Here is a 72,089-nt window from a genome sequence, read left to right as displayed (position 1 = left end):
CTAACGCGTCGGTTAGAACGTCGTGTATGGCTCAGCTGGTCACGAGTAGGTCGGTCGGGACTAGCGTGTCGGTCGAGACGGGACTGATAGTCAGCATGATTTACGCCAGTCCTATCTGGGGTAGCGTAGTCAGTAGGAGTCCAGTATGGATCTCTCCTAGGTCTATGTGGTGGCTCGTCAGGGTCGCTAGAGTCCCTGTCCCTGTCACCCAGGTCGAACTTCAGGCGTCTCAGCTCGGTTTGTAACTTGTTAGTTATTTGTTCCAGACCCACGCGTTCTCTACTTACCCGGGTCAGTTCGCCTTTGACGCTGGATAATTCCAGTTCGCGGTGCTCGGCCATCCTCTGGGCCTTAGTCAGTTCGACCTCCATGTTAATCAAACGTTCCTTTTGGTCAGACTGGTCAGCCTTAGTGGCTTCCAATTCCGATTTGAGCGCCGTGATTTCCTCAGCGTCAGACCCAGTCTCAGCGAGGCTGGACTGGCTCCTCTTTCTCTCCAACCGTGTTATGGTCACTCCGGCCTGCTCCAGTTCTGTCCTCAATCTGGCAATTTGGTCCTGTAGGGCACTTAACTCAGCTTTTCTGGCATCTGCGGAGCTTTTAAGGCGGAGGATTCATGTTTTGTTCCTTACACTAAGGAGGTGGTAGGTGACGGACATATGGCTCAGCCAAATGGTCCACTCGTCGTCCTCCGCATCTGCTTTTGGAACACTACTTGCCAGAGTTTTAAGCTCAATTTCATGTTCTTTGATGGTTGCAGGTTTCCTCTTTTCCCAATATCCTGGTACTACTGGTTGGGTTGCATGGAAAAGGGCAGTTTCGGCCTGGCTTAGCAGGTCGTCTGACGGCTGGGCGTCAGCTGCGGTTGGGTCGGCCATGTTTACGTTACTCTGTGTTCTATTTAGTTATCTAGAGTAACTAGTTGGGTTCTGTGGGCCCAGTTGTTGCTCACAGCGGGGTATAAAGTACGAGATGGCCGAAATTTTAACAAGTCGCGTTAGTAGTTACCATGAGATGGTAGAAGCATGCAACTTTGACGGAGACTGGGGATTGGGTAGGCGTGGGAAACTCCTTTGTTTTGTTCTCACGGCTCAAATTACCCCGGAGTAGGGTATAGTACCGTGAGACCAACGAGGTAATTCTACCTGGTGTCCTGGTGCTGATGTGGACTGACTGTAACTTTCAGATTTAAGTGGGAAGTGGGATTAAGACTTAAGCACTCGGCTCCCGGACCTCGCGTCACGGACCAGACTGGACCAGGATTTGGATCAGTTTCATCTTTTCATATTGGACAATAGACTTTTGGAAACAGAACCAGTGGGACAGTGGACAGAGGAAACATTCTGCTTCAGTCTCTGGAGAAGGTAAGAGGCTGGTTTTCATTAGTTTGCAGCAAATCTGAACTTGGAGCCTCACAGGTAAATAGTGTTATAGTGTTAATAGTTAAATAGTGTTATAGTGTTAATAGTTAAATAGTGTTATAGTGTTAATAGTTAAAATAGTGTTATAGTGTTAATAGTTAAATAGTGTTATAGTGTTAATAGTTAAATAGTGTTATAGTGTTAATAGTTAAATAGTGTGTCACTCCATCAGTCTTTCTTTAAGTTTTAAATACCCCGAGTGGCAGTCTACGCTATAATTTCTGCGTGTTTTAAAATATATCTGATATCGAAACAAAACCAAAAAAAATGCATAACTAAATAAATATGGCCCTATAGCCACTTGCGTGTTGGCAAACAGCTGAAATAAATGAGAAATAATAAAATAAACTGCATATAATATGTGCCTCGTAAACCTTAGGCATCAATAACCCGACACAACCTGAACCTTCAGAACATAAAAACGAGGTCAAATGGGCTAATTAAGGACATGACGTACACTTCATACTACAAGCATAGACAATGAGACTCGTCTTTTCAGATGTAGGTAACAATACTAACAATAACTTTTTTTTTTTTTTTTTTTTTTTTAGTAGTTAAACCACCACCCGCCCGAATTTAATTAAAATATAATTTTTCGTCACGTCATCCGCCCGACCCGCGGATTAACCGCGGATACCGCGGTTGTAACCACAATCCACGCATCTCTAGTGTACATGTGTGTACCTGTGTGTACCTGTGTGTACATGTGTGTGTACATGTGTGTACATGTGTGTGTGTGTACATGTGTGTACATGTGTGTACATGTGTGTACATGTGTGTGTACATGTGTGTGTACATGTGTGTACATGTGTGTACATGTGTGTGTGTGTGTACATGTGTGTGTACATGTGTGTACATGTGTGTACATGTGTGTACATGTGTGTACATGTGTGTACATGTGTGTGTACATGTGTGTACATGTGTGTGTACATGTGTGTACATGTGTGTACATGTGTGTGTACATGTGTGTGTACATGTGTGTACATGTGTGTGTACATGTGTGTGTACATGTGTGTGTACATGTGTGTGTACATGTGTGTGTACATGTGTGTGTACATGTGTGTGTACATGTGTGTACATGTGTGTACATGTGTGTACATGTGTGTGTACATGTGTGTACATGTGTGTGTACATGTGTGTGTACATGTGTGTACATGTGTGTACATGTGTGTGTACATGTGTGTACATGTACATGTGTGTGTACATGTGTGTGTACATGTGTGTGTACATGTGTGTACATGTGTGTACATGTGTGTGTACATGTGTGTGTACATGTGTGTACATGTGTGTACATGTGTGTACATGTGTGTACATGTGTGTACATGTGTGTGTACATGTGTGTGTACATGTGTGTACATGTGTGTGTACATGTGTGTACATGTGTGTGTACATGTGTGTGTACATGTGTGTGTACATGTGTGTGTACATGTGTGTACATGTGTGTACATGTGTGTACATGTGTGTACATGTGTGTGTACATGTGTGTGTACATGTGTGTGTACATGTGTGTGTACATGTGTGTACATGTGTGTGTACATGTGTGTGTACATGTGTGTGTACATGTGTGTACATGTGTGTACATGTGTGTACATGTGTGTACATGTGTGTGTGTGTACATGTGTGTACATGTGTGTACATGTGTGTGTACATGTGTGTGTACATGTGTGTGTACATGTGTGTACATGTGTGTACATGTGTGTGTACATGTGTGTGTACATGTGTGTGTACATGTGTGTACATGTGTGTACATGTGTGTACATGTGTGTACATGTGTGTACATGTGTGTACATGTGTGTACATGTGTGTACATGTGTGTACATGTGTGTACATGTGTGTACATGTGTGTGTGTGTACATGTGTGTACATGTGTGTACATGTGTGTGTACATGTGTGTACATGTGTGTACATGTGTGTACATGTGTGTACATGTGTGTACATGTGTGTGTACATGTGTGTACATGTGTGTACATGTGTGTGTACATGTGTGTACATGTGTGTACATATGTGTGTACATGTGTGTACATGTGTGTACATGTGTGTGTACATGTGTGTGTACATGTGTGTGTACGTGTACATGTGTACACACACATAAAAAAGTTTATTATTATTATTGTTATTATTATTAATAATAATAATAATAATAATAATACATCTTTAGTCAAAATTAAAGTTGATTGCAAAAACACATTGTTTCTAGTTGATTCTGGAGAGTGGATGTGTTGGTAAACAAAATCTGAGCCCCTCAAAATGTTGAAATTTTGTTTTTGAGACTTTTCAGGGGGTGTGACGTATTTCGCACACTGCTCCTGTCCCACCCACAGACTGTGTACAGAAGTGGACTAAGAGAGTGTGACATCATCCACAGCGTTCATCGACGAGACTCACAGCAGCAGCAGGTACAGAGAGACGCGCCGCAGCATTTCAATAGAAAGTGAACTGGAGCCAGAGTCGGTGGAGCCGGAAGTGCACTCATGCCCACGTGCTGTTTGGAACACTGTGGTTCGCAGCTTAACGATGTACATTTATATATACAGTCTATGGTTCCACCTCGTGATGTCACGTGGTAATACAAGAAGTGCTCCATTGTGTTTTTAAACTCCAAACTCTTGAGGAGGGAGCGACGTTATAACGCGACTAAAATCTCACAGGCGTCAATTTTGTGTCATAGAGGAGCTTTAAAAAGTCAGAAGAACGATAAATATACAAAATATAAACTAAATGTGAGATATAAACAAAATATGTGAAATATAAATAAAATATAAACAAAATATGTGAGATATAAACAGAATATAAATAAAATATGTGAAATATAAACAAAATATAAACTAAATGTGAGATATAAACAAAATATGGGAAATATAAATAAAATATGTGAAATATAAACAAAATATGTGAAATATAAACAAAATGTAAACAAAATATGTGAAATATAAACAAAATATGTGAAATATAAACAAAATATAAACGAAATGTGAAATATAAACAAAATATGTGAAATATAAATAAAATATGTGAAATTGTCAGGGAATTTACCCTAAGACATCAAATTACATTAAATAAAGACACACCAGAACACACTTCTCCATATGTAGGTGCATTGTGTGGCAGGGTGAATGTTCGTGTGAAGTTAGCAGGTACACATGGCTGTATTCATTTCTCATGACCCATTTCTTTATTGCACAATGACTCTATGGACATTATACTTCTTTTGGCTTTACTTATCTCCATGAAGGATATGATTTCCGACGGCCGCTGCTCAGCAGGCTGGAGTTCAAGGCTTTCCCTCGACCCCAGGCTGACGATGATGAAAGCCCACCATGCGACCAGGTGGCTTGCCATGTTGCAGTGCCCAGGGAGCAGAGGTCACGAGTACGCACTCCCTGTAAGAACACTGTTCTGCACACGAAGTCCTGCGTCTCTCTTTCTCGTCGAGCTCTCGGGACTTACAGTGACTCAGATGGATCCACCCGTTCCTCCCCTCGACCTTAACAGCGGTGGGAGTGGTCAGCAACACACGGTGTGGTCCCTCGTAACGGTCACTGGCCCAATGCTTCCGTTTGATCACCTTGATGAACACCCAGTCTCCCACGTGGACAGGGCGATGCTGCTGTGAAGAAAGCAGAAGATCTGGCAGATTATTGTTCTCTGAGCAGTCTCGAGCCATTAATGTCTCCTTCATATACTGGGCTAGATCAGGTACAGAGTCAGGTGCATCTCTTGTATTAATATCCAGGTCAGGTATTCGGTATGGTCGTCCATACAAAATCTCAAAAGGTGTCAATGTCCTTCCTTCAGCTGGTACAATGTGCATGTTCAACTTTACTAGGTCAATGCACTGAGTCCATGGCCTTCCTGTCTCTGCCATGGCCTTGCTCAATTTATTTTTGATTGTTCCGTTTGTTCTCTCAACTAGTCCGGCTGATTGGGGGTTATAGGTACAATGTCTCTTTAAATCTATTTTTTGATGCTCTCCCAGTCTATGACCTTATTCACAAAATGCGTCCCATTATCACTTCTAATGATTTCTGATATACCCAAGGTGGGAATAATGTCGTTACATGGGGTTTTTGCCACTGTGATTGTATCAGGCTTGGCTGATTCAATCCATTTTGAAAAACATCTATTACTCCTAAACAGTAATAAAATCCATATGTAGGGTCTGAAAGGGGGTAGGTTGGTTGAGGAAACTGGCCTCTCTTAGGTCTAACTTGCAGATTAAACACTGTCTGCAAATTTTTTTTTTGAGTAGGTATTAAATCCTATTGTATTAAAGTATTGATTTACTAGTGCCACCATCCCTCCTGTTGAGACATGATATACTTCATGGCTCATGCTCATTTAAACATGGATTGGTAAAAAAAAAATTATTTGATCCCACATATATCTTTGATCTCTGATTTCTGCACCGTTTCTCAACCAAGTCGCCCTTTCAGATGTATTCACTTGCTCTTGTATTATTTGCAAAATACCTTTAGTATCAATTACTGTTTCTTGTGTGTATATTCCACACGCTTTTTCTTTCGCTTTCATATCTGCAAATCTATTACCATTTGATATCAAATCTGTTCCTTTTGTTTGCACTTCACATTTTAATTATTGCTAGTTTCTTTGGTAGATGAATAGCATTTAATAGATTTTGAAGAAGTTGTTTGTGAACACTTCTTTGCCTGTGGTGGTTTTGAACCCCCCTCAGCTGCCACTGGCGACAAAAGACATATACTGCACTGAAGCATATTGTCTGTTTGTGTAGATTGTGGCAGGTCTGTCTCTGTACAGTTTACACACTTCAGTCAAGGCTATTAGTTTTGCTGCCTGTGCTGACAAATTTGAAGGTAATTTTTCTCCGTCTATGTAAATTTGGAGTAAGGTGGCTGGGTTCAGTGCAGTACATCTCTCTATGTTTAGATGCGGTTATGACAATAATATTGTCATACACGTTAGGTGTCTGGCTGGTGATACAAATGCCATTTTGGTCTGCAGGAGGAGTGCTGCCACTGCATGTGAAACTTTTAGCTGGTGAAACAGCACTGCCTCTGCAGAGGCTGTTATTGCAAAAGCTGCTGCTAATACTTCCTCCACACGATGGGTTATTACTAAATTCAAAGCAATAATATTCCTTAGATTCAAAGTAATTAAATAAAATAACTGTTGCTTTAAGACGACTCAAAGCTTCTCTTTTACCCATTAATTACATTGTTTGAAATTCTTCAACAATTTCATTTATTTAAACCATAAATAATATATAAAAGCTACAAGTACTTTTACTCAGTTCTAAATTAATAATACCAGGTTAGAAAACAAGCCAATACAACCTAGGTTAAAGTTACTCTATCACTTGAATAAAACAAGCCAACATGCTTGATTAAATTTTAAACAGAACATTTTCAAACGAATCAAAAATACGGTGCCTTAACATTTTAGCAATAGTTTAGTGTTTTATCTAAAATCAGAAGGGACCGAAATAACGGTGATTAAACGTGACCCGTATCTAATACAGACTTTTTATTTTAGTGGACTTTTATTTTGGAGACTTTATTTTGGCAGTCTACTTCCTGTTCTGCTGCCGCACTTTTCCCCTTCTTTTAGGTACACGCGCTTTACTTCCCCTCACTCTCAGCTGCGGCTGATGTGTTTTGTCTGTAAAAACTCTCAACAAAGCTCTGGAATTTCTAAATAACGGCGTATTTCAACTGTCCTGTTAAGGTGAGTCTTTTGTCATTATGTGAATAACTCTTATATTAAATTTCAACGGTGTAAAGTGTCGCTAGCATGTTTTATTTAACAAAATCTTTAATTACTCCTTTAACTACCTTTTAACTTCTCTATAGTATGTTTGTTACACAACATTTTAATTTATAAACTCGATCTAACTGTGATCTCTGCCTGGATATTTTTGACCAGTATTTGGAATTGGCATTTTGATGAATACAAACTAAATGCATTTATCTTTAATGCTATAGCAAATGATTTATTTACACATACTTTACTTAATTCAACTGAACTTTGGATCAGTACTAGGATGAATAATTAATTATCAACAATTAATTATGTACATTATACCTGGTTTATGTTTTAGTGCCATAACTCTGTATCGTTCCTACGTATGTTACACATACTCTTGTTTTAATTCGTTCATAATGTTCATGTTAAAATAACTAAGGTAATTATTTTGAACGATATACTTATTTGTGTTTCTGGCTTCCTAGGTCAGATTTCCCACGGACTGATTCTGTGATTTGAAAAACAACCTCAACTCAACGAACTTCCAGATAATGAGCTAAGAGTCTGTGCGGTGGGACAGACTATTTGTTTTGTATTATTGGACCTGGGATTTGTACAAACTGTCTTCAAACTGTAGTTTATAATAAAACAACTGAAAATTAACTACTTTTGTTCATAGACTCTACTTTATTTATTTGTTACTTTAACTTTTGTGCTTTATAATCTCATAATTTATCTTTGTCTCTCATTTTACTTTTAATACATTTTTATAATAATCAACCTTTTTGACTGCTGGTTGTTATTATAACCTGTGCTCCTTTAATGAACTTTTTATGTTTCCTATTTTAACACCCTTAGCCTGGCCTCGAAACTAACGTTACATAAAGCATAGTCAAAACTTCTCTTACAGATATGTTTAACATGCAATAATAATTTTTCAGCTGAAGCAATCGGGTGAATTTGTCCCTCTACCTTAGGCCTATGTTGGGTAGAGGTCCACTGCTGACCCCTTGGTGTGTTGACAAAACTTTTGGCAGGAGTAAACAGTGTATGTGGGGTAGCAGCATGTTAGGATTCTTCTGTGCCTTACACCACTGATGCCCCGTCTCCTAGCAGGAGACGTTTGGCACAGATTCCCCGTCTGCATGCACTCTTTTGCCAACTTTATTGTTTTTATTTTGTGATAACAGTACATTATCCGTTTGTATGTTAACATCTTTATTTTTGGGTAATATAACGATATTAGCATTGTCTTTTATCACTCGCTGCGCTGCCTTAGTATTTTGGTCTGTACCAAATTTTGAAAAAGACACAGTATCAGTCAAGTTTAGTGTAATCTTGTAATGCCAATACAGTTGACTTCATTAGTTCACTTTTTATATATATATTTTTTTGAATGCCAGATTTGCCTCATCTGTTCAAGTTACTTTGTGATTCATTTCCCTAGGTTCAGGAAAAATCAAGTCTCGAAGTGGCTTTGGTAGGAGGGCGTAATCCAGTAATCAAGCCCTGTAGCCATTACACAATCCTAGAAAAGCCATCATTTATTAGTGATAGGTTTGGATTTTTTTATTGTTAACTTCCTATCAGAGCAATTCTCCCTTGAGCGGTTAAGTTATGTCCTAAGTATTTTACTTCGGATCTGCTCTTAGATCTTTCACTAGCCTCCAGCCTATGGAGGGGTCAGTTTTTTTTACTAGAACTATTGCCTCTGTTTCTGTTCTCTTACTCTCTTCCCGTCCTTGGTCTGGGACTAATCGAGGCGCAGTAGAAGGAGGGTGCTGGGCTGCTGCGCCTTTCTCCCTGCTTCTAAATAGCTGATTTATCAGTTCATCAAGTTGCTCTTTCTCAAGTGTAGGTTTAAACCCATATCTTTTCTGCCATTTTCCTAGGTATTTCGTGCTACCTGGAAACTCTTTTTCCATGTGTTTAACCAACTCCTTCTGTTTTTTGAGTACTACTTTTTCGTCCATGTTAGTTTTGACTATGTGCCGTCGTGAGTACAAATGAAGGATGTACAACAGTTTTTTTGTATAACAACTGTTCAAGCAAGCTTCTACTCTTTTTACGGAGCGGCTTGAACCTGGGTGTATATCTCACCGTCGTTATACAATTTCAGTCCCCCACTTGTAGACACTAAGGCGGGTTTAGTAACAGAAAAAAAAAAAGTCCAAAACAAGGTCTGTCAGTCTTCCCTAGGTTTTTCCTATCTGCTTGGTCGACCCGTACTTCATCCAGTCAGAAAATCACCTTATTCCAACCACGTACTTTTGACCTGGCTTAAAAACATTTCACTACAGTCACCAGTTAAGAAGGCACCTTATCTTAACAATAGTCCTCGACTGCCACAGTCTCCTGCGGATACTGTACTACTCTGTTTCAGTTAGAGCTACTTTACTAACTGGGGTCTCCGCGACCTCCTGGCCTGGTCTCAACAGAATGAAGATTTTTCTACTCACTCGTGTCGTTCTGGTTTTCTTCGTTCGAATTCCGTCGGCAGCACCAGCGAAGGATGATCTCCGTGTACTGGCCACGGGAAAAGTGGTCTTAGTCGAGGCAGCTATTTCTCACCTCGGCTGTGCGCACAGACTTGCAGTCCACGGTGATCACCCCTCCCCCGAGCTGAACCTGGAAATCCGCTCCGAAGGACCAAGTAAATGTCAGGGAATTTACCCTAAGACATCAAATTACATTAAATAAAGACACACCAGAAAGAGACGGTTAAAATGTATACTTGCGCAAGGAGAGTCGTGCCCACTGTCTGTCAGCTCCCTGACCGACTCTGCTCAACAACTCTCCAAGTCACACTTTTATTGAAAATCATGTCACAGATAAGCATACTTGATGACATCACAATACATATGTTACGACCCTGCTCTGCTAGGGACAGGGGGAAGTAACAAAATAACCAAGATTGTAAAATGGTAAAACTAAAGTTGTGATTTATTTAACAGAATTGTAAGGTAAACCAAACAAAACAATGATTCTTACAAGAATTAACAAAAAGAGGCTCTAAACAGAGTGGCTAACAATATAAGGAAAGATAAGCAAACCAAAACGGGGTACACTAAATGAAACAGAAAAACAAAAAAACAGTCTAAGTCACCAGGACTCTAGTATCTCAACAAACACAGCACGAGAGACACAAAGATGGCAAGCAAGTCCACAACCAGAACAGCTGCCCAGAGTGGCAGGGGGCGGGTCCTTTTATAGGGCCGGAGCTCCAGGTGTAGGCCTGGGATTGGCCAGGTGTTCCAGGTTTCCACCATTCAGCGGGAGGGGCTCCAGATGCCATCTTAAATCGATTCCTCCAATCACAGCATCACAGCGGGGGTCTGTATATGGAGGCTTGCAAACACACACACACACACACACACACGGATCTAGGCAAATATGGCCAGGAGGATCTGGAGGCCTGTGGCCGTAACAACATACATTTCACATGTTCTCTTATAACTAACAATCGTCAACTGAACCACCCTCCCATTTCACATTTGATTACATATCCCAAAGACAGACAATTTAGTAGTTCCCCAAGGCCTTCAGTTTTAACATAAGATGGGACAAACCCAGAATTGTTGGCGCCCATAGTAGATTAGCTTAATCTGTCAGTTGACATGTCATTCATATCTGCTGCTGGTATCATGTCCTGTACTTCCTGAACCAAAACAGACCCAAAGCAATGTTGATTACACCATGATTAATATTTAAATGATTCACCCTTTAAATGATTAATACTTTAGTGAAAGAATTACATATATAAATGAGTAACACTTTAATGAGACTTTAATCAAAGAAATACATTTATATCATAGAATTCTCTAACAGAAATATAAACAAAATATGTGAAATATAAACAAAATATAAACAAAATATGTGAAATATAAACAAAATATGTGAAATATAAACAAAATATGTGAAATATAAACAAAATATAAACGAAATGTGAAATATAAACAAAATATGTGAAATATAAACAAAATATGTGAAATATAAATAAAATATGTGAAATATAAACAAAATATATGAAATATAAACAAAATATAAACAAAATATGTGAAATTTAAATAAAATATGTGAAATATAAACAAAATATGTGAAATATAAACAAAATATGTGAAATATAAACAAAATATGTGAGATATAAATAGAGCAAAAATGACTTAAATAAATGTTGAGTTTTCTTGTTCCGCATGTTTCTGTTAATCGAGCAAACAAACTGAAGAAGAGAGAGAGAAGAAGAGAGAGAAGGAGGCGGGGGGAGAAGAAGAAAAAGGGAGAGGAAGAGAAGAGGAGGAGAGAAAAGAGGGAGGGCGTGGAGAGAGGGGGACGAGAAAGAGAGATAAGAGAAGAGGAAGAGAGAGAGAGAGGAGAGGAAGAGAGAGAGAGAGGAGAGGGACAGAGAGAGGAAGAGAGAGAGAGAGAGAGAGAGAGAGAGAGAGAGAGAGAGAGAGAGAGAGGAGGAGAGGGACAGAGAGAGGAGAGAAGAGGAGAGAGAGAGAGGAAGAGGGGGGGAAGAAAGGGAGAGGGTGGGGGGAGAGGAGAGAGAGAGGGATGGGGGAGAGAGGAAAGAAAGAGGGTGGGGGAGAGGAGAGGAAGAGAAAGGGGGGAGAGAGAGAGGAAGAGGGAGCGAGAGAGGGGAGAGAGAAAGACGGAGAGAGTGGAGAGAGAGTGGAGGAGAGAGAGAAGAAGAGAATAGGATGAGAGAAAACTGAGGGGGGTACGAAAGAGTGAGGGATGGGGGGGAGAAGAGAGTGAAGAAGAGAGAGGGGAGAGGAAGGGAGACGAAGAGAGAAGAGGAGAGAGACAAAGTGGAGAAGGAAGAGGAGAGAGGGAAAAGAACAGAGAGAGAGAGAGAGAGGGAGGAGACAGAGAATAGGACAAGAGAAAAGAGAGGGAGTAAGAGAAAGAGAGGTGAGAGAGTGAAGAGGAGAGAGAGAGAGACGAGCACTAAATGGAGAGAGAGAGAGAGAGAAGGAAGGAGAGGAGAGGAAGTGGTAAAGGGGAGAGAGAGAGAAAGAGAGAGAGAGAGAGAGAGAGGAGGAGGAGGAGGAGGGGGAGGAGAGATAGTTAAAGGGGCGGAGTTACAGACTCAGTTTTGACTCTTTCAGTCGTTTCAGAGGCGACAGGTGCACAACAGCTCCAGGACACTTCGACTGCAAAAGGTCAGATTTTTTATTTGAATTTATTTTTTTGTATTATTTATTTATTGTTTCAGTATTATTTATTTATAATTTTTTTAAATTTTATTTATGTATTTATTTGTTTGTTTATTTTTATTAGATTTATTAGATTTTATTTTGAAATGTTTCGTATTATTTATTTATTATTTTAGTATTATTTATTTATTATTTCTTTATTTATTTATTATATTAATTCCATTTGAAAATGTTTAGTATTATTTATTTATTGTTTCAGTATTATTATTTTTTTTTTTAGTATTATTTTATTTTATTTTTTATTTTATTTATTTATTTTTTTTTAATTATATTTATTAAATTTTATTTTGAAATGTTTGGTATTTTATATATATATATATATATATATATATTTTAATATCTTTTATTATTTATTTTATTTTATTTTGAAATGATAAGTATTATTTCTTTATTGTTTCAGTATTATTTCTTCTTTCTTTTATTTTATGGATTTGTTGATTCATTATAAAACATTATAAGCGTCAGTCAGTCTTAACCTTCATCTCAGCTGCATTTCTCATATGACATGTGACCAAAAGACAGTGGGTTATATATGAGTTATAATGGGTTATAACGAGCAAATACATCCACACCACAGTGATGTGATACTTACCAGTAAATACTGTACATACCAAGGTGTTGCCTGCAAACATGAACATTAGTTGATGCTGGAAGCTGCATTAAACTGTAATGTGAAACATNAGCATCACAGCGGGGGTCTGTATATGGAGGCTTGCAAACACACACACACACACACACACACGGATCTAGGCAAATATGGCCAGGAGGATCTGGAGGCCTGTGGCCGTAACAACATACATTTCACATGTTCTCTTATAACTAACAATCGTCAACTGAACCACCCTCCCATTTCACATTTGATTACATATCCCAAAGACAGACAATTTAGTAGTTCCCCAAGGCCTTCAGTTTTAACATAAGATGGGACAAACCCAGAATTGTTGGCGCCCATAGTAGATTAGCTTAATCTGTCAGTTGACATGTCATTCATATCTGCTGCTGGTATCATGTCCTGTACTTCCTGAACCAAAACAGACCCAAAGCAATGTTGATTACACCATGATTAATATTTAAATGATTCACCCTTTAAATGATTAATACTTTAGTGAAAGAATTACATATATAAATGAGTAACACTTTAATGAGACTTTAATCAAAGAAATACATTTATATATCATAGAATTCTCTAACAGAAATATAAACAAAATATGTGAAATATAAACAAAATATGTGAAATATAAATAAAATATGTGAAATATAACAAAATATAAACAAAATATGTGAAATATAAACAAAATATGTGAAATATAAACAAAATATGTGAATAATATAACAAAATATAAACGAAATGTGAAATATAAACAAAATATGTGAAATATAAACAAATATGTGAAATATAAACAAAAATATGTGAAATATAAATAAAATATGTGAAATATAAACAAAATATGTGAAATATAAACAAATATAAACAAAATATGTGAAATTTAAACAAAATATGTGAAATATAAACAAAATATGTGAAATATAAACAAAATATGTGAAATATAAACAAAATATGTGAGATATAAATAGAGCAAAAATGACTTAAATAAATGTTGAGTTTTCTTGTTCCGCATGTTTCTGTTAATCGAGCAAACAAACTGAAGAAGAGAGAGAGAAGAAGAGAGAGAAGGAGGTGGGGGAGAAGAAGAAAAAGGGAGAGGAAGAGAATAGGGGGAGAGAAAAGAGGGAGGGCGTGGAGAGAGGGGGACGAGAAAGAGAGATAAGAGAAGAGGAAGAGAGCGGGAGAGAGGAGAGGAAGAGAGAGAGAGAGGAGAGGGACAGAGAGAGGAAGAGGGAGAGAGAGAGAGGGACAGAGAGAGGAAGAGAGGAGAGAGAGAGAGAGAGAGAGAGAGAGAGAGAGAGAGAGAGAGAGAGAGAGAGGAGAGAGGAGAGGGACAGAGAGGGAAGAGGGAGAGAGAGAGAGAAGAGAGAGAGAGGAGGAGAGAGGACAGAGAGAGGAAGAGGGAGAGAGAGAGAGGAAAGAGGGGGGGAAGAAAGGGAGAGGGTGGGGGGAGAGGAGAGAGAGAGGGATGGGGGAGAGAGGAAAGAAAGAGGGTGGGGGAGAGGAGAGGAAGAGAAAGGGGGAGAGAGAGAGGAAGAGGAGCGAGAGAGGGAGAGAGAAAAGACGGAGAGAGTGGAGAGAGAGAGGAGAGAAGAAGAAGAGAATAGGATGAGAGAAAACTGAGGGGGGTACGAAAGAGTGAGGGATGGGGGGGAGAAGAGAGTGAAGAAGAGAGAGGGGAGAGGAAGGGAGACGGAAGAGAGAAGAGGAGAGAGACAAAGTGGAGAAGGAAGAGGAGAGAGGGAAAAGAACAGAGAGAGAGAGAGGGAGGAGACAGAGAATAGGACAAGAGAAAAGAGAGAGGGAGTAAGAGAAAGAGAGGTGAGAGAGTGAAGAGCAGAGAGAGAGACGAGCACTAAATGGAGAGAGAGAGAGAGAAGGAAGGAGAGGAGAGGAAGTGGTAAAGGGGAGAGAGAGAGAGAGAGAGAGAGAGAGAGAGAGAGAGAGAGAGAGAGAGAGAGAGGAGGAGGAGGAGGAGGAGGAGGAGAGATAGTTAAAGGGGCGGAGTTACAGACTCAGTTTTGACTCTTTCAGTCGTTTCAGAGGCGACAGGTGCACAACAGCTCCAGGACACTTCGACTGCAAAAGGTCAGATTTTTATTTGAATTTATTTTTTTGTATTATTTATTTATTGTTTCAGTATTATTTATTTATAATTTTTTTAAAATTTTATTTATGTATTTATTTGTTTGTTTATTTTTATTAGATTTATTAGATTTTATTTTTGAAATGTTTCGTATTATTTATTTATTATTTTAGTATTATTTATTTATTATTTCTTTATTTATTTATTATATTAATTCCATTTGAAAATGTTTAGTATTATTTATTTATTGTTTCAGTATTATTATTTTTTTTTTAGTATTATTTTATTTTATTTTTTATTTTATTTATTTTTTTAATTATATTTATTAAATTTTATTTTGAAATGTTTGGTATTTATATATATATATATATATATATATATATATATATATATATTTTTTTTTATTTATATATTTTATTTTATTTTATTTTGAAATGATAAGTATTATTTCTTTATTGTTTCAGTATTATTTCTTCTTTCTTTTATTTTATGGATTTGTTGATTCATTATAAAACATTATAAGCGTCAGTCAGTCTTAACCTTCATCTCAGCTGCATTTCTCATATGACATGTGACCAAAAGTTCCTCGAGATATGCTGAAATGTTACAGACAGTGGGTTATATATGAGTGATGTGATACTTACCAGTAAATACTGTACATACCAAGGTGTTGCCTGCAAACATGAACATTAGTTGATGCTGGAAGCTGCATTAAACTGTAATGTGGAACATTTCATTGGCTGAAAAAAAAATGTCTTTCATTGACAAGACATTTTTACAATAAATTTGAATGAACCCACTTGTTGGTCGCTGTTGTAGCTCCTTGTGTCATTACTCTGTTTTTACTCTGATACAAACTTAAACCTGCACAGTCTTGATCTTGATCGATGTTTCTTCTGCTCGATGAATAACGTCTGTGAAGTGATGACGTATTTTTGACAGTAAAGTCCCGTCTGTGAATTCGTGTTCGTACTGATGAAAGCGTAATCGTAAATTTTCATTTGGTGATTGTAATTCTTGACGTCGTAACTTTTCAATTCGTGTTCTGATGGATAAAATACACACAGTATATTTTATGTACGACTGGACTCATTGGAAAATATTTATTTTATGCACAACTACAGCCAAATACGCACGGATTATTGCATTTAAAAATGACAAGAATATTCTGGAACTGTAGGAATTTATAATATAACCATTTTCAACCACTTTATGCTTATTTCTAACTAGTCAATGTGGTTGGAGCAGCGGTCAGAAACTTTGCGTGTGTGGTATTTGCATATTACAACTGTCAGGTTTAAACCCACCTAAACATTGTAAAAACAAGAAGAAAGACAAGAGATTAGAATCGTTTTCTCATGAGGAGGGCGGACAGAGTGCATTCACCATCACAGTCTCTACCCGCTAGCTAACGTGTCTTTTTTATTCTTCTCTATTACTACCTTTTCTGCGTGTATTGCGTAATGGACATAGTCCTCCAATGTTGAGTTTCTCATGCCATAGTAATGTTTATTCAGCCATTGTCTTATTCCTTCCTTTACCACTTGTCGTACAGGTTGCTGCTGTGGACGTCTCCTAACAGCTACTGTTTCGTCATCCTCTCTTTTTTGAAACAACATTTCATTTTTATTTTTAACTTCTCTAAGTTTAGCTGTTTCTAACCAGTTTTCCAATTCACTAATGCCGTTTTTGCGCATTTTTCTTTTATTATTTTTAGGTTTTTTCTTTTATTTGTTCGCGCAACTTCTCGAGTTCTTGCACATTTAATCTTCCCCTAAAATTGTATTTTGTTATCCATTTCTCTAGATACTTCACGTTGTTTTTGTCTTTAACTTCCATTATCTTGTAGTCTTTACATGTTAACCTACCTATAGATCTCCCTGTTGATTAGTTGTTTCCCATTTTGAAACTATTTGGACCAGTTCTGTCACTCCTAGGGAGGTCTCTAAAAACTGGTTTAACTTGTCTTGATTGAGATAGTGATTCAAATTATCTCTGTGGTATTTCTCACTTCAACCCGTCAAGGTGGAGAAATCTTGTCCTTACATCCACAAAGACTCACTATTTCCTTTCTCAATCGATTGGTATGAGGACAATAACCTAGTGGTTATTATCTTCCATTCACACGACCATTCACACTCAAAGACTTTTCTTTTTTGTTTTTACGTTACGGAATTTAACACAAAGAGGACTCCGCCGTCCTGTATTTACGGAATTTTACTCCCTAGCCTGTTAAATCACATCTAGTAGTTGGACTCCGCCGTCCTTTAGTTTTACCTATTAGAGCCTAGGATTGATAGGGTTTTTCTATGACCCTCAGTCACTCGCTTTTTAACAAAAGTCCTACTCACTGTCTGTTGACTTTCTTCCTCTGACTTCCGTCAACCCTCAGACTCCAACCGACGAGAAGACAACCAGCCCGGAAAGGGTCTCAAGGACTCGCTGTCGAATCCGCCGTGGCCACGGTCTTTCTAGATTCTCAACGTCCGTTGGAGTCCTCAAGTGTGTTGGGATCCGGCTCGAAAAGACCAAGTTAATGTCAGGTTTAAACCCACCTAAACACTGTAAAAACAAGAAGAAAGACAAGAGATTAGAATTGTTTTCTCATGAGGAGGGCGGACAGAGAGTGCATTCACCATCACAGTCTCTACCCGCTCTGGTGCACTCTCTGCGTCTCCCTCTTTATTGTATTAGGAGGGTCCCTAGTTACAATGAGTGTCTCAGGGAGAGGGGGTGAAAACAGCAGAAACACCAGACATACAAATATGACAAATATGTGTTATCAACAGCAGGAGCATATGTTTCCTTTAGCTTTCAGACACAACTTCCTCCGTGCAGCCTTGAGTCGTCTGCTCCCAGGCTCCAAATCACCGTTGCTCACACATGACTGCAGACAGTTTCCAAGCACAAAGATTATTCAAGTACACAAAGAATAGTACATAGCAAATATAGCAAATATGGGATAATATATACAATTATTCTAACAACAACAGATAATACTCCCTACAACTGTACAACTCACCCTTATGTAACAGATAATACTCCCTACAACTGTACAACAACTCACCCTTATGTAACAGATAATACTCCCTACAACTGTACAACAACTCACCCTTATGTAACAGATAATACTCCCTACAACTGTACAACAACTCACCCTTATGTAACAGATAATACTCCCTACAACTGTACAACAACTCACCCTTATGCAACAGATAATACTCCCTACAACTGTACAACAACTCACCCTTATGTAACAACTCCTAGATAATACTCCCTACAACTGTACAACAACTCACCCTTATGTAACAGATAATACTCCCTACAACAACTCACCCTTATGTAACAGATAATACTCCCTACAACTGTACAACAACTCACCCTTATGTAACAGATAATACTCCCTACAACTGTACAACACATCACCCTTATGTAACAGACAGATAATACTCCCTACAATTGTACAACTCACCTTTATGTAACAGATAATACTCCCTACAACTGTACAACAACTCACCCTTATGTAACAGATAATACTCCCTACAACTGTACAACAACTCACCCTTATGCAACAGATAATACTCCCTACAACTGTACAACTCACCCTTATGTAACAGATAATACTCCCTACAACTCACCCTTATCTAGCAGATAATACTCCCTACAACTGTACAACTCACCCTTATGTAACAGATAATACTCCCTACAACTCACCCTTATGTAACAGATAATACTGACTACAACTCACCCTTATCTAGCAGATAATACTCCCTACAAACTCACCCTTATGTAACAGATAATACTCCCTACAACTGTACAACTCACCCTTATCTAGCAGATAACTCTATGTTTCTTTACAACATCTTGTACATAACTGTGATTTTCTGTATTTATATTACAATATTTGTTTGTTTGTTTTTTTACTTTACTTGGACCAGAGCTGGGACCAAGTCTTTGTTTTGCGAGTCTCAAGTCTTTGACCTCAAGTCCGAGTCAAGTCCCAAGTAAAATACATTCAAGTCCAAGTCAAGTCTTGACTTCACTGGTCCATAAGTCCAAGTCCAAGTCGTCAGCTTTGAGCTTCAAGTCATTTCAGGTCTTTAGATTTTTGCTATTTATGTGACTTTTAAACTAAATTGTATTTAAAAAGTCGTGGTATATTTATATATAAATATTTATTTAAAATCTGAAGAAATTTAAAATGTCTTGACAAAATTGTAGTAAATTTGATGATACCACATCGCAGTACTTCAGTTACATCATAAAAAGTAATAAACAGAGAAGTGGGAATGACATGTTCCATTTTGTTCCTATAAAATTCAGCGCCGCATTTATCAACTCTAAAGAGAAAATTATTTTCTAAAAACATATTTTTTTAAGAGAAGCATCAAGTCTTCTCAAGTCACAGGCCTCAAGTCCAAGTCGAGTCCCAAGTCCATTTTATCCAGTCTTAAATATAGTGATTGAAGTGTGACTCGAGTCCAAGTCACAACTTCCAAGTCCCACCTCTGACGTGTACATTTACTTTTATATATTTATGTCTTATTTCACTTATTTACACTGTTGGGCAAGTGACTTTAAAACTGTAATGTGTTATTTATGACTTATTACTGTCATTTCAAAGTCATTTGTTACATTATAATATTACTGCATTTAAAATGTACGGCATTACATTACTATTGCATTACTTTAAGTTACTCTCACCAATATAACTGCGAAGATGCTGAACTTTTACGCCATATATGGACTGAACCAGGACCATAACAGGACTAACCTTGGACTGATTCACTGGACTCACTGTAGGGACGGGCTTGAAGGTGACGCAGGAGAAAGGAGCGGCTCTGCTCCGCACCTCACGGAGGTAAGAGCGGCTGTCACTCTGCTGCTCGGGCTCGAGGTCCTGATTTCAGCAACTATTTGCAGGGACCTGAGCCGCTGTAGCAGAGTCTTGCACCGGGTCGGGTTGAGGAGAAAACTTGCAAATATACAGCACTTCACAATCACACTGATACAGATCGAACATGTATTTAAATTTGTCAGCTGAACACATTCTGTACTGTACAGGAGACAGGAGTCCCTCAGCCAATCAGGACGCAGCGGGAGGAACACAATACATGTTCATACACTGTAAAAACAAAAACCATGCAAAATTACACTAAAAAAATCTGCGAAATCAGTGAGACTGCAAAAGGTGAAAGTGTGATAGAGCGAGGGACGACTGTAAACCAGGTCTAAACCAGAACTGACCCAGGTCTAAACCAGGTCTAAACCAGGACTAAACCAGGATTAAACCAGGTCTAAACCAGGACTAAACCAGGATTAAACCAGGATTAAACCAGGATTAAACCAGGTCTAAACCAGGACTAAACAGAGTAAACCAGGTCTAACCATTAAAACAGGATTAAACCAGGATTAAACCAGGTCTAAACCAGGACTAAACCAGCAGTAAACCAGGTCTAAACCAGGATAAACCAGGAAACCAGGACTAAACCAGCAGTAAACCAGGTCTAAACCAGGATTAAACCAGGTCTAAACCAGGACTAAACCAGCAGTAAACCAGGTCTAAACCAGGACTAAACCAGGATTAAACCAGGATTAAACCAGGTCTAAACAGCGCAGAGTTCTCGGTCACTTGACGGTCTACGTGGCCGTGTCTCCGGCTTTTCACTGCTGCTAATATCGCGGTGATTTTAGCAAATTTCTATGAAGAAAAACCCACCACTTCAGTCCAGGTTAAAAAAGCTACCCCTCCCAAGGACTCCAAGAAGGCCGGTACTCGAGTACTCAGCACTGCTGTTCGGCCCGTAGGCCGACACCACAGTGAGAGACCTGTCCCCGACCCGAAGGCGCAGGGACGCGACCTCTCGTTCACCGGGGTGAACTCCAACACACAGCGACTGAGCTGTGGGGCAATGAGCCCACACCAGCCCGCCGCCGCTCCCCGCGGCCAACGCCAGAGAAATGGAGAGTCCAGCCCTCTCAAGGAGTTGGGTTCCAGAGCCCAAACTGTGCGTGGAGGTGAGGCCGACTATATCTAGTCGGTAACGCTCAACCTCCCGCACAAGCTCAGGCTCCTTCCCCCCAGCGAGGTGACATTCCATGTCCCAGAGCTAGTCTCCATGTCCGGAGATCCGGTCGCCGAGGCCCCCGCCGTCGACTGCTGCCCAGATCTCTCTGCACCGGCCCCATATGGATCCTCCTGCGGGTGGTGGGCCCACGTGAGGACGGCCCCACGTCGCTCCTTCGGGCTGAGCCCGGCCGAGCCCCGTGGGGGGAGGCTCGGCCACCAGGCGCTCGCTGGCGAGCACCCACCCCAGGCCTGGCTCCAGGGTGAGGCCCCGGTGACGCCAATCCGGGCGACGTAACTGGCCTCTGTGTTGCACTCATCATAAGGGGCTTCTGAACCGTTCTTCGTCTGACCCGTCCCCCCGGACCTGTTTGCCTTGGGTGACCCGACCAGGGGCATGAAGCCCCCGACAACATAGCTCCCGGGATCATTCGGGCACTCAAACCCCTCCACCACGATAAGGTGACGGTTCAAGGAGGGGAACACCACTTCAATCCAGGTTAAAAAAGCTTTGTGACGCGCGTTACTCACATTTGTACACAGTAAAATATTACTATTTTTTTCCCTGAAATGCTGTAACATTACTGCATTACAGCAAAAAGCAACACATTACAGTAATTTGTTACTTTTATAACACGTTACTCCCAACACTGCTTATTTAGAATGTATTATTACTATTTACATGTTTTTTCTTTTTGTTATTATATTTTATTGTGATGCGTGAGCGACTACGTCGAAATAATTTCTCTTGTGGATAAATAAAGTTTGTCAAAGTCTAAGTCTAAGTCTCGGTTCAGACTGCAGGGTTTAACGCTCAATTCAGATTTTTTGTGAAATCTGATTTTTTTGCAAAGTCATTCACATTTCCAATGAAATGTGACTTATTTGTGGAGCTTTTATTGTCTTTCTTCTATCTTTTCATCTTTCTGTTTATTGATGCTTTTGATTGTCACATCCTAACGACTTAAATAAAGACTTACTTCCTTACATCTATCATAGATAATATTCTGTGAGAAGAGATAATATTTTATGATAGAGACGTGCTGATCTCTGTCATAAAGTATTATCTGTGATGGAGATAAGCACATCGACTTTTGCAATGATGTGTAGATAAATCATAAACCGTATATAAGTTAATAAAGTTAACGCTGTAGCCGCCATGTGCCAAATAAGAAGTTCTCCAGGAGGCTCTTCCGGCTCTTTCTGGCTCTGGCTCCAATTGACTTACCGTATTTTTCGGGCTATTTTCCGCACTTTTAAACCTCCAACTGCATCAACAAACGACTGCGCCCCACAATCCAGAGCACCCCATACACGAAACCACTCAGGTGCAGTGTGGGGAGTAACACATTACATGTACCAGAGTTACGTCATCAGAGTACAAATTATGAGTAACTGTATTCAGTTACAGTTACTGTTTCCATGAGTGGTAACTAGATTACAGTTACTTTGTTGAAATAAACGGATTACACAGAGGTATTTTCCTGTTTTCACATTTTGGGCTGTATCCCTTTTTTTTTTTCTGTAATTCCACACATTGCCGGACACTGAACCAGGTCTAAACCAGGACTAACCAGGACTAACCAGGTCTAAACCAGGACTAAACCAGGTCTAAACCAGGACTAAACCAGGACTAAACCAGGTCTAAACCAGGACTAAACCAGGACTAAACCAGGACTAAACCAGGTCTAAACCAGGACTAAACCAGGACTAAACCAGGTCTAAACCAGGACTAAACCAGGACTAAACCAGGTCTAAACCAGGACTAAACCAGGACTAAACCAGGTCTAAACCAGGACTAAACCAGGACTAAACCAGGTCTAAAACCAGGACTAAACCAGGTCTAAACCAGGACTAAACCAGGTCTAAACCAGGACTAAACCAGGTCTAACCCAGGACTAAACCAGCAGTAAACCAGGTCTAAACCAGGACTAAACCAGGTCTAAACCAGGACTAAACCAGGTCTAAACCAGCAGTAAACCAGGTCTAAAACAGGATTTAACAGGACTAAATCATGTTGCGTGGACGTGTCTCCTCCTCTTCTATCAATAATATTTTTAATACACAGCAAAAAGTGGAGTGTTAAAATTGACTCTCACAGAGTTAATTTAACACTTTTGGAAATGTTAATTAAGTAACACTGGACCAAAGTTCCTGTTTAACCCCAAAATCAAGAGTTACATTAACATATTAACGGTTAACACTTCGTTATCCTGTTTGTTTGTGGCGTTCACGGTGACTCGGATTGTCGGCGTGTTCGCAGTGACTCAGTTGTTCAGTCGTGTCTAGAAGTGGCACGTTGCACTCGCTTTTTCGGTTCGTTCCTCCGTTCCGTTCCACGTCGGCGTGGAGTGATGAGTGTGTCTGTGGGTGTTTTTCGCTGTGCGGTCGCTGTCTGCTCCGTGTGTGTTTGTGTGTCTGCGGGTGGTGCGGCTTTGTAGTTTACTAAAGTCGTACTGGGACATCCAGGCAGTGTTGTGAAGGTGACTTTTAAAATGTAATCCCCTACAGATTACATACACCAAAATGTACTTTGTAACGTAATCCATTAAATGACTTAAAGTGAGTAATGTAATCTGAATACTTTGGATTACTTGATTTGTTGTAGAGAAGCAAAGACGAGGAAATCTTCACATAAGAAGTTTTGTCTGATAAAAGAAAATAAAAAGCCCAGACTTTACTGAACCAAATTAAAATTATTATTGATAGAAGAAGTTTAGTTTTGTTAAATCCTGTTTGAGACCTAGTTTAGACCTGGTTTAGACCTGGTTTAGACCTGGTTTTAGACCTGGTTTTAGACCTGGTTTAGACCTGGTTTGGACCTGGTTTAGACCTGGTTTAGACCTGGTTTTAGACCTGGTTTTAGACCTGGTTTAGACCTGGTTTTAGACCTGGTTTAGACCTGGTTTGGACCTGGTTTAGACCTGGTTTTAGACCTGGTTTGGACCTGGTTTAGACCTGGTTTAGACCTGGTTTAGACCTGGTTTTAGACCTGGTTTAGACCTGGTTTTAGACCTGGTTTAGACCTGGTTTAGACCTGGTTTAGACCTGGTTTAGACCTGGTTTAGACCTGGTTTTAGACCTGACCTGGTTTTAGACCTGGTTTAGACCTGGTTTAGACCTGGTTTAGACCTGGTTTAGTGTCCGGCAATGCGTGGAATTACCGAAAAAAAAAAAAAAAAAAGCGATATAACCCAAAATGTGAAAATAGGAAAATACCGCTGTGTAATCCATTTATTTCAACAAAGTAACTGTAATCCAATTACCACTCAAACAGTAACTGTAACTGAATACAGCTACTTATAATTTGTACATGTAATCTGTTACTCCCAACACTGTGTACAAGTGAAAATAAACACCTGCTGCAGATCTGCAAATGAACTGCAGCCAGAAGCCGACACGTGTCCTCAAGGTAAAAGGTAAAACACACCTCCTCCTCCCACTGACATGAACCCAAGAGGCCAGTTGACTCTTTGTGTTAAAAACGGGTGATTAACTCGGCTATAAAACCCTTGACAGTAAGCTGCTGGTGTCAATGTAAACAGGAGAAAGGTGATAATGAAATCTGCCATAAAACCTTTGATAACAGTAGAAAGTTGGCAGTCAGCAGCTGGCATACTTGGCATCCTTTTTTTTTTTTTGGTTCAAACACACTGAGGGGATGTGAGGTGACACAGCTGCCCAATAAACTAACAAACTAATGTGTTATGGACCTGCTTCAGTCTGAGGTCAGGTGACGAGAACATGCACATACACACTTTGTGACACGACAAACAGTGTGAGCAGACGTCCTCATTGACCCGGGACAGTCCCAGTCCCCTGTCCCAGCGGATTTAAACAAAACCACTGATTTGTCCCAGTTTTATACAAGAAATGTCCCAGGTGTCCCTATTTTTAACCAATCTGAATAAATTTATCGCGCAATCCATCCTGGGAAGGATCCTCCAAAAAAGTGAGCATCAAACCTCCATGTTTGATTTCCCAGTAGGATGTGTCTTCGAACTTTTCAAGTCTTTTGAACCATTTCACTTTTGTTTCTGGTTCTGATATTGTCATATTTTAGTTTTGGGATTCGGACATCGTTAATTGTTTGGTTGTTGGATCCTAACAGCGGAAAACGACTCGAGAAACGGGCTTAGGAAGTTTGTGAACTCCATAACTGCAAAAGTGAATCAGATGTGTGTGACTCAAACCTCTGTTCAAACTGGTTCACTTCCCAACGGAATTGAAAAATAGTGAAAGATGAAGGCGATTGAGTTCATGATGACACTTGAGATGAGGACGGTCCGTGGTCTTAACAGGGAACATCGGTGTTGATAATTGGAGGTGTCGCTGTTCTACCGGGAAACAGAGGCACGTCAGTTGGACCAAGTTGGGTTGGTTTTTGCCGGTGTTCTGCAGGTCTGGGACGTCTTCTTCAGCAGAAATATTATTAAAAAGCACCCCGGGGGCATTATCTGGGTCGGTAATGTGTAATCCATCTTGTGAGCTGAGTGCTCCGATGGCTTGAAAGCTTCGGCGATGGCGCTATCCATTGTTACTGCCAAAATGGCGACCCGCCCACCGTGAGTCACGTGGGGTCTGGAGCTCTATTTATGTGACTTTTAAACTAAATTGTACTTAAAAAGTCATGGTATATTTATATAAGTATTTATATAAGAGCTGAAGAAATGCAAAATGTCTTGACAAAATCTTAGTGTGAATCATGACGGTCAGAACAGAAAGAATTTAAAGTTTTAAGATTTAAAAGTGCTTATTTTGTCGTGTCATCTGCACTGAAATGGAAGGATCATGTTCTTTGTACTTCCCTCTGTTTTACTGTGTTTTACTGTGTATTACTGTAGTAAATTTGATGATACCATGTCAAATTACTACTACTTTAGCTACATCAAAAAAAGTAACAAAGAGAAGAGGGAGGGACATGCCCATCGCCTTCATCTTTCACTATTTTTCAATTTCGTTGGGAAGAGAAACAGTTTGAACAGAGGTTTGAGTCACACACATCTGATTCACTTTTGCAGTTATGGAGTTCACAAACTTCCGAAGCCCGTTTCTCAAGTCGTTTTCCGTTGTTAGGATCCAACAACCAAACAATTAACGATGTCCGAATCCCAAAACTAAAATATGACAATATCAGAACCAGAAACAAAAGTGATATGGTTCAAAAGACTTGAAAAGATTGACTTTGACAATAGACACATCCCACTGGGAAAACAAAGATGGAGGTTTGATGCTCACTTTTTCGGAAAATCCTTCCCAGTATGGATCGCGCCATGACCGGAAGTCAAAAATTTGTGATGCATGTATTGCTTAAAAATGACTAAAACACAAAGAAAATGTAACTACACTGACTCACATGGGCCGAGCATTTTACAGTTTTCCTTCACTGTGCACTCGATTCACCACCACAAACCGGGAGTGTCCCAGTTTTTGATTTTGAAACTCAGGTCACCCCAGGTACAAATGATGCTGATAAGATAAAGGTAAATAAACTATGATAGCATTTTATAAGCTCTGTTTCATCTCTCTTTGTTTCATGTGGATCAGTAAATACAGTAAATACAGAAATGCTGAACCTGGTCAAAACATCCACTTTGTTAAACAAAATCCTACAGAACTGAGCCCTGCCCTGCGGCTCAGTGCAGTGTGAAGCCCGTCTGTTGACTTCAGGTGAGACATTTGTCACCTGAACGCCGCCCGTTGTTAACATTTTCCACATTATAAATTTATGAGGCCTAAAGACTTTTGTGTTACCATCTTTTTTGTCCACACGTGGGACTTCTCAGGTTACTCAGGTAAATTTACTGAACAGTGTTGGGAAGGTGACTTTTAAAATGTAATCCCCTACAGATTACAGATTACATACACCAAAATGTAGTTTGTAACGTAATTCATTAAATTACTTGTGAGTAGTGAGTAATGTAATCTGAATACTTTGGATTACTTGATTTTCTGTAGAGACTCGGATGTCTTCAAATAAGATGTTTTATCTGCTAAAAGACAACAACCTGGTCTCCATGAGGCGTCAGTGGTTCAGTTCATCACCACAGAAGCAGTTTATGAGGAGCCCAGCCCAGATCACATGATCCTTATATCCACAGTGCCAAGTGTGTATCTGTACAGGCCCATGAACATTTGTGTGATATTAGTCACACATGAGAATGTCTGTGTTTACTAGTGTGTCACGAAAAGTGAGTTGTGTATGTGTGAGTTGTGTGACTGTAGATCAGTGTGTTGTGTTTCACCAGAAAAACAAGAAATGGAAATTATTTTTGTTCCAATTAGAATTTTAACAGCAAACACTGAAAAAGAAAGGAACTGTTTTAATTACTGATGATCTGGAAAAGTATTAATATTTTACAATACAAACGCATAGAATTATAAATAGATGATAATTTTTCTGACATTATGAGACACTCCTGTTGCTTCGAGCTCCATCCTTCGCCGAGTTATGACCAAAAACACATATTTGACCTTGGTTACCTTGACCTTAAAGTGACCTTGACCGGTTTCAACCTGTAACATCCATTGTGCCCCGGTTATGTGTGTGTCAACTTGTGTGATGATTGGGTGAATATTTTAGCCGCAGATGGTTCAGAAATTGCTGAAACTGCCTTTGTCCTTTTATAATGGGGTGACTGTTCAATTGACCCGTGTGACCTCAAATGACCTTGGATCGTCTCCAGACTTTTTTTGCATCGGGCACAGGGGCTTGACCCACGTACCAAATTTGGTGACAATCGGTCCATAAATGGCGGAATTATCGCGGGTGAACTGACACACAGACACAGGGTGAATATGAAACCTGATCAAACCTTCGGGGACACAGGCTCTGTGTTTCTCAATGGGAAAGACTTGACTGACATGTTTGGACACTTGTCACAGGTCCACAGTGAAACTAACCAGCTTGAACAGGCGTGTATTTGATTACTCATGGCAAAAGTACAAATATTTCAAAAGTAGGTAAATTACAGTAATTAGTGAGGGTGGCACGGATTACAAAATTCACTGTTCAGTTTGTATCACAGTTTAATGTCCTGGTTTTCGTTTCTGTACAGTTGTTGTTTATTTTTTCCTTTTAATCTCTAATACTTCAGAAATACACTTCAGCATTTGTTACATAGCTTCATTATCTACAACTTAGGACACAGTATTAAAAAAGTTTCATCCTCCTTCCTTTTGTCACTCCGATCCCTGGGGTTAGTTTGGTTTTGATTTTGGAGTTGTGTAAATTTCCTGATGTGGTCTTTTGTTTTGTGGTGTTGTCTTAACTGTCCTGTGGCTATGAAGTCCTAAAGTATGAGGGACTAAACAGGTTATCCTGTTTTGTAAGTTTTCTATTTCAAAACTGAGATGTCTAATTCTAAGGCTCAGCATCCCCCTCAGGTAACGCTGGGTTAACCTGGCTGCCCTATGTCCTGGTTCTGGTGCTTTCTTCTGCAAAGCCTTGGGAATCAGTTGCTTCTGTCGACACCTAAGGTTAAAGCGTAAATGATTCCTCTTTTCTGCTAAATTTTTAGTGTCCTTTTCCAGCTTCCTTACCAGTCCAACGGTAGCTGGCTCGTAGTGGTTCTCTAGATGTGTGAAGAATCCCTCAGTCGTCCAGGTAGAATCGTCGAGGAGAAAATTATTTTTCTAGTTAGTATAATGTCATCATGCACAAACTGAACTTGACTTGACTTGAAGCACATTCCTGGAACCATGGAGAATGTGTATTGTTGTCATCTACAGCATCTGTTTAGCCATAACAATAGCAAAGGCCATAAACATAAAACAGAACAGGTTGTGCTGATGATAAACACACAAATATAATAATACATGCATGTACACTGTGTTTTGATGTGGACACACCTCAAAAAATAAGATTCACGTAGAGAGTCAAAAAATAGGATGGATCCTATTTTCTGAAATCTACACACGCAGGTCGAACTGCAAGTGTGGACGTCCTCATTCACTTTTAATACTTTTAAAAAATACACATCCAAAGCGCCGAAATACATGTGCAGTGTCGCACGGTCAGTGAGAATTCCCGTGGCTCTGTACCGTGTGACGAGGGCTACAGGGCGGTGCTAATGTAGGCATAAAAATAAAATAAAACTCCACAGCAAAAACAGATAAAGGCACACGTGTGCGACGGACGCTACGTCGTCCGTTTGTTGTTTTTGTTCCCACGTCAACGTCGCTGAGGTAACGGGGCCGCTATGAGTTTGCGGGCCCCACACAACGTCTGTAGTGTGTGTGTTGGCGAAGCGTCTCTCTGTACCTGCTGCTGTGAGCCTCGTCACTTTGGTCAGATTCACCTGTTCTGCTTGATCTTGGAGTTTGGAGAAAAAGTTGCTATATTCACTTCTATAACTGCTTCATTTGAGATGAGACATAAAAATCATCATTACTCTCACTGAGTAATAGGGCACGAACGACAGCCGATATAATCGCTGATATAGTGATGTAAAAATTCACTGTAAATCTTGAATTGTTGGTTTGGCTCTAGTGGATTTTAAATTGGGTTTATTTAAGCGACATTTATTGTTATTCTGCCTCTTTACATCATATTTACAGACAGTAGGTTGGACTAATGCCATTTTTGTATCACATTCTATTTGCAAGTAAAGAAAGTAAACTACTGCTATCAGGATTTAGCCATAAATGTGTGCGCGCCACCATAACCACATTGGGGGGGGGGGGGGGTTTCGCGGAATTTGTCCTTTCTCCTGTGGTCACCTCTGAGCCCGTCCTGACAGTGAGTCCTGTTTCAGTTCTGGTTTAGTCCTGTTTTAGTCCTAGTTCAGTTGTGGATTAGTCCTCCTCTTCAGTCCTGGAATCAGTCCTGGGTTAGTCCTGGTTTAGTCTTAGTTCAGTCCGTGGCGTAGGCAGCGCAAAAGTCTGATATAATCTCGGGTTAACGGGCAGGTGCGGTCCTGTACTGGCAGGTGCGGTGTTGGACTGGGGGTCTCCAAAAATGGACCAGTGCAGGACTCTGCGCTGTTGGGCTCCATTATGGAATAAATGAATCTTCAGTTTGTTACATAAAGAAGGAGGAAAATAACATGACAACAGCAGAAATAAGTTTTAAGAAGGAAGTAAAAAGGGTTGCACCTGTCGATCCTGTCTGAGAAAAGTATATAAAGTTTGTGCTGAGGGGTTTTACAGCCTTAAAACAGATAGAGTAATTGTAAAATATAAAGTTGACTACTTATCGCAGGTTATTTTTAGAACATAACTCCCGCGATAATCGAGGGACACTGTCCTCTCACTTCACAACCTGTGCACATGGACTCACATTTGTCCCGACCGGGATGGAAAATGGAGAATTTCTTGTACAAGTCATTGTTAAATGCGCTTTTGCGCTTCGGTATCTTGCAGACTGACCGAATGTTTGTGTCTCGCTCCTTCTGAGTCACAGACGCTACGAGAGACGCTCAGTTTAATGAACGGTAATGAAAACCCGGACATTTGCATCACTTCATAAAAAAAAAAAAATGGACGCCCAGGACAGGACACAAAATACAGACATGTCCGGGGAAAAACGGTCATGTGGTCACCCTATCTATGCATAAATGTGGATCATTCACACCACTATTCACAGCTCATTTACATATCAGCGCAGGTCCAGTAACAAATCAAAGTCACTTTACAGTAGGACAATAGAAAACAGTCTGTGTCTGTGCGGGAGTTACAGCAGCTAATCGCTAACCAATGATAAGAACCTAAAGTAGCTTCAAAACATTTCCAACACTCAGCGCTCACACAGGCTCCTCTCAGATCACAAGTCTGAACTAATAAATGTCCTTTGAATACAGACTCAACCTGATTGTCCATGTAAAGAATATAATCTCATGGATCTGTGTCTGTGGGTGTAAACAAACACACGTGAGTGTCGTGACTTCTGGTGGTGCGTTCAGGGACAGTACGGACACACACACAGACAAATGACTCCTCAGATAAATACTGTACACATATTGGGACATTTATCTGTCTTTAAATTTGATTAAATTAACCTAATGTGGAGAGTCTAAGCTTTTAAACTGTTTTATATATCGGTTTGGCCCTATTGAGTAATATTATTCTGAAGTAACTTTAACTTTACTCTTACATGTTTGTTTACTCTTTCCTTCAGAACATGGAACCTCAGAAGGCGAAGGTGGTCCTGATCTTGGACTCTGAGGCGGTGGATTCGCTCAAAGACGGAGTCAACTTCAAGAAAAACCCACAAGACGCCAAATGTTACATCATCTACAAGAGTGAGGAGGGGTACCGCGCCTGCAAGAACCAGTGCAAACACCAGGGGGGGGTCTTCATCAAGGACATAGAAGATCTAGGAGGAAGGTGAGATTTATTTTTTTTACGCTATTTGACTTTTTGGGAAAACAATATTATGATAAGAGTTGCCAATTCCCTCCATCCCGTCTGGAGCCAGAACCAAACAAGATCGTCCAATCAGATTTGTTAATTTCAGTGACACATGTGAAACCGAGGAGCTCATTGGTCACCATCATTTACCAACAAAATAAATTCTTCACCTCAGCTCAGAGTCCTGCATGGGTCCATTTTTGGAGAGCCGCACCCGCGTGGTTGTGGTGTATATATTTATACTCCGCTAATGTTTGTGGCTTTGGTTCTTGGGTCTTTCTCTTTCTTCCGGATAATAACGTCTCTGGATACTCGTCCCTGATTGGGTTAGTTTAGCATTTTCAACTTCTGACCCCGACGCCCAGGACGCGTGTCTAGAGCGTCAACGCCAGAACGCTCAATGCGCCAGATTTGCGCCACCCTGACGCCCGAAGACGCGCCTCAAAAACGCAGGACGCTCGAGACGCGCGTCCACATAGACTTTACATATAATAGGGCTGGGTATCTTTAAGAAGTTGCCGATACGATACATACCTCGATACATAGTCCACGATACGATACATACCTCGATACAGTGCACTTTCAGTTCGATATGATATATTTCAAATAGATTCAATACGGTTCAATAAAAAAAAGGCTAAATCATTGCTGTGACACTAAAAGTCTTTGTTAAACCACTTCATGTGCAAAGTTAAAATGAAACACAAACATTTTAATAATAAAAACAGTGAAAATGTCAAATCTGTCACATGAACAAGTTTCCTTCCACCAAACAAGCGACAAAACTGTAGCTCTGTAACAAAATAATAGAGTAAAATATACCAAAAAATACCCTTGGTGATATATCGATACAGCACCTCACGATATCGATTCTGTATCATCAAGTTAAGTGATACGATATATCGATAGTTTGATATTTTTGCACGCCCCTAACATATAAACTGGCCGCTTTGACGCTTTGGTCTGAACGAGCCTTTAGGCAAGACACTTCACCCACATTGCCTTGTATGAAAGTGGAGTGTGTGTGAGTGATGGTGGTGGTCGGAGGGACCGATGGTGCAGATTGGCAGCCTCGCTTCCATCAGCCTTTATGCACACACAGGGACAGACTTTCACTGTAGGAACCAGACCTTTGTTGACAGTAGGGATGGGCATGATTAGTCGATTAATCGATAATTGATCATTAAGAATTTCATCGATTATGTTCATTTTAATGGACAAACTGAATGTATGTTTGTGTGTGTCGTGACCAAACAGGTGTGTACATGTGTCTCTGCATCAGAAGGAGCGAGACACAAACAGTGGGTCAGTCTGTAACGAACCGAAGCACAAATGTGTGTTTAACAATGATTTGTACAAGAAATTCCACACTTTCCGTTGCGTTCGGGACAAGTGTGAGTCCATGTGCACAGTGGATAAAGCAGCACATATGTTTCTGTGTCCAGTGGGAAAAAGTTTTTCCAGGTGAGAGTCGCTCAATGTGGATGACGAGGCCCCGCCCCCTCCCCCCGTACGCTGTCCTGGTTTTGACAAACACAAATCTGGTCACACTGACCTGTATTCACCTGAGTCATGTCTTTTAATCCAACAGAAGTTGAACCACATCAGCGACACAAGAGCTGGAGTTTTATCTTCACTTAGTTTATGCAAAGTTAGCGATGCGGTTTTTAAGTTTTGTTTCTGTGAGATTTGCACAAAACTGAATTAAACACATTATAATGTCAAACGGGCTGATGTGGCTCTAGAGTCGTTACGGTTTATATGTCGTAAAGTTGAATTTATTTATGCAGATTAGTGCAGATAGTAATAATAATGATGATCATTTTAATATAAAAACGTTAATGATTAATCGATAATCGATCGTTAATTCTTCCGACGATCGATTAAGAAAATTTCATCGAATGCACATCCCTAGTTGACAGTCAACATGAGACACTGGTTAAACTTAATTTATCCAATGGTCACAGTGTTTATCAGCTCCACACCCAGACAGTCAGGAAGCCAAAACCAACACAAGCTGCAATTAAGACTAATCATGAGCTTTAAGAACACATGTTGGGCTTGCGTTTGTTATGGTGATAATCGCTGGATCATTATGTAATTATTTGTACATTTTAAATCGCAGTACTCTTCACAAACGACTTCAAGGTCAATTGTGTAACTTTTCTTTTTTCTGAAGGGTCCATCAAATGCTTTTCTCCATGTAGATTTCTTGCTTTGTCTGGAATGTTTCAAGTATGGCATTAAACCTTTCTATCTTCATGAGAAAACGGGCCAAGTTGCAGGTCAGATCTGTGAGAGGCGACTGAAGTCAGAATGTCTGTTTTTCCAGGTATTTTAAGCAGCAAATCCATCCGTAATTGAATAAATGTAAGGTAATGTGTTTAATGTCATACTGTGGAACATTCCAGGCAGAGCAGTGACATTTCCATAGAAAAAAGCTAACAGACCCCGACCAAAAAGTTACATAGTGCACCTTTAATAAAAGAAAGAAGTACTTATTGATTGCTGCCCAATTTTTAACATTTATACTAGCTTTTTTTACACAGATTTTTAATTGGAGGACTGAATACAGATCCTCATTAGCTTTATTTACTCTAATGTTTTTTATTTACTGCTTTTTAAGATTTACTCTGTTTTACTCTGTACTCTGTCTTAATTTGTGGCATGTTTCTAAAATCCATCCATCCATTTTCTTCCTCTTACCCGGGGCCGGGTCGTGGGGGCATCAGTCTAACCAGGGACTCCCAGACTTCCTCCACCCCAGACACTTCCTCCAGCTCCATCAGGGGGACCCCGAGGTGTTCCCAGGCCAGCTCAGAGACATAGTCCCTCCAGCATGTCCTGGGTCTTCCCCGGGGCCTCATGCCCAGAACACCTCCCAAGGGAGACGCCCAGGAGGCTTCCGAATCAGATGTCGTCCTCTCAGCTGGCTCCTCTCGACGTGGAGGAGCAGTGGCTCTACTCTGAGCTCCTCCTGTGTGACTGAGCTCCTCACTCTATCTCTAAGGGCGAGCCCCGCCACCCTGCGAAGGAAACTCATTTGTGCCGCTTGTTTCCGCGATCTCGTCCTTTCGGTCATTACCCAGAGCTCATGACCAGAGGTGAGACTGACTGGTAAATTGAGAGCTTTGCCTTTCGGCTCAGCTCCTCTTCACCACAACAGTCTGATACAGCGACCACATCACTGCCGACGCTGCACCGATCCGTCAGTCTCCTCTCCTTGAACTGCCACTTTGAAGTGGAGGAGTTTGAGTAAAACTTTCCACCACGATGAGTAATAGAACAAGGCCAGATACGTCGCCTGGATTGGTGTTGCTCCACTCTGGAGCCAGGCCTGAGGTGGGTGCTCCACATAAAGCGTCTGGTGGCCGGGCCTTCCCCACGGGGCCCGGCTGGGGACCAAGGAGCGACGTGGGGCCGTCCCCCCGTGGATCCATCACCCACGGGAGGATTTATAAAGGGGCGGCAGGTCTCTGCAGATCGTGATCATTTTAAAATGTTTCTAGTGATGGTTCTGTCGTAGGGAGGACCTGTTATTTTGTCTCTGAAGATTCAAGAACCTCTTCCTTTGTGTTCCAGCACGGTGAAATGCACCAAACACAACTGGAAACTCAACGTGTCCACCATGAAGTACGTGAACCCTCCAGACAGCTTCATGCAGGACGAGCTGGGTGAGTGCACACTGCTAATACTAATACTAATAATACTAATACTAATACTAATACTAATACTAATACTAATACTAATACTAATACTAATACTAATACTAATACTAATACTAATACTAATACTATACTAATACTAATACTATACTAATACTAATACTAATACTAATACTAATACTAATAATAATACTAATACTATCTCTAATACGAATACTAATTCTTAACGCTAAGTGTAAGGCTAAGACTTACTTAGACTTAGACAAACTTTATTGATTTACAAGGGAAATTATTTGGACAACACAAGTGACGTCTCTCTGTATTTTTCATACTGAGGGACATTGGTCTGGTCCCCACTCCCTGTGTCACTTCAGCCAAAAGTTACACAATGCACCTTTAACTAATGTTAAACTATGATACATATTGACCACAGGTACTGTCCCATTAAACCTCCTCTTCTTCTCCTCTGACCCTCTCCTCTCCTCCTCTGACCCTCTCCTCCTCTGACCCTCTCCTCTCCTCCTCTGACCCTCTCCTCTCCTCCTCTGACCCTCTCCTCTCTTCCTCTGACCCTCTCCTCTCCTCCTCTGACCCTCTCCTGACCCTCTCCTCTCTCCTCTGACCCTCTCCTCTCCTCTCCTCTGACCCTCTCCTCTCCCTCTCTCTCTCTGACCCTCTCCTCTCTCCTCTCCTCTCTGACCCTCTCCTCTCTCTCCTCTGACCCTCTCCTCTCCCTCTGACCCTCTCCTCTCTCTCTGACCCTCTCCTCTCTCCTCTGACCCTCTCCTCCTCTGACCCTCTCCTCCTCTCTTCCTCTCTGACCCTCTCCTCTCCTCCTCTGACCCTCTCCTCTCTGACCCTCTCCTCTCCTCTCCTGACCCTCTCCTCTCCTCCTCTGACCCTCTCCTCTCTGACCCTCTCCTCTCTCCTCCTCTGACCCTCTCTCTCTCTCCTCCTCTGACCCTCTCCTCTCCTCCTCTGACCCTCTCCTCTCCTCCTCTGACCCTCTCCTCTCCTCCTCTGCTCTTCTGACTCTCTCCTCTGGTACTGTCCCACTAAACTAGTCAGAAATGATAAACATATGAAGCCTGACCTGTTGTGGTGCAGAGGTGGAGGTGCTGGAGGACGGGGGCTTACAGCTGGTGGAGTTGTGCCCAGAGGACCCCTGGTTACTGGACCCCCGGGAGCCTGTGGAGCTGCAGCCTGGAGAGGTGCAGGTCTGTACCACCCCTGTCCTAACTGCAGAAATATAAAAGATATTTAATACTTTTATGACAAAATATCCCTATAATGTAAAAAAGATGCATCAGATTTGTAAAGTTGGCACCTGTATGAATAAAGTGAAAGGAGATGAGGAGATCTGAGTTTGGAAAGTAGAAAAAAATATGATTCTATGTGAAATTTCTGGCCATTTAAAAAAGGGGACCCAAGATGACGAATGTACCCTTTAGCTCCAGCCTTTGAACTGAACATGTGACATACAAAATCATGGTGACATTTTAAAATGGCCTCAAGGGTCTCCAGATGACCAGAGGGTTATTTGAGGGAGATGAAATCTTCTGTTAGAGGCAATAACAGCTTATAAAACAATTTTGGACCTCGGGGGTTTTCCATCAGTGACTTTACAAATCCAGACTTATCCTGAAATCCTGAGCTGAATCTACTTCCAACTTTAGCTTAAGCCTCAACCCATTCCACGACAGAAATGAGCCTCTAACTAAACGAGAGGAGCCACAGTGCTCCCCCTCCTCTCCCGGTCACTCTGCAGGTAGAGCGGCGGCGGCTGTGTAGTGTGGACCCAGGAGCCTGGTTAATGCCCCCGGGGACTGAAGTTGCCCGACCGCTTCTGGATGTGCGGTCGCACGTGTGGAGTTTAAGTCCCATGTACATGTTCCCTAAACAGAAACGATCAAATCATTGCCATGGTGTTTGCAGTTTGAGAGGAAGCGAGAGACGAGGGGATGAAGAGAGAGACAGACGTGATGAAGAAGAGAACAGACAGAAACCACTGAAAACCAGCTCCTCCTCAGAGTCCAAACCAGCGTCTGTCTGTGTGCAAATGTCAAATATGAAATAATGGCCAAAGGCTTTTATATGGTTTGTGCCTTTTTGAAGTGTCCACGCACACGTGTGTCCACGCACACGTGTGTCCATGTCCACGCACACGTGTGTCCACGCACACGTGTGTCCATGTCCACGCACACGTGTGTCCATGTCCACGCACACGTGTGTCCATGTCCACGCACACGTGTGTCCACGCACACGTGTGTCCATGTCCACGCACACGTGTGTCCACGCACACGTGTGTCCACGCACACGTGTGTCCCGTCCACGCACACGTGTGTCCACGCACACGTGTGTCATGTCACGCACACGTGTGTCCACGCACATGTGTGTCCACGCACACGTGTGTCCACGCACACGTGTGTCCACGCACACGTGTGTCCCGTGTGTTGGAGTGTATGGACTGTAAAAGTCTCAAGTAACACGCAACTATAAAAGTCAGTGTTTAAACTGTATCAGACAGGGACATGTGTGCGTCTGTCACATGTGTGTGTCTGACACAGGTGTGCGTCTGACACAGGTGTGCGTCTGACACACGTGTGCGTCTGACACAGGTGTGCGTCTGACACAGTGTGTGACGTGTGTGCTGACACATGTGACACAGTGTGTCTGACACAGTGTGTTCTGACAGGTGTGAGACAAAAAACTCACACCTGAAACAGGATCATAACAGGTTTTTGTGTGTAGGTGACGTACCTGACCCACGCCTGCATGGAGCTGAAGCTGGGCCAGTGCACGTTCCTGTTCGACCCGTGGTTACAGGGCCCTGCCTTCGCTCGGGGCTGGTGGCTCCTTCATGAACCTCCTGCAGACTGGAGAGAGCGTCTGTGTGGAGCCGACCTCATCTACATCAGCCACATGCACTCAGACCATCTCAGGTACCTGTGGCACAGCGATCAGCCTCCTCCTCCTCTCAGCCTGTGCTCTTTTGTTCTTGCAGTTATCCCACTCTTAAAGTCCTGTCCGAGAGGAGACCGGACATGCCCATATACGTCGGGGACACGTCCAGACCTGTGTTCTGGTCAGTTTATTTTATTATTTTACTTTTCTCACTCAGTGAGTTTTAGCCCCGAGACTCTGAGCAAAGGAACAATTACATGAAAATGAATGTAATCCAGACTTTCTTTGGTCATGACTAGTACCACACCAGGTCTAAATCAACATCAGAACTTCAAGTGGGACTAAACACCACCCGTCTATAATAACTGGAGAGGGTATTGCTGTTTTAGACCTGTCCCCAGTTGGACTAGTGCCCAGATTAAAATCTTCTGCATAAATAAACTCAACTTTATAAACTCGACATATAAACCATAAACACACTCGAACCACATCAGCCCGTTTGACATTATAATGTGTTTAATGCAGCTTTGACACTTCTGTTTATGTTTTACAGGAACGAAACTTAAAACCACGACTCATTTTCATAAACTATAAGCTCTGAGAAAAACAGTTCGCTCGCTGATGTGGTTCAGCTGCTCTCGGACTAAGGCCCTGGCTCCACTGCACAAATATTCTGTGTGTATTTGATGGGAATAGTGGAGCCAGGCCCTTAGGCCCTGCCAACGTTTACACACATAACCTCAGTAAACCACCGCCGCATGCCAACACAACGCCTGATCAGTGCTTTATTACTGTAATTATTGTAATTTACCTGTGATATTTTAAAAAAAGTACAGTGCTGTAATTACTGTAATTTACTTTTACTAATGAAAACACTGTAATTTATTTTTTGAAAAATTCATATGCAAATGACCAATAATTACACTAATAAAGCACTAATGAACAGTGTTTCTGGCCCTTTCAGGCCCTGACTCATACGACACACCCCTGCCCTGGGAGCACACTGCTGATGGCAAACACAAATACAACAATAGATGCTCTGAGTGTGTATTTTGTTGGGGATCCTCCCCTACACTCACGTAGAGCCTCCAAAAATAGGATGGATCACTTTCAATACATTCTAAAAATTTTGTGTCCAAAAGTTGCAGTTTTTACGCTCGTGCAGGACGAGATCCACCTGCACTGGAGCCACGGCCTCAGTCCAAGTACTTCACCCTACACAAGCTTAAAAACTGTAAGTGTGAGAGGAGGAGTAAAGGGAAGAGTGAGGGCTAAGTCCCACTTTAGTAAGATCAAGAGACAGATGGAGAAGCACTCTCCTCACAGCAGGCAGGTCCCAGGTTTGGTCACTTTGTTTATGTCGGTCACTTTATTCATGTCTGTCACTTTATTCATATCAGGTCACTTTATTTATGCTGGTCACTTTATTTATGTCGCTACTGTTGCAGTGAAAAGACTGGAAAGTATTTTTTGAACGCATGAACACTCAATTTCATGTCGCATGTCATAGTGTCCCGGTTACTATCGGAATAAACCAGCTACAGTATCCTGGTTTCTAATAACCGGGATACTGCGTTTACATGCACCATGAAGAAACCGGGACACTGAAAAAACCCGATCGTACCCGGGACACTGATGTGCTGTAAACACACTCACTGTCTCTGTTATGTTGCAGGTATTTGGAGCAAAGTCAAGTGAAACTGATCAACATCAACGTGGTTCCTTTTGGCGTCTGGCAAAACGTAAGTCCATGAATTTTAAAGCAGCACTGTGTAACGTTTCTCGTGGAGGAGCCGCTACCTGCTTGTCTCCATGGAGATGTTTTTGCTTCGCCCGGGATGCTCCACAGAAAGGCATTACATTTATCTATCTAGGTGGCTCTTACCTCCACTCGAAAAGTTACATAGTGCTCCTTTAAATGTCCTATATTACACAAAACTGACTCTTATGAGGTTTAAGTCATGTTATAATGTTGTTCCTCCTCAATAACAAACCTGGAGTTGTGTTTTGTTTCAGTCACACATGTTTGAGTAACACTTTATTATAGTCTGTCTACATCTCCAAAGCTCCAAATGCTCTGCTCCACCTTGTGATGTCATGAAGTGGTAGTTTTCAAGTGAACTTCTACTACATTTTGTCTTTTGTCCAGTAGAGATCGGCAAACTCAACCAAAACATGTGTGAATGAAACAAAACACAACTCCAGATCTGTTTGTGATGAGGTTTTTCTCCACTGGTTCGGCTCATTTCTTCAAACAGAAATTACATTCTCAAAACAACACGGTCAAATCCCCAAACCATCTCGCAGTCGTTCACAACAGAATGGCATTTCTCACTGATTTCATCAAATTGCACATGTCTTAGTGCATGTCTCAAGTGGTTCTGTACAAGTCTAACTTGATTCATCGGCCGGTTTCACTTCGTGGAAACTGTCTGACCTCGCAGCATTAGGATTCGTTCACTCGATGGTAGGCGGGTACATTTTAAAATTTGTCTCCGCTCAGTTTCATCTCTCTCCTAGGAATGGGCGTGATTAGTCAATTAATCGATAATTGATCGTTAAGAATTTCATCGATTACGTTCATTTTAATCGACAAACTGAATGTAGGTTGTTGTGTGTATCGTGACCAAACAGGTGTGTACATGTGTCTCTGCATCAGAAGGAGCGAGACACAAACAGTGGGTCAGTCTGTAACGTACCAAAGCACAAATGTGGATTTAATGATGATTTGTACAAGAATTTCCACACTTTACGTTCCGGTCGGGACAAGTGTGAGTCCATGTGCACAGTGTATAAAGCAGCACATATGTTTCGGTGTCCAGTGGGAAAAAGTTCACCAGGACACAGAAAACATGAAAAAGTTTTACCAGGTGAGAGTCGCTCGATGTCGATGACGAGTCCCCACCCCCCTCCCCCCGTACGGTGTCCTGGTTTTGACAAACACAAATCTGGTCACACTAACCTGTATTCACCTGAGTCATGTCCTTCAGTCCAGTCAAGTTGAACTGCATCAGCGACACAAGAGCTGTTTTTATTTTCTTCGCTTAGTTTATGCAAATGATTTGTTTCTGTGAGAGTTGCACAAAACTGAATTAAACACATTATAATGTCAAACGGGCTGATGTGGCTCTAGAGTCGTTACGGTTTATATGTCGTAAAGTTGAATTTATTTATGCAGATTAGTGCAGATAGTAATAATGATGATTATTTTAATATAGAAACGTTAAAGATTAATTGATAATCGATCGTTAATTCTCTCGACGATTGATAAAGAAAATTTAATCGAATGCCCGTCCCTAGTCTCAAGTGTCTCCGAGCATCTTTGCAAATGGTTCTGTACAAATCAGTGAAGAGATAAATATTCTGTGTTGGCAACAATTCCCGAGATCGAGGATTTAAAGCCGGAACAAAGAGAATGTTTGGTGAATTTCCTACGGGATTTGGTGCATTACATACGTCACGACCAAACAGCAGCGATTGGTTAAATAAAAAAAGTACCTGCCTACTGTCAAACAAACAAATCCTAATGCTGCGAGGTCAGACGGTTTCCACAAACTGAAACCAGCTGATGAATCAGGCGAACATAATGCCAAAGGGACGATGCATTTTGGAGGCATTGACTATTTATATGAGAAAGGAGTTTAGTTTTGACACATGGGTAAAGTGTTTTGGGAGAAATTTGAGCTTTTGCTGGTGACCTGTAACGTTGCTCAGAACTGTCACACTGTTTGACCAAATGATCTTATAGTGTAGCTTATAGAATGTCCTTTTGTTTCAAGAAATGAGCCAAACCAACAGAGAAAAACTGTAAAACATAGATCAGGAAACAGTGTAATATTTGCCCTTTAGTGTTTGTAAAAAGTGAAAAGTTAAACCGTCTCTTGTCTGTGTGATGTAGGTAAACGAACATTTGCGTTTCATGATTTTGATGGACGGAGTTCACCCTGAAATGGACACCTGCATCATCGTCCAGTACAAAGGTAAATAAAGTATAATTATATCTTTAATAGCAGACATGTCAAACTTGTCCCGCGATATAATTACATTTGGCACGCGAGATTATATCAACTCTGTATTAGAGCTGCCCACCGCCTACAGACTATAGAAACATTATTTATTTAAAATATTGCTATTTTATATTCTGCTTGTTCTGGATTCAATGTTTAAGCAAAACTATTATTAAAAATTATTTTAATAAGAAAAGGTTTAACATAACATATCTCGAAAGAAGAGAAAACATGCAGATGTTGTTGAATTTTTTCAATAATATTTAGTTTGGCCCTCGACTTTGTCCCAGTTTTTAATTTTGGCCTCTGTGAATTTGAGTTTGACTCCCCTGATCTATAGTGACTCATCATTAGTGTTGAGGCTGCTGTTTCGTGAGGAGGTTGTGGGTTTGACTCCTGATCTCTGAGTAGACTCTGCATTGGTGGAATGTAATGAAGTAAAAGTAGGAAAATACTTAAAAATGTTCAGGTATCTGTATTTTGCTTAGATCTCTGTACTGTATCTGTACTTTCTACCTCACCACATTTTTGAACAGGACTGAAATAAAATCTGCTGAAAAGGCTGAGGGTTCATTTTTAACACATTTGTAGTTTGAGCACAAACAAACAAAAATATACAAAGAAAAACAGAACAAATTAAAAAGGAATTACCGTATTTTTTGGACTATAAATTGCTGTGGAGTATAAGTCGCTCCAGCCAAAAAATGCATAATGAAGATGAAAAAAACATATGTCACACTTTTTGGGGGAAATATATTTTATAAAATCAGAGACCAGGAACCGACATTTCCTGTGTAAAATCAAGTTGTAGTAAAAACAATAGAAGAGAGAACAACAGACTGTTAACGTCACATATGAACAGTTCTTCAGATAAACTATAACATAAACAACAGAACAGAACAAGTTTAACAAACTCTCCATCTCACTCCAAATCACTAAATCCATTCAATTCTTCTTCCTCGGTGTCACTTCTGAACAACTCCACGACCTCCGGAGGTAAACAGAGCGACGCTTCTCTCTTCTGTGTCGCTGTCGTCAGACTCAGCATCAGTTCCAGTTAGAATTATTCTGGTCTTTCTGAATCCCGACAGGATGGTTTCTGTGTCACTGAAGTCCAGGCTTTGTCCATCCATCCAGTGACTTCAGGAAAGTTTCATGATGCATCCTCCCGGTTACCGTGAAGTTGTGTTCTCCATCCCCACTTTCCTCCAGTCCCTCACTAGTTTCTCGCTCACTCCAAACTTCCTTTCCGCTGCTCGATTACAGTTTTCAGCTGAATATTTCATGACTTTCTGCAGGACAGAGGCTCTTTCTGCAGGAGACATGTGCAGTAGAGACAGTGACAGTGGTACAGGAGGAACAGGAGCAGCAGATACTCACACACAAGACTAGAACCTCTCAACGCTTCACTGTCATCATTTTAATATATAAGTCTCCACCAGAAAAGTTGAGTGATTAGCCTGTTCGTAGACTGTGCCTGTGTGTTTTAGGTCACATGATCCTGAACACGGTGGACTGCACCAGACCAAACGGGGGCCGGCTCCCTCAGAACGTGGCCCTGATGATGAGCGACTTCGCCGGGGGAGCGTCGGGCTTCCCCATGACCTTCTACGGAGGAAAATACACAGGTTAGAAACTAGAATTATTATTAGTGTAGAAGAAAACGCACTTATAAAACTCAAAACTCTTAAATCTTCTCCTCAGACTCGTGGAAGGCCGAGTTTGTGAAGAACGAGAGAAAGAAGCTGTTGAACTACAAGGCGTCTCTGGTGAAGACACTGCAGCCCAGAGTCTACTGCCCCTTCGCTGGGTACTTTGTGGAGGCTCATCCCTCTGACAGGTAAAGTTTTCATGGACTTTCCTAACATCTTCTTCACTTTTTGGATGTGCAAATGATCAGAAAAAGCCACAACACATCAACACAACACAACGTGAAATGAATAATGATAAAACAATAAATAACTTTTACTTACGTTTCCAACTTCTCCCTTCCTTTACTTTTCACGTTGTAGTTCTTCTTCACTTGCCGCTTGATCGGTCCATCGGAAAATAGAGTCCTGTGGTCACTTCCCTTGTGGCTTTTTGTTGTGTTGTGGCTTTTTAATGTGTTGTGGCTTTTGCATTTGTGTTGTGGCATTTGTATTTATTGCGACGTTTGCATTAAATTTGAGTCCCCGCGGTCACTTCCGTTGTGGCTTTTTGTTGTGTTGTGGCTTTTTGTGTGTTGTGCTTTTTGATGTGTTTGGCTTTTTAATGTGTTGTGGCTTTTGCGTTTGTGTTGTGGCATTTGTATTTATTGCGACGTTTGCATTAAATTTGAGTCCCCGTCATTCCGTTTGTCTTTTTGATGTGTTGTGGCTTTTGATTTTGCGTTTGTGATTTGTGTTGTGGCATTTGTATTTATTGCGACGTTTGCATTAAATTTGAGTCCCCGCGGTCATTCCGTTGTGGCTTTTTTTTGGTTTGTTGTGGCTTTTTGTTGTGTTGTGGCATTTGTATTTGTTGCGGCGTTTGCGTTTGTTGCGACCCCTCTCGACTTCCGTAAAAAAAGAACCTAATAACATAATTCAAAATGCTTTGTTCCACCTTGTAAATCAGAAAATGTACACACACAATACGGGACCTTTAATCTAAGAAGAACTTTCCATGTTAAATTAAAAAAAAGAAAACTAGACTTTATTGTTGAAGTCAAAGTTTGATACAAAATACTGGTCAGGTTCAACATTAACCAACTGGTCAGTAAAATGTAAAGATCCAGAGCTCAGGATGCAAATAATGTAATAAAGTTCAATTCATGTTGCCAGGTCCAAACCAGGACTAAACCAGGTCTAAACCAGGACTAAACCAGGACTAAACCAGGTCCAAACCAGGTCCAAACCAGGACTAAACCAGGACTAAACCAGGACTAAACCAGGTCTAAACCAGGTCCAAACCAGGACTAAACCAGGTCCAAACCAGGACTAAACCAGGACTAAACCAGGTCCAAACCAGGACTAAACCAGGTCCAAACCAGGACTAAACCAGGTCTAAACCAGGACTAAACCAGGACTAAACCAGGACTAAACCAGGTCTAAACCAGGACTAAACCAGGACTAAACCAGGTCTAAACCAGGTCAAACCAGGTAAACCAGGACTAAAACCAGGTCTAAACCAGGACTAAACCAGGACTAAACCCAGGACTAAACCAGGACTAAACCAGGACTAAACCAGGACTAAACCAGGTCTAAACCAGGACTAAACCAGGTCCAAACCAGGACTAAACCAGGACTAAACCAGGTCCAAACCAGGACTAAACCAGGTCCAAACCAGGACTAAACCAGGTCTAAAACCAGGACTAAACCAGGTCCAAAACCAGGACTAAACCAGGACTAAACCAGGTCTAAACCAGGACTAAACCAGGTCTAAACCAGGACTAAACCAGGACTAAACCAGGTCTAAACCAGGACTAAACCAGGACTAAACCAGGTCCAAACCAGGACTAAAACCAGGACTAAACCAGGTCTAAACCAGGACTAAACCAGGACTAAACCAGGACTAAACCAGGTCCAAACCAGGACTAAACCAGGACTAAACCAGGACCAGGACTAAACCAGGACTAAACCAGGACTAAACCAGGACTAAACCAGGTCTAAACCAGGTCTAAACCAGGACTAAACCAGGACTAAACCAGGTCTAAACCAGGACTAAACCAGGACTAAACCAGGACTAAACCAGGTCCAAACCAGGACTAAACCAGGACTAAACCAGGTCTAAACCAGGACTAAACCAGGTCTAAACCAGGACTAAACCAGGACTGAACCAGGACTAAACCAGGTCCAAACCAAGGACTATGTGTGGCTTTTTTGTGTTGTGGCTTTTTAATGTGTTGTGGCTTTTGCGTTTGTGTTGTGGCATTTGTATTTATTGCGACGTTTGCATTAAATTTGAGTCCCCGCGGTCATTTCCGTTGTGGCTTTTTTTTGGTTTGTTGTGGCTTTTTGTTGTGTTGTGGCATTTGTATTTGTTGCGGCGTTTGCGTTTGTTGCGACCCCTCTCGGCTTCCGTAAAAAAAGAACCTAATAACATAATTCAAAATGCTTTGTTCCACCTTGTAAATCAGAAAATGTACACACACAATACGGGACCTTTAATCTAAGAAGAACTTTCCATGTTAAATAAAAAAAAAAGAAAACTAGACTTTATTGTTGAAGTCAAAGTTTGATACAAAATACTGGTCAGGTTCAACATTAACCAACTGGTCAGTAAAATGTAAAGATCCAGAGCTCAGGATGCAAATAATGTAATAAAGTTCAATTCATGTTGCCAGGTCCAAACCAGGACTAAACCAGGTCCAAACCAGGTCTCCAAACCAGGACTAAACCAGGACTAAACCAGGACCCAGGAAACCAGGACTAAACCAGGAGGTCCAAAACCAGGACTAAACCAGGACTAAACCAGGACAGGACTCCAAAAACCAGGACTAAACCAGGAACTAAACCAGGTCCAAACCAGGACTAAACCAGGACCAAAAACCAGGACTAAACCAGGACTAAACCAGGTCCAGGAAACCAGGACTAAACCAGGACTCCAAACCAGGACTAACCAGGACTAAACCAGGACTAAACCAGGGTAAACCAGGACTAAACCAGGACTAAACCAGGAAACCAAACTAAACCAGGACTAAACCAGGACTAAAACCAGGACTAAACCAGGACTAAACCAGGTAAACCAAAACCAGGACTAAACCAGGTCTAAACCAGGACTAACCAGGACTAAACCAGGTTCTAAACCAGGTGGAAAACCCAGGACTAAACCAGGACTAAACCAGGACTAAACCAGGTCTAAACCAGGACTAAACCAGGACTAAACCAGGACTAAACCAGGACTAAACCAAAACCAGGACTAAACCAGGACTAAACCAGGTCCTAAACCAGGACTAAACCAGGACTAAACCAGGACTAAACCAGGTCCAAACCAGGTCCAAACCAGGACTAAACCAGGTCTAAACCAGGACTAAACCAGGACCAGGACCAACCAGGTCTAAGCCAGATCTAAACAAGGTCTAAACGAGGACTAACCCAAGACTAAACCAGGTCTAAACCAGGACTTAACCAACCAATAAAAACACTAAAGTCTCTCTCAGTCTGGTCCATTGTTCCTGGATAAGACCTGGAATTGGCTCTTGTTTCCACGGCAACGGAAGCTCTGGACTCGGATCACATCATTGGATTCGCCTGAGCCGCCCGCCTGTGTGTGATCAAAACCCGCCCGGAAAATTCCAGAACGTTAAAACCCGCCCGTTCCAGCACCTGTTTGTACCCGGTGTTGTCCCGGTGCAGGACTCTGGTCTCCTGTGGTCTCCAATCCAAAGTTTTTATTTCCAGTCAAAAGTCTGTTTACGTTTGACCTCGTTTTCCAGTCCAAAAGTCCGTTGGCGTTTATTTTATTTTGTATTTTGTGTCTGAAATCTCAAACCCGACTGTTGTCATTTTCACAGATACATAAAAGAAACCAACACGAAGAACTCGGCCAGCGCCCTGAACGACCTCATCAACAAACAAGCCCCAGAAGTCCGGACCTGGACCCCACTGCCGGGAGCCGTACTAGACCTGGGACTGGCCCTGAGACTGGACCCCACAGACAGGTACTGAACCAGGACTGAACCAGGACTGAACCAGGACTGAACCAGGACTGAACTGAACCAAAGACTGAACCAGGACTGAACTGAACCAGGACTAAACCAGGACTGAACCAGGACTGAACCAGGACTGAACCAGGACTGAACCAGACTGAACCAGGACTGACTGAACCAGGACTGAACCAGGACTGAACCAGGACTGAACAGGACTGAACAAGGACTGAGGACTGAACCAGGACTGAACAGGACTGAACAGGACTGAACCAAGGACTGAACCAGGACTGAACCAGGACTGAACAAGGACTGAACTGAGGACTGAACCAGGACTGAACTAAGGACTGAACCAGGACTGAACCAGGACTGAACCAGGACTGAACTAAGGACTGAACCAGGACTGAACTAAAGACTGAACCAGGACTAAACCAGAACTGAACCAGGACTGAACCAAAGACTGAACCAGGACTAAACCAGGACTGAACCAGGACTGAACCAGGACTAAACCGAGGACTGAATCGAGGACTAAACCAGGACTGAACCAAAGACTGAACCAGGACTGAACCTGAACCTGAAGGTTGTAGAGCTCGAATTACTGAACATTTTGCAAGTTGTTGCCTGAAAATCAGACGATTATAAACCCTGTTACACTTAGGACAGACTTTTCCACCCAAATCATTATTTCCTCAAACATTTTCACTGTATTTTAAGGGTTTAATATATTTATTACTTTTAATATTTACTTTTTAAAATATTTAAAACTTGAAATACAATTTCATTTGTAACAATTTGTAACACGACCTGAACATGGATTTTCTGACAAACAGATTTATGTCAAAAAATCCAAACTATCCCTTTAATGCCATAGTGTGAAACATTCCAGGCAAAGCAAAACATCTTCATGGAAACAAGCAGGAAAAGTGACACACTGCACTTTTGAAGAAAATATCCAATATTTGATGTTCTAAACCACATGTGGCAAAGTCAAGGCCCGCGGGCCACATCTGGCCCACCAAGTCATTTTGTGTGGCCCACAAGGGGGTTAACAGGTATAATTTATTATTATGTTGTGACCCTGTTTCGCTACTACATCTCCCAGATTGCACTGCAGTTGTTTCCCGTAAACTCATCAAATTTCCCCAAAATGTCCAAGAAAAGAAATAAATAAATCCAATCCACTTTATTTCTATAGCACATTTCATAAACAAAACAGTTTCCCAAATGCTGTACAATACAGAAAGTAAATCTCTACTTAACTCTACTAGTCCACATTAAGATAATAAAACCAGGCAAATAAATAAGAGCAAGAATGCCAGTAAGTAATAAAAAGGTTAAAAAAAAATAAAATAAACATAAAAATAAACAAAATGAATAAATATGAAATGAAAAACAAATACAGACTTTTACAGTTTTATAACATATTGATATTACAGTTACAGTTGCAGTCTTAACTTTAGAACCGGACCTTTGATGACAAACATGATCCAAATGTGGCCCTTGGTGAAAATGAGTTTGACTCCCCTGTTCTAAACAGTGAGCGCTCATCCCCTAGTCTGATTCATCAGCCGGTTTCACTTTGTACAGTCCGTGTGACCTCGCAGCATTAGGATTCGTTCACTCGCAGTAGGCGGGTACTTATTTTATTTAACCAATCGCTGTTATTTGGTCGACCCCTGTTTCCTCCGCAGGGCGTCTGGGCGCTTCCTTAGAGAAAGGGTGAGGAGCTCAGTCACACGGGAGGAGCTCGGAGTAGAGCCGCTGCTCCTCCACGTTGCTTAATCCCTGTTTCCTTTCCCACATGGACCTTGACAGTGGAGCAGTGCACGTCCCTCCGGCTGGTACTAAAGAGTACAAGGACAGCTGGGACATGGAGCCGTACGTGAACGAGCAGAACGAGGCCATCGGCGCACACATTTTCCGTTACCCCGAGTGGATCCGCTTCTACTACACGTGGGCTGGATTCCGCGACTACAATCTGGTCGTCAGGGTAACGATGAACAAATATAACAAAACTCCCCCTCTCTCAAACTTCTGCTGACAGAGCCCACTTTTCACTTTCCGCTGGCTTTTATTTCTCAATGCACTTCGAATGGAGTTTCTGATTTTCTTTATTCCAGTCTTTCTTCAGGCGCAGTAAATACTTGGGGTTTCTGCTTCTACTTTACTGTTTTTAAACTCCACACACCTTCACTACAATAATTTGGATAATTTCAGCCTTGGAATTGTTCATTTCTACTAAACAAAAAGTTAAATGTAGCTGTCAACTTGAAACCTACAGCTTCATGACATCACAAGGTGGAACAGAGCATTTGGAGCTTTGGAGATGTAGACAGACTAATAATAAAGAGTTACTCAAACATGTAAACGAAACAAAACACGACTCCAGGTCTGTTTGGCATTTTTGCGTAATATTGGACTGACCGATTATGAAAAATGTATATGTTGCTGTTTCCCCGCACCATTTTCAGTTTTTTTCGGACTGTAAGTTGCTCCGAAGTACGAGTCACACCACCCAAAAATGCGTAATGAAGAAGAAAAAAACATATATAAGTTGCACTTTTTGAGGTTATTTCAGGAACTGACATTTCCTGTGTAAAGTCAAGTTGTAGTAAAAACAATAGAAGAGAGAACAACAGACTGTTAACGTCACATATGAACAGTTCTTCAGATAAACTATAACATAAACAACAGAACAGAACAAGTTTAACAAACTCTCCATCTCACTCCAAATCACTAAATCCATTCAATTCTTCATCCTCTGTGTCACTTCTGAACAACTCCACGACCTCCGGAGGTAAACAGAGCGCCGCTTCCTCTTCTGTGTCGCTGTCGTCAGACTCAGCATCAGTTCCAGTTAGAATTATTCGGGTCTTTCTGAATCCCGACAGGATGGTTTCGGTGTCACTGAAGTCCAGACTTTGTCCATCCATCCAGTGTCTTCAGGAAAGTTTCATGGTGCATCCTCCTGGTTCCCGTGAAGTTGTGTTCTCCATCTCCGCTTTCCTCTAGTCCCTCACAAGTTTCTCACTCACTCCAAACTTTCTTTCTGCTGCTCGATTATCGTTTTCGGCTGAATATTTCACGACTTGCAGCAGGACAGAGGCTTTTTCTGCAGGAGACATGTGCAGTAGAGCCAAGTGACAGTGGTACAGGAGGAACAGGAGCAGCAGATACTCACACACAAGACTAGAACCTCTCCACACTTCACTCAAACATTTTAATATATAAGTCGCACCGGAGAATAAGGCAACGTTCAGATTAGGGATGGGCATTCAATGAAATTTTCTTAATCGATCGCCGGAAGAATTAACAATCCATTATTGATTAATCATTAAAGTTTTTATATTAAAATGATCATCATTATTATTTCTATCTGCACTACTAATCTGCATAAATAAATTCAACTTTACGACATATAAACTGTAACGACTCTAGAGCCACATCAGCCCGTTTGACATTATAATGTGTTTAATTCAGTTTTGTTCAAATCTCACAGAAACAAAACTTAAAACCACATCACTAATTTACATAAACTAAGAGAAGATAAAACTCCAGCTCTTGTGTCGCTGATGTGGTTCAACTTCTGTTGGATTAAAAGACATGACTCAGGTGAATACAGGTTAGTGTGACCAGATTTGTGTTTGTCAAAACCAGGACAGCGTACGGGGGGAGGGGGGCGGGGCCTCGTCATCCACATTGAGCGACTCTCACCTGGAAAAACTTTTTCCCACTGGACACAGAAACATATGTGCTGCTTTATACACTGTGCACATGGACTCACACTTGTCCCGAACGCAACGGAAAGTGTGGAATTTCTTGTACAAATCATCGTTAAATCCACATTTGTGCTTCGGTTCGTTACAGACTGACCCACTGTTTGTGTCTCGCTCCTTCTGATGCAGAGACACATGTACACACCTGTTTGGTCACGATACACACACAAACATACATTCAGTTTGTCCATTAAAATGAACATAATCGATGAAATTCTTAATGATCAATTATCGATTAATCATGCCCATTCCTAGTTCAGACTGCAGGGCTTAATGCTCAATTATGATTTTTTTAGGAAATCCGATGTTTTTGCGAGGTCGTTCACATTTCCAATTAAATGTGATTTGTGTGTGACTTGTAAAGTTCCTCTCGTACCGGAGCCAGAACATGAACAACTTATTTGTTTTAAGGAGGAGATTGAGAAGGAGAAGGACGAGGTTTTTGGTCGTGGGGTTTTGTGGTTCAGTCCGTTGAAAGGAACGTGTGGATGTGGAGACGGAGCCAAGAGTGGTGAGTGTGCTTCACTTCAGTGACACGGAGTTCATTAACAATTTTCACCTACTTCAGCGCAGAAATAGTGACGTTTGTGTCTTGTTGATAACGTGTAGGTGGATGAATGCACTTTGGCCGTTCAGACTGAAGTCACATGTCAAAAGATCAGATATGTATCAGTTTCAGGAGCACATATCCAAGTGTCCTGGGTCACATTTGAAAAAATCAGATCTGTGTCGTTCAGACTGTCATTAAAAGATCAGATACATGGGTCTGTTCAAGTGGTAACAGAGGGAAACAGGGTCAGATTTTTGACATTCAAATGTCTCTTATTCAGAAACTAGAGGAACTATTGAAATAAGTAAAGTATCAGAATGTAGGAAAGAGTTACACTCCAACAGGGTCAAGTTAAACCTGTGATATTCTTTCAAGTTGTTGACAAAAAATTAAAAAACTTCATGTCGGTAACGGAGGGAATGAAATATGCAGCACTTTTTGGGCAATAAATCCAAACAGTGATAACTCTTGGTTCTCACTTACATATCCTTAACAAACTGGTTTGAATATTTGCTTCATATAGTTTTCTACCATATGGTACAAGATTAGGTTGAAAAACCTCTGACTTTTTGACTCATGAGATTTTTTATTAAGAAAGGTCATGGTAACGGAGGGAAAAGTAACGGAGGGAAAATTGTACAAACAAGTAGAAGGTGCAGGATTTTACATCATTTGTCACTTTTTTCTTCTGAATACTTTAATATTACTTCAAAATAAAAGGAAACTATTTCTATAAAATATGTCAGTCCTTCCAAGCAAATTTTTATCATTTTAAATACTTTTTTTTTTTTTTAAATCATGTCCCTTCATCAACAGTTCAAAGATGGAATAACACAAGATATGATGAAATACATCCATTTATTTACATGATTTTTGGGTCTTTGAAATTTGGGAAATAATTTTTGTTCCATGTTTCATACATGGTCTGTTTAAAACATATGGAACTTTACAACCAAAAATGGTACAGAAAAAAGGTCAACAGTTTCATAAACTAGAGTACATATGTATCTGTTCAATACATTTTTATATCAGATGCATGAACTTGAATTGCTGTTTACTTCTGCTTGACCGGGCCCTACTACAACTACTACTAGAGTGCATTTGTTCTAGTTTTTTTTTTTTTTTTTTCTTTTAAACCACCTGTAATGGAATAAATATAAGGTAGTTTTGTTTAATGTCACACTGTGAAACATATTTGGTGAGGGCTCCTGTAACTTCCTCTGTCTCTGTTCGTGGGTTTGATCTTCCTGTTGTGGGCATTATTTTAAGGACTTTTTTATCGTCATTGTGAAACCTGTCGACCTCTCAAACCTGATCTGCTTTTCTGTCTTGTGGTTGGTGCTGTCGTGTTTCACTGCAGATCTACTTTCTTACACGTTTACTGTTGTAGGATTGTTCAAATCTGATTCATTTCAACATTTTTGGTTGATGTTTGTGTGTTTGTGTTTGAGTTTTTGTGTTTGTGCTGAAGGTGATCGAGAGCGACGAGGACTTCGGGCCGTTCCCTGGAGGTTACGATTACCTGGTGGACTTCAGTGATCTCAGTTTTCCCGCGCAAAGACCCTCCAGAGAACACTCCTATTTAGAGGTGAGAACAGCTGAGGAACAAGTACTCGAGTAAAAGTAAAAGTACCACATGAAAAAAAAAAACTGTTCACGTAAAAGTATTAAAGTACCTGTTTAAAAATGTACTTAAATGGAATAAAAGTAGTAATTGACTGAATGTAACAAAAGTGCATTACCAGCACCCAACATCTGATTTATTACACTTTTGAGGGAAATCATTCCAAAGTCAAACGACAGGGCTGCCTTCTACTGACCACCCAGCTTTTTTCTGTACATTTTAACAATTGTATAACTAAGTAAACAATCTGTGATATTTTTTTCTTTCATTCTTAACATGTTTAGTGTTAGAAAAGTTAAATATATTTTTAAAAAAGTATACTACATATGAGTTAGAGTGATTTAAGTAAATGTTGCAAAAACGCAACACTGGGTTAAAAGGGTGCCCTTTTTACACAGAGAATTCACCCCTGAGTGTTGAGCCAATAGAATGCGTGTGTGTTTATAGTTGTGTACTATATAAAATTGTAATTTTGAAATAGAATCAGAGGACAGTGTTAGTGAAACTGTCTCCTGTGCTGCTTTCATCCTTCACATTGTGGATAACCACAGTGTTAAGAAACAAGACAAACTTTGGAAGATTTGGCTAGGTTGAAGTCCTTCAGGGAGAAGTTTCTAAAGATAGTGCTAGAAAAGCATAATTAATACATTTTTTATTTACTATTATTTATTAATTAATTAATCATTGCATTGATTTAATAGCGCCTTTCCAAAAAGTGCTTTACAGTTCATTATTCATTCACTCCATACTCAGAAACTACTACTGTACCACAGCTGCCCTGGAGGCTAATCGGCGCCGCCTGCCCGTCTGACCTCCACTGCACACACCACTTTGTGGGTGAAGTGTCTTGCCTAAACACAACGATGGGTTTTTGCACTGGCGCCCCACTGTGGCACCTGGAATTCACAGTGTCTCCCATCCAAGTACTAATCAGGCCCGGCCATTCTTAGCTTCTGAGATCTGACGAGATCAGGCTTTGACAAGCCAGGATGGCCAAAACTAACTCCATTGATGAAATGATGATTCCTTCAAGGAAGGTTCAGTGGAATCAGGCAATATATGCGTGGTAAACCCCATTCCTGGGGCTTTAAGATCTGGGCAAGAACAGGAATCTCCAGCATACTCTGTGACTTCGATGTGAACAAGGTAGTGTGCAGGGTAACCCTGCTAGGTCTAACCAGACCATGGAATCTTCCAAACTTTGTCTTGCTTCTGTTCATCCCTAACACTGAGGTTGTCCACAAAGTAATGAAAGCAAAGCACTGGAAAAGGTTACAAGGCATCAATCAACTATGGGGCCATACCGTACTTAGTGCTGTTCTGTATTAAAAAATATTTTTTTTGTTTGTTTTTTTTTTCAATTAAATTTATTCATTTAAAATATGTTTTAATTTTATTGAGTGAGCAATAACTAATACAAAGTTGGCTTTTATTAAATGTGAAGTTTGTATATTTGTTACCACTAAAGCCCAATGTTGCATTTTGCAACATACAGATTCCTCAAAAAAAGAAAAAAAGAAAAAACTAATTATTTTCTGTATAGAGGCTTAGTACAAACATGTTAAACAAGGTAAAAAAAAATTTCATCCAGGAAATGAATGCTTGGGTCTCAGAGGGTTAAATGGTAAAAAGTAGAAGTATTTTGCACAGATTTTGAGGTCAGATGTGATTTTGATACAGTTTAGTGATGAATTTTGTTCAACAAACAAAAAGTCAAGTTCTAGTAATAACAGTATTAGAAGAAAGGACTAAACCAGGACTAAAACTAAACAAGGACTAAAACAGGACTAAACCAGGAATAAACCAGATCTAAACCAGGACTAAAACAGGACTAAAACAGGAATAAACCAGGACTAAAACAGGACTAAAACAGGACTGAATAAGGACTAAAACAAGACCAAACAAGGACTAAACCAGAACTAAATCAGGGCAAAACCAGATCTAAACCCAGACTGAACCAGGATTAAACCAGGATTAAACCAGGATTAAACTAGAACTAATTCAGGACTAAACCAGGACTAAACCTGGTTTACAGTTGAATATGTTGTTTCGGTTTACTTTTTTTAGCCATTTTTATTTTCTTTTTTTTTTTGCTCAGATTATGAATGTGTTAAAAATACAACAGATCTCAAACTACAATAAAAATGACTTTACTTTTCAGTCCTGTTCAAAATTGTAGTAGAAAGTACAGATACCTGATGTAGTGAAGTAGAAGTACTCACCTATCTACCTAAGTAAAGTACAGATACCTAAAACAAATTATTTAAGTACTGTACTTTATTACTTTTATTTTGTTACCTTCCACCTCTGGGTAAAAACAGCAAACTTCTTCTTTGTCAAAACCAGGGCCCGACCGATATATCGGTTGGCCAATATTATCAGCCGATATGTTTCCAAGAGCCCATATCGGCCGATAATATTGGCCAACTGATATATCGGTCGGGCCATAAATCGCCTAAATCTTGTCGATATTTCACGTGGGCTGGTTATATCTCGTTATAAATCTTAGATTGTTTACATTAGGTTCATTTAATTCAATTTACAGACACACAAATGTTTTAATATGTGGCTTCACATCAGGATTTATCATTTGTCAAACTAGAACTTTGCTTAAGTTACTGATGTTACTGTTACTGTTAGAACATCGTCACAAACTCAGAGAAGTGTTAAAAGTCTTCAACAATTTTTTAAAATCTGAATTTAAAAAAATGAAGTCATCGTGGTTTAATCTAACATTGTGCTGAGTAGCCTACAATTATTTGTAAAGAGTAAAAAAAACTTTTAAAAAAAAGAAAAGAAAAAAGTATTTTGCAATTCGTGCTGAATTATGTTCAACAGAAACCTGAATTAATTGTTTTTATTTAGTTTTTTTTTCTAGCTGTTTTTATTTGTACATTTTTGCTGAAACCTACTACAAAAGTGTTAAAATAAACCCTCAGCAGGTCCAAAACTTTATTAAAAATACATTTACTTTTCAGTCCTGTTAAAAAACGTGTTTTGAGTTTGTCATAAATAGCAAAAAATGATGAAAGGAAATGATGATGGTGAAAATAATATTAGTTGAAGTATAGGGACTAAAAATATTTATTTAAAAATGTGAGAGGAAAAAAAAAAAAAAAGTACAAAAGAGAGTTTTAATGTAGCCAAATCTGTGTGGGTGTTTGTGGTCAGGGGGAAAATGGGGGCTTTTTTTGCTTTTTTTTGTTGTTGTTTTGTATTTGTTGTGTGTGTTGCTTTATGTTTTTGTGTTTTGTTTTAGGTTGATTATTGTAATTTGTTAAATGTTGATTGTTGTACTTTTTAAATGTTATATTCTGTTGTCCTTAAATAAATAAATAAATAAATAATAGTAAAGTAAAGTAAAGTAAAGTAAAGTAAAGTAAAGTAAAGTAAAGTAAAGTAAAGTAAAGTAAAGTAAAGTAAAGTAAAGTAAAGTAAAGTAAAGTAAAGTAAAAAATAAAATAAAATAAAATAAATAAAATTAAAAAAATAATAAAATAATGTGGTGTAGAAAGTACAGACAACTGCTCTCAAATGTGAAGTAAAAGTAAAAAATATCCCCTTTAAAATGTACTTAAGTAAAGTACAGATACCTACATTTTTACTGGAACCAAAACACCAAATTATAACATCATTAATTTTGTAAACGTCCATTCTTATAAAATCGTTTCTTTTCTGTGTTCAGTTGAAAAACCGCGTTGGCGTGATGCGCTGGGTGGTTCTAAACGGACGCCTGTGGGACGACCTGTACATCGGGTTTCAGAACAGGATCAGCAGAGACCCCGACGTCTACCACCACAAGTAACTACTGCCTCACATTTCACTACGTAAAGCTGCACTGTGTAACTTTTCTGGTGGAGAGATGTATCTTACACAGGCCTGTTAAATATATATCTTGATTTATTCCATTACAGGACTTTTTTTTATTTCTCAAAATTCCACTAAGACATGCATTATGACTGTGCGCCGCCCACGTCTCCACAGATCTGACCTGTAACTTGGTCTGGTGATGTGTCCTGCTCATTTCCATGGAGATAGTTAAATGAAGCGCCACAGCTGCCACGTTTACATGAGAGATTTAATTCTGAATAAAAATTTATTCCGCTTTAAAAAGAAAAAGATCATGTAAACACTTAATTCGTAATGAAAAGGATTATTCAGAATTAAATTTAATCCAGAGTAAGTGGCCGGTTTATTCCTCGATCATGTAAACATTTATTCTTCTTAAAAATAATTCCGGTCGTTCAGGAGGTTGAGGTGCGGTCGAGCTCCTGAATCTCACTTAATCTTATTAACGCCACTTAACGTGTTTCCATGTAAACCTCAATTCAGAATGATTATTTCCATGAAAACTAGATAACTAATATTTTAATTCAGAACATTTAATTCAGAATTAAACAAGCTCAATCAGAAATAACAACCTGGTCCCAATGAGGCGTCGGTGGTTCAGTTCATCAGCACAGGAACAGTTTATGAGGAGTCCAGCCCAGATTAATCTGTCATTTGTTCATTCGTTTTTCAATATAAAACCAAAAATAAGAAAACGAAAAAAAAAAAAACAATTTTCTTCATTAACCAAAATGAAAAAAAACAGATAATAATTAGTTTTTTTCAGTTTTCGATTTTTTGTTTAAATGAAAAATGGAGAAAAAAAACGGATAACGGCCGTTTCCCGGACTGAACCAGGACTGAACCAGGACTGAACCAGGTCTGGAACCAAACCGGGACCAGACTGAGACTGAGACCAGAACTGAGACCGGGACCAGACCGCTACCTGACCGAGACTGAGACCAGAACTGAGACCGGGGCCAGACCGCTACCTGACCGAGACTGAGACAAGAACTGAGACCGGGACTAGACCGAGACCAGACCGAGACTGAGACCAGAACTGAGACCGGGACCAGACCGCTACCTGACCGAGACTGAGACCAGAACTGAGACCGGGACCAGACCGAGACCAGACCGAGACTGAGACCAGAACTGAGACCAGGACCAGACCGGGACAAGACCGAGACTGACATCAGAACTGAGACCGGGACCAGACCGAGACCAGACCAAGACTCAGATCAGAACTGAGACTGGGACCAGACCGAGACTGAGAGCAGACCGCCACTAGAGCGGGACTGAGACCGAGACCAGACCAGGACCAGACCGGGACCAGACTGGAAACTCAGAGCCCACGGCAGGGCTGGAGCTCGAAGCCTGGGGTCCGCTCTGGTCCCGGACCTGGATCAGTCCTGAAAACGAATGGTTCAGAAATTGCTTTTATCCTTTATAACAGCGTGACCTTTCAATTGACCCGTGTGACCTCAAATGACCTTGGATCATCACCAAACTTTTTTTTATGGCATCGGGCATGGGAGCTTGACCCACGTAACAAATTTGGTGACAATTGGTCCAGAAATGTTGGAATTATCACAGGTCAAACCTTCGGGGACCAGGTAGCGGACCCTCCACCAGAATAGTTACAGACTGTACCTTTAAAGCCACACTGTGTAACTTTTCTGGTGGAGGATCTGCCACCTGCTTGTCTCCATGGTGATGTTATTGTTTTTCAGTGAACGTTCGACAGTACGGCCTGAAACTTCTCGCTGGGACATTTTACTGCAAATAGAAAATACCTTCAAAACCAAACCGTGAGCAGGTGGCCTCTCCGCAGATCTGACCTGTAACTTTGGACTTTGGTGTTCTCAGGTTTTGGAACCACTTCCAGATCGAGCTCCCGCTGCAGAGGCCGGACTGGGACCAGTTCTTGAAGGAGGTCCGGTCCGGAGAGCCTGAGGATCCGACCCAGAACCAGACCATTTGACCATCACTACTAATGGCTAATGAAGGCCACATGGAGCCCACCCTGCACCTGTCTGACAGGGGCGAGGCCACCGTCAGGGCGCGTGCACGGAGTCTGGAGCGCGCCAGGTGGGCGGGGCGGAGCAGGGCGCCACGGGCAAACAGCTGTATTTCTAGGTTCCGCACAGCCGCACAAAAGTAAACCATCAACAAAAATACACAAAAAGGACTAATTACAACTTACTACAAAAGGGAACAAAAACAACTAATGATCCAAATCAATGTGCGAAACAATCATAAACTGTATAAAAAGTGGAGTAAGTGAGTGTGACGTCACCAGAGCGTCACAACGACACGTACGGCTCAGGGTTTGGTGGTAAATTTCCAGAAAGTATAAGAATGTTATTAAAGAAAAACAAAAACAAACAAACAAAAAGAAAGAAAAAAAATGCTCAAGTAAAAGTATTAAGTACTTGTTTAAAAATGTATTTCAGGAGTAAATAGTAAAAGTATTTTGCACAAATGTATAAAGTTACAGATGTAGTGATTTTGATAAAAATATGTGCTTGATTTTGTGCAACAGAAACAACTGAATCAACTACAAATGTGTCCAAAATCAATCCTCAGAATCCTTGTATCATTTGTTTTTCAAAATAAAATAAAAAAAATAATAGCAAAGAAAAACAGATTTTTCAGCTCAGATTTAAGTTTCCTGCAGGCACGAAACTTCAGAGACTTGATGGACCCAGTAAACATCAAGAGAATTTAATGAAATTTCTCACAGAAGTTTACTTTGGAAGGTGTAAAAAATTGATACTAGGTACAGATTGATTTTCAAAAATGTTTCAAAAAGTTGGGCAAATGATGCTCTCTAGTGACCTCCTGCCTCCTGGTTCCAGAAGTACATTTCTTATTAGTTTTTCTCTTAGACTTTCTGAAACAAAAAATGAAAGTTTGAAATCTCAGGGCTGATCAGCGAATGACCAACCAGACAGGAGTCGCCAAGTGCCTCTGCTCAATTTCATTTCTCTCCAGCGACTAGATCAGGAATCAGAATCCACTAAACCAGGAGTGTCAAACTCATTTTGTTCCGGGGGCCATATCCAACGTACTTTGATCCCAAAGGGGCCGGATCAGAAAACTCATGTCATATAAACCCCAAAAATAAAAATAAGTTCAAATATTTGTGCAGAAAAACGCAAATGTATTACAGAAATATTTTTTAAATTGATGAACTCTTTCTTTTACAAAATATTATATTATTAAGAACCTGAAACTTTAAGAAAAATGCAATTTCAACACAACGTTTTAACATGAACTTGTTTGCAAACAGGAATAAGTCAGTTTTTGTTGTAAAATCCTGCACTCGGCTCCACTTTTCTCATGTTGGACATTTTTGTGATGAGGGTGTCACGGTCAACAGTCAAAACGATCGTCCTTTAAGAGCGTTTGGAAAGAGACAAGTCTTCATTTGTGCTGCTCTGGTGGGAGGGGCCACGTACAGAGACGCTGGAGACGCTGCTGTGATAAACACCACAGAAAATTAACAAGATTTTAATAGAAAATATAATTAATATATTTTAGTAGAAAATCAGCCGAGGGCCAGATTAAAGGTCTTGGAGGGCTGGATCTGGCCCCCGGGCCATATGTTTGACACCTGTGCACTAAACAATTTGCAAAAACCCCAGAAGTGTGAGTTCGGGCACCAACCAATCAGTGAAGAGACAAACATTCTGTGTTGTCAATGATTCCTGAGATTGAGGATTTAAAACTGGAACAAAGAGAATGTTTGGTGAATTTTATCAAGGGATAAGACTTTATTGTCCTTCTTCCTACGACCAAACAGCAACGATTGGTCAAATAAAAAAAAGTACCCACCTACTATCGAGCGAACGAATCTTAATACTGTGAGGTCACACAGTTTCCACAAAGTGAAACCACGAAGTGAAACCGTCTGATGAATCAGACCAGCCAATGACCTCAAGATCTATCATTTTGTTTTAAATGTGTTGAAAGTATCACATCGAAAAATCTGAAGTAAAAGTATAAAAGTACACACGTCAAAATGTACTTTAAGAGTACAAAGTAAAAGTACTTCACACAGATTTTGAGATTTCTAGTAAATCTTCAGATAAAGATTTGGGTTGAACAACAAAAAGGAACTAATGATATTTTTTCCATCTTTTTTAATTTTTATGTATATTTGTGTTCAGCTCAAAACTATAAACATGTTAAAAAAAAAAAAAAAAAAAAAACCTCAGCCTTTTCAACAGGTTTCAAAAAGCTTAACTGCAACTAAAACACTGGTTTATAACAAAGTAAAGTAAGTAATTTGGCAAATGCACATTCACGATATTTTTGAACTCTTAATGTATATATATTTTTTTAGTCTATGAGAAAACATGTTTGAATTATTTTTATTCTGAATTTTAGTTGCTGAAATTTTACGTGTACATTTTCAGTGTGTTTAAAATTCAGTTCAGTATTTTAAATTTAAATCTTCAGCACAAATATTTTCAAGCCCTCAAATTCAACAGTCAAAATTCAGAGTGAAACGATCGATCCAGAGTGATTCGATCCAACTTAGTAACGAGCAGGAAACGGTGCGGTGAAGCGATCTGATTGGTCAGAATTATCCTCATCAAAACCTCAAACCCCGCCCACAAATGAGAACGGCCAATAGGAAACAGCCTCTGTCCTCCTCCTCGCGCACACAGGATCGATTGCTTCTGCCTTAACATCTCGGATTTTTGTGGTGAAATTTTTTACAGCGAATTTTACGCTCCGAATTTTGACTTTTGAACTTGAGAGCCTGAAAATATCTGATAAATATAAAAGACGACATTTTTATTTTGAATTTGAAACATATCGATGAAAAAATATACTTAAAATTTCAGCAACTAAAATTCATTCAGTAAATTGTAAAGCACTTTGAATTACTTTGTGTACGAATTGTGCTATACAAATAAACTTGCCTTACATCTTTTTTTTCAGATTAAAAAAATTCAAAGTGAGAAATTCCGTGGTATTTAAAATTCAAACTCTGATGGAACAAATGATCGTCCATAAAAGTTTACTTCTGGAAACCGACTACAAAAGCACTTTTACTCCAAGTTGATTCTTTTAAATGTATGTAAATAATGTCAGAAGAACATAATGTAGTTTTAAATTTGAAAAGAAGGATTTGTATTTCAAGGTTTTGTTTTTGTTTTGAGAAGTGCTTATAAACTCATCGTGGCGAATAATTCGGACGCTCTGAACGCAGAAGGGAAATAATGAAGAACTTTGGAGAATCGCAAACTGTTTACAATCCATGTGTTGTTCATTCATTCATTTTTCAATATAAAACCAAAAAATAAGAAATTAAAAAAATTAAAATTTCTTCATTATTTGTCTCCAAAACCAAAATGAAAAAACAGATAGTGATTAGTTTTTTCAGTTTTCGATTTTGTGTTTAAATGAAAAATGGAAAAAAAAAAAAAAAAAGGATAACGACCCTTTCCCGTTTACGTGACTTAAACTGTGATGCCGGACTGAACTAGGACTAAACCAGAACTAAAACAGGTCCGGGACCAGACCGGAACCAGACTGGGACTGAGACCAGGACTTAGACCAGGACCAAACCAGGACCGAGACCACGACTGAGGCCGGGACCAGACTGGGACCAGACTGTGATTGAGACCAGGAACAGGACCAGGACTGAGACCGGAACTGAAACCGGGTCCAGACCGGGACTGAGACCGGGACTGAGACCAGGACTGAGACCAGGACCAGACTCTAATTGAGACCGGGACTAAGACCGAGACCAGACCAGAACCGAGACTAGGACCAGATCATGATTGAGACAGGGACCAGACCAGGACCGAGACTGGGAAGAGACCAGGACTGAAAACAGTTTAGTCCTGGTTCAGTCCTGGTTCAGTCCTGGTTCAGTCCTGGTTCAGTCCAGTTTTAGTCCAGTTTTAGTCCAGTTTTAGTCCAGTTTTAGTCCAGTTTTAGTCCAGGTTCAGTCCTGGTTCAGTCCTGGTTCAGTCCAGTTTTAGTCCAGTTTTAGTCCAGTTTTAGTCCTGGTTCAGTCCTGGTTCAGTCCTGGTTCAGTCCTGGTTCAGTCCTGGTTCAGTCCGTTATCTGTTTTTTGTCCATTTTTCATTTAAACACAAAATCGAAAAACTGAAAAAATAAAATAAAATAAAATAATAATCATCATCAGTTTTTTCATTTTGGTTTTGGAGACCAATAATGATATATAATCATATTTTTTTCATTTTCTTATTTTTGGTTTTATATTGAAAAACGAATAACACGTATTGTTTTTTACAATGAACTAATTCTGTTTTTCACATTTTTAAGACAGTAAAATCAGGTACAGCTCCTTTAATCGTAGAATTAAGCAGCTTGTCGTAGTGTCTTTATGTCGATTTACGGGTTAAATAAATTATATAAAATGTGCTTCTATGATTTTTTTGTAGATTTATTTGCACTGATTATTTATGAATGAAAACTAATGAATAAAATCGTGTGTGGTGATTTCTGGATGAAAACTTTTGGATAATTATTTTTATATCGACGCTTTCGTTTGATTGTAAATGTGTTTTGCTGCTAATAAATTATTTTTGTAAATTCAGATCAGTGATGTTGGATTTTATTTGGGAAAGAACGAAATTCCTAGAAAAAGAGAGAGAAAGTTATGGGTCGGTTTCAAGAGAGAGAAGAGAGAAGAGAAGAAAGAAGAGAAAAGTCAGGAGAAAGGAGAGAGAAGAGAGGAGAGGAAAGAGAAGACAGAAGAGAGGAGAGAGAAGAGAAAAGAGAGAAAAGAAGAGAGCGAAGAGGGGAGAGAGGAGAAGAGAGAGGAGAGAAGAAAGAAGAGAGAAGAGAGGAGAGGAGAAAGAAGAGGAGAGGGGAGAGAGAGGAGAAAGAAGAGGAGAAAAGAAAGGAGGAGAAAAGAAAAGGAGAGAGAAAATAGACAAAAGAAGAGAGAAGAGAGGACAGAGGTGAGAGGAAAGAAGAGAAAAGAGAGAAGAAGAGGAGAAAAGAAAGGAGAGAAAAGAGGAGACAGAAGAGAGGAGAGAGGAAAGAGAAGAGAAGAGAAAGAAGAGAGGAAAGAGAAGAAAGGAGAGAGAAGAGAGGAGAAAAGAAAGTTAGGGGTCAATTCAGAGAGAGAGAAGACAGAAGAGAAGAGAGAGAAGAAAGGAGAGGAGAAAAGAAAAGGAGAGAGAAAATAGGAGAGAGAAGAGAGGAGAGAAGACAAAAGAAGAGAGGACAGAGGTGAGAGGAAAGAGAAGAGAAAAGAGGAGACAGAAGAGAGGAGAGACGAAAGAGAAGAGAAGAGAAAGAAGAGAGAGAAGAGAAGAGAAAGTTAGGGGTCAATTCAGAGAGAGAGAAGACAGAAGAGAGGAGAGAGAAAAGAAAAAAGAGAGAAGAAAGAAGAGAAGAGTTACCTGGAGATTTTTCATTATAATATATGCTTTTAGAGTGTACACAATATGTATATACTTTCAGTTAACTTTCTACGTATGGTACATAACAAGTATAAAGCAATTTCAGCTGATGTGTTTTGTATAGAGGGAATATAAACCTGGATGTGTGTTTTTTTTTTGTTTTTTTGTGTCTGTGTGTGTGAAAGTGTATATACATGTGTATGTATATATAACATATATACTATAATATGTGTATATGGGTATGTGTGTTTATTTAGATGCTGTATATATGTATTATATATGTATTATATATGTATATGAGTGTGTACATATATATGCTGATGCCCATCAATAGGGAGTTTAAGGGTGGGAGGGTTGGGGGTTTAAAAGGGGGGTAAATGCAATGCTAACTGGAATATGTATAACTGCAAATAATAACACTTGAATAAAAATTTGATCACAAAAAAAAGAAAGAAGAGAAGAGAAGAAGGTTATACGTCCATTCTGAGCGAGAGAGAAAGTTATGGTGTGGTTTTACCTTTGTGTTTGCCTGGAGTCGAGCAGGTGACGTGCCACCTCCACAGAGTTACACACTTCAGCTTTAAGTTAGAAAAAGTGAAATATTTATGATAAAGCGAGTAAAGAACGAGTGATGTGCCCATTAAAAACAGAAAACAGACACTGTAGATCCTCATAAGACCAGATCCTCATCAGACACTTTGAAAACAACTTTACTGATTCTTTACAGAACAAAATAAAAACATCAGAATCCTCGTGTCCGTCGGTTTGTGTCCGGGTGAAGTTTTCCAGAATGTTCCCGTTGTGTCTCCCGTCATTGTCCCAAACCGCAGTCTCGTGTTTCACAGTTCAGTCCGGCTCCGGCGCTCATCGGAGTCGGCACGTTACGTTACGCTTTTGTGTTTCTTCTTGTTCTTCTTGTCTGTGGAGGCGGTGGAGGAGCTGTCAGGAGTCGGCTTCACTGGAGGAGCGCCCAGTTTTTTGGTTTTGGCCTTTTTCACTTTTTCTTTGAGCGCCTCGAGGTCCAGTTTTCCTTCGGACGTCGCTGTGATAAAACGATAAAACAGGATGGTTGAAGTTAGTTTAGTTTATTAGTTTATTTATCATCAGGGACAATGCACATAAAAACACTGAGCTACACGTCACCTTTGGCTACGTTCAGACTGCAGGGCTTAACGCTCAATTCGGATTTTTTTTTTGTGTGTGAAATCCGATGTTTTTGCGAGGTCGTTCATTTCCATTTAAATGCGACTTTTATGTGACTCCAGTGTGAACGTTAAACGGCCCAAAAGTGTCCCGCATGTGAACTGGAGACACGACGACGTCAACCGCAGCGAGCGTCTCTGTGTTTACGGAAGTTGTACAAAAGAAACTGAAAACGCACACCAAAATTCTTGTAGAGGTGCAAATGCAAGGAGCAAGACAAGAGTGACAAAATGTATAGCACACTCGGATGGCCAATGTCCAAAAGCTTTTTTATTTTCAAAATAATGTTTCGGCAAAAAAAGCCTCGATCAAATATTTTTCTTGCTTTGGACCACAGCACACTACCACACACACTACCACACACACTACCACACACACTACCACACACACACTACCACACACACACTACCACACACACACTACCACACACACACACACACTACCACACACACACTACCACACACACACTACCACACACACTACACACACACACTACCACACACACTACACACACACACACACACTACCACACACACCACTACCACACACACTACCACACACTACCACACACACCACACTACCACACACACACACACTACCACACACACTACCACACACACACTACCACACACACACTACCACACACACTACCACACACACTACCACACACACTACCACACACACTACACACTACCACACACACTACCACACACACACTACCACACACACACTACCACACACACACACACTACCACACACACACCACACTACCACACACACACACACACTACCACACACACACTACCACACACACACCACCACACACACACTACCACACACACTACCACACACACTACCACACACACTACCACACACACACTACCACACACACACTACCACACACACTACCACACACACTACCACACACACTACCACTACCACACACACACTACCACACACACTACCACACACACACTACCACACACACTACACACACATACCACACACACACCACACACACTACCACACACACACTACCACACACACTACCACACACACTACACACACACACTACCACACACACACACACATACCACACACACACTACACACACACTACCACACACACTACTACCACACACACACTACCACACACACTACCACATACACACACACACACACACACACTACCACACACACTACCACACACACTACCACACACACACACACACTACCACACACACTACCACACACACTACCACACACACTACCACACACACACTACCACACACACTACCACACACACACTACCACACACACACACTACCACACACACACTACCACACACACACTACCACACACACTACCACACACACTACCACACACACTACCACACACACACTACCACACACACACCACACACACTACCACACACACTACACACACACTACCACACACACACACACACACACCACACACACTACCACACACACACACACACACTACCACACACACACACACTACCACACACACTACCACACACACTACACACACACACACACACACACTACCACACACACACTACCACACACACACACACACACTACCACACACACACTACCACACACACACTACCACACACACACTACACACACTACGCCACACACACTACGCACACACACTACCACACACGCCACACACACTACCACACACACTACCACACACACACACACACTACCACACACACACACACTACCACACACACTACCACACACACACTACCACACACACACACACTACCACACACACACTACCACACACACACACACACACTACCACACACACACACACACACTACACACACACACCACACACACACACACTACCACACACACTACCACACACTACACACACACTACCACACACACTACCACAGCACACTACCACACACACACTACCACACACACACTACACACACACACTACCACACACTACCACACACACTACCACACACACACACACATACCACACACACTACCACACACACACTACCACACACACACTACCACACACACACACACTACCACACACACCACTACCACACACAAGCACACACACTACCACACACACACTACCACACACACACTACCACACACACACACACACACACACTACCACACACACACCACACACTACCACACACACTACCACACACACTACCACACACACTACCACACACTACCACACACACACTACCACACACACTACCACACACGCCACACACACTACACACACACTACCACACACACACACACTACCACACACACACTACCACACACACACTACACACACACACTACCACACACACACTACCACACACACTACCACACACACTACCACACACACTACCACACACACACCACACACACTACCACACACACACCTACCACACACACTACCACACACACTACCACACACACACTACCACACACACACACACACACTACACACACACTACCACACACACACACACACACTACCACACACACTACCACACACACTACCACACACACTACACCACACACACTACCACACACACACTACCACACACACTACCACACACACTACCACACACACTACCACACACACTACCACACACACACTACCACACACACTACCACACACACCACACTACTACCACACACACTACCACACACACTACACACACTACCACACACACACTACCACACACACACACACACACCACACACACACCACACACACTACCACACACACACTACCACACACACACACACTACCACACACACACTACCACACACACACACACACACACACATACCACACACACTACCACACACACTACACACACACTACCACACACACACACACACACTACCACACACACTACCACACACACTACCACACACACTACGCCACACACACCACCACACACACTACACACACACACACACACACACACACCACACACACTACCACACACACTACCACACACACTACCACCACACACACTACCACACACACACACCACACTACCACACACACACACACACACACACACACTACCACACACACACACACACACTACCACACACACTACCACACACACACACTACCCACACACACTACACACACACACACACACTACCACACACTACCACACCACACACTACCACACACACTACGCCACACACACTACCACACACACTACCACACACACTACCACACACACTACCACACACACTACCACACACACTACCACACACACTACCACACACACTACCTACCACACACACTACGCACACACACTACGCACACACACACTACCACACACACTACCACACACACTACCACACACACACTACCACACACACTACCACACACACTACCACACACACTACCACACACACTACCACACACACACACACACACACACACACTACGCCACACACACTACCACACACACACCCACACTACCACACACACACACACACACACACACACACACTACCACACACACCACACACACTACCACACACACTACCACACACACACACACACACTACCACACACACTACCACACACACTCCAAAGCAAGAAAAATATCTTTTTTGGATTGGACAAAGAGGTCGTGTGTTTGTGCAGGTTACGGCAAAATTGTTCATTTCCACCTTCAGACCCTGGACAGGTTGAGTCGTAAATGGAGCACATGCCAGTAAAATACAATAGAATGTTTACTGATGCGATCAGTCATCCAGTCAACCAATAAGTAAAACTATAGTTCAGTCTCAGTCACAATCACATCCAGACACTAGTTACATATTTACACTTCATGTTGCTGCATTCACACAGGACAGATTCATGTGGACAGGTTTGTTTGGTTAAAGCCGTTGTTTGTTCAGGCGTGCAAACAGTTCATAATTAGTACATGATATATGTCAGGGTATCCCCAGGTTTGACGAACCTGAAAAGACTTTTTAAGACCACTTATGTAAAAATTAAGACCAACATCGTACCCATGATGTGGGACAAAAACACCAGATACAATTCTAAAAATGACCAACTAAGGCTGCGTTCAGACTGCAGCCTGAAGTGGCCCCTGTGTGACCTGTATCTGATCTTTTAATGACAGATCTGATTTTTTCAAATGTGACCCAGGACACTTGGATATGTGCTCCTGAAACTGATACATATCTGATCTTTTGACATGCGACTTCAGTCTGAACAGTCAAGGCACATTCATTCGACCTACACGTTATCAACACGGGACAAATGTTCACAAACGTTCTTCTCATCACACGAAAATTGTTAATGAACTCCATGTCACTGAAGTGAAGCACATCACCACTCACGGCTCCGTCTCCACATCCACATGTTCCTTTCAACGGACTGAACCACAAAACACCACGACCAAAAACCTCGTCCTTCTCCTTCTCAATCTCCTCCTTAAAACAAGTAAATTGTTCATGTTCTGGCTCCGGTACGAGAGGAACTTTAATTGTTTTAATATTCACAATTTTAGGCAAATTAGATCATCACTGCCAGAAAATGCAGCTAAAATGCTTCTCCACAGCATGATTCTCTCTCATATTGAACACTGCATTACTAACTGGTCACTGACATGACAACCTTAAAAATAATAGAATCACTTTTTTTAAAAAGTGTTAAAGATGTTTGATAGTAAATCTTTATCGTTTCATCATTGTCTCATACTACAGAAGTATAATATCTTAAGTTTTGGAAATTTTCAAAAACTTAAACTCGCCTGCTCAGTCTACAAAATCTTAAATGGACTCGCTCCACCAGCTCTGGGTGAGTTCATTAAGCCCAGGTCCAGCACTAGTGGTCAGGGAACAAGAGCCTCGACCAGAGGCGACTGTGCAAAACCCTATAGACGCACAACGTTCAGTCAACAGGTGTGATCAGTCAAGGAACAACATCCCAGCTGCTATAAGAGACTCCACCACATTCAGATCATTTAAAACTAATCTGAAACGACGGCTTAAGAGAAACCAGATCTGTAACCACTAATGTTCTGCTCCTGTGTAAATGTCAGTGTTGTGTGTCATGCCTGTGTGTTTGTCTATTGTGACACGTTTTATGTTCTTATGTTTTATGTCTCTATCTCTCTGACCTGCCAGGGACGACAGATGAAAAGTCGCCTTTGGGCTAATTCTGGCGTATTTACAAGTATATGTTCATGAATATGCATTGTCCCTTTTAAATAAATAAAAACTAAAAAAAAATAAAAAATCTATAGGTGCTCAAAGCTCGCGTCCATGTTTGGACAACTTCTGTAAACACAGAGCACGCTCGCTGCGGTTGACGTCATCATGTCTCCAGTGCACATGCGGGACACTTGAAGTTCACACTGGAGAAGCATTTAATTGGAAATGTGAACGACGTCGCAATAACATTGGATTTCACCAAAAAGGCCAGAATAATTCTAACTGGAACTGAATGCTGAGTCTGACGACAGCGACACAGAAGAGTTTGCGTCGCTCTGTTTACCTCCGGAGGTCGAGGTCGAGTTGTTCAGAAGTGACACCGAGGATGAAGACTTTAATGGATTTAGTGATTTGGAGTGAGATGGACAGTTTGTTAAACATGTTCTGTTCTGTTGTTTATGTTATAATTTATCTGAAGAACTGTTCATATGTGACGTTAACAGTCTGTTGTTCTCTCTTCTATTGTTTTTACTACAACTGGACTTTCAACAGGAAATGTCGATTCCTGGTCTCTGATTTTATAAAATACATTTCTCCAAAAAGTGCCACTTATATGTGTTTTTTTTCTTCTTCATTGCGCATTTTTTGGCTCGTGCGACTTATAGTTCAGAAATTACGGTAAGTATAAAAAATAACAAGGGGAAAAAAAGGTAACAGTTATGCTCTAATATACATACACGTTATTATCTTTCTGTACTTTATTCTCGTCAAGTTCATTTAAACCTTCCTGCAGTGTTATTACTTTTTATATCTTGCCTCAGATTTTAAATTATGATAAAGATTGATAAAC

General features: G+C 40.8%; 2 protein-coding genes across 3 annotated transcripts in view; one reads left to right on the top strand and one right to left on the bottom strand.

Annotated features, from left to right (window-relative positions):
* Positions 1-15,011: 15,011 nt before the first annotated feature.
* Positions 15,012-60,936, top strand: cmah (cytidine monophospho-N-acetylneuraminic acid hydroxylase). 2 transcript variants are annotated; one of them, XM_055160006.1, is made up of 15 exons: positions 15,012-15,056; positions 31,239-31,447; positions 35,054-35,145; positions 36,244-36,353; positions 37,888-38,078; positions 38,141-38,221; positions 39,716-39,782; positions 41,939-42,020; positions 43,538-43,675; positions 43,752-43,887; positions 47,524-47,670; positions 49,471-49,645; positions 53,453-53,569; positions 57,291-57,406; positions 59,300-60,936. In XM_055160006.1, the coding sequence occupies exons 2-15, from the start codon at positions 31,242-31,244 to the stop codon at positions 59,412-59,414; spliced, it is 1,773 nt and encodes a 590-aa protein (XP_055015981.1). In that variant the 5' UTR covers positions 15,012-15,056; positions 31,239-31,241; the 3' UTR covers positions 59,415-60,936. The 2 variants fall into 2 exon arrangements, with proteins under 2 accessions (XP_055015981.1, XP_055015982.1); XM_055160007.1 differs by lacking the exon at positions 15,012-15,056 and adding an exon at positions 19,111-19,150.
* Positions 60,937-65,524: 4,588 nt separating this feature from the next.
* The window catches only part of krr1 (KRR1 small subunit processome component homolog), a 17,556-nt gene continuing 10,991 nt past the window's right edge, over positions 65,525-72,089 (bottom strand). Inside the window, exon 10 of the mRNA XM_020938232.2 lies at positions 65,525-65,872. Coding sequence (XP_020793891.2) covers positions 65,712-65,872 — 161 coding nt within the window. The 3' untranslated portion in view covers positions 65,525-65,711. The remainder of the gene's footprint in view (positions 65,873-72,089) is intronic.

This window comes from Boleophthalmus pectinirostris, unplaced genomic scaffold (assembly GCF_026225935.1).
Source record: "Boleophthalmus pectinirostris isolate CB_2022bp ecotype Guang Dong unplaced genomic scaffold, ASM2622593v1 HiC_scaffold_2826, whole genome shotgun sequence".
Lineage (NCBI taxonomy): Eukaryota > Metazoa > Chordata > Actinopteri > Gobiiformes > Gobiidae > Boleophthalmus > Boleophthalmus pectinirostris.
This window is presented reverse-complemented; position numbering and strand designations above follow the sequence as displayed.

Bases quoted from the DNA above. Each gene is read 5' to 3' on its own strand.
- cmah (XM_055160006.1), top strand. From the start codon at position 31,242: ATGGAACCTCAGAAGGCGAAGGTGGTCCTGATCTTGGACTCTGAGGCG. The intron at 31,448-35,053 runs GTGAGATTTATT...TTTGTGTTCCAG, and splicing joins ATAGAAGATCTAGGAGGAAG to CACGGTGAAATGCACCAAAC. The intron at 53,570-57,290 runs GTGAGAACAGCT...TTCTGTGTTCAG, and splicing joins GAGAACACTCCTATTTAGAG to TTGAAAAACCGCGTTGGCGT.